The sequence below is a fragment of the Vigna unguiculata genome, chromosome 3 (assembly GCF_004118075.2).
Source record: "Vigna unguiculata cultivar IT97K-499-35 chromosome 3, ASM411807v1, whole genome shotgun sequence".
NCBI lineage: Eukaryota > Viridiplantae > Streptophyta > Magnoliopsida > Fabales > Fabaceae > Vigna > Vigna unguiculata.
The window spans coordinates 49,238,023-49,310,111 of NC_040281.1; the positions used below are offsets into that span (position 1 = coordinate 49,238,023).

General features: G+C 30.3%; 6 protein-coding genes across 8 annotated transcripts; 3 read left to right on the forward strand and 3 right to left on the reverse strand.

Moving 5' to 3' along the window:
* Nucleotides 1-11,210: 11,210 nt before the first annotated feature.
* LOC114175677 (protein transport protein SEC16B homolog) lies at nt 11,211-21,136 on the forward strand. 2 transcript variants are annotated; one of them, XM_028060457.1, is made up of 13 exons: nt 11,211-13,316; nt 13,406-13,726; nt 17,206-17,337; nt 17,415-17,537; nt 17,683-17,850; nt 18,000-18,125; nt 18,209-18,343; nt 18,906-19,033; nt 19,108-19,216; nt 19,295-19,615; nt 19,719-19,850; nt 19,937-20,232; nt 20,318-21,136. In XM_028060457.1, exons 1-13 carry the CDS (start codon nt 11,679-11,681, stop codon nt 20,760-20,762), a joined length of 4,074 nt encoding a protein of 1,357 aa, XP_027916258.1. In that variant the 5' UTR covers nt 11,211-11,678; the 3' UTR covers nt 20,763-21,136. The 2 variants fall into 2 exon arrangements, with proteins under 2 accessions (XP_027916258.1, XP_027916259.1); XM_028060458.1 differs by having other exon boundaries at nt 18,972-19,033.
* Nucleotides 21,137-21,845: 709 nt separating this feature from the next.
* On the forward strand, nt 21,846-22,648 carry LOC114177094 (40S ribosomal protein S30). The gene is made up of 3 exons (XM_028062330.1): nt 21,846-21,999; nt 22,113-22,250; nt 22,450-22,648. The coding sequence occupies exons 1-3, from the start codon at nt 21,996-21,998 to the stop codon at nt 22,494-22,496; spliced, it is 189 nt and encodes a 62-aa protein (XP_027918131.1). The 5' UTR covers nt 21,846-21,995; the 3' UTR covers nt 22,497-22,648.
* A 2,573-nt stretch (nt 22,649-25,221) lies between these two features.
* Nucleotides 25,222-32,552, reverse strand: LOC114179936 (asparagine--tRNA ligase, chloroplastic/mitochondrial). Of its 2 annotated transcripts, none has more exons than XM_028066448.1 (15): nt 32,140-32,552; nt 31,987-32,055; nt 31,551-31,661; nt 30,778-30,882; nt 29,888-30,025; nt 28,965-29,045; nt 28,801-28,878; nt 28,610-28,678; nt 28,379-28,453; nt 28,180-28,263; nt 27,978-28,064; nt 27,444-27,539; nt 26,985-27,059; nt 26,142-26,268; nt 25,222-25,550 (listed from the first exon to the last, which is right to left on the reverse strand). In XM_028066448.1, exons 1-15 carry the CDS (start codon nt 32,470-32,472, stop codon nt 25,435-25,437), a joined length of 1,644 nt encoding a protein of 547 aa, XP_027922249.1. In that variant the 5' UTR covers nt 32,473-32,552; the 3' UTR covers nt 25,222-25,434. The 2 variants fall into 2 exon arrangements, with proteins under 2 accessions (XP_027922249.1, XP_027922250.1); XM_028066449.1 differs by lacking the exon at nt 25,222-25,550 and adding an exon at nt 26,356-26,425 and having other exon boundaries at nt 26,141-26,268.
* Nucleotides 32,553-35,845: 3,293 nt separating this feature from the next.
* Nucleotides 35,846-41,079, forward strand: LOC114179397 (peroxisome biogenesis protein 19-2-like). The gene is made up of 5 exons (XM_028065725.1): nt 35,846-36,032; nt 36,120-36,168; nt 36,268-36,544; nt 39,681-39,997; nt 40,634-41,079. Exons 1-5 carry the CDS (start codon nt 35,993-35,995, stop codon nt 40,677-40,679), a joined length of 729 nt encoding a protein of 242 aa, XP_027921526.1. The 5' UTR covers nt 35,846-35,992; the 3' UTR covers nt 40,680-41,079.
* A 63-nt stretch (nt 41,080-41,142) lies between these two features.
* LOC114179396 (probable pectinesterase 68) lies at nt 41,143-44,787 on the reverse strand. The gene is made up of 5 exons (XM_028065724.1): nt 44,475-44,787; nt 44,124-44,313; nt 43,436-43,642; nt 41,685-41,920; nt 41,143-41,538 (listed from the first exon to the last, which is right to left on the reverse strand). Exons 1-5 carry the CDS (start codon nt 44,684-44,686, stop codon nt 41,382-41,384), a joined length of 1,002 nt encoding a protein of 333 aa, XP_027921525.1. The 5' UTR covers nt 44,687-44,787; the 3' UTR covers nt 41,143-41,381.
* A 5,761-nt stretch (nt 44,788-50,548) lies between these two features.
* On the reverse strand, nt 50,549-57,515 carry LOC114178191 (putative glucuronosyltransferase PGSIP8). Its single transcript, XM_028063951.1, has 5 exons — nt 56,967-57,515; nt 52,257-52,515; nt 51,773-51,974; nt 51,528-51,675; nt 50,549-51,451 (listed from the first exon to the last, which is right to left on the reverse strand). Exons 1-5 carry the CDS (start codon nt 57,263-57,265, stop codon nt 50,911-50,913), a joined length of 1,449 nt encoding a protein of 482 aa, XP_027919752.1. The 5' UTR covers nt 57,266-57,515; the 3' UTR covers nt 50,549-50,910.
* Between the last annotated feature and the right edge of the window lie 14,574 nt (nt 57,516-72,089).

The window sequence follows — 72,089 nt, forward strand, 5'->3', positions numbered from 1 at the left end:
TCGTGTTCCCTCACCTGTCATACAGAATAAAACTCCTTTTGAATTACTTCTCAATAACAAACCTGATTTTTCTAGTTTCAAGGTTTTTGGATCCCTTTGTTATGCTTCCACCCATATTCCCCGACAAAAATTGGACCCACGTTCTAGACGTGGTGTTTTTCTTGGTTTTCAAAATGGAACAAAAGGGTACATCATTTTAGATTTAGATTCCAGAGAAATTTTTTTGTCCCGAAATGTCAAATTTCATGAAACCCATCTTCCTTTCAAAAGGCCCAAGCCCAATGATATTGCTTTTAACCCTAACACACAGCTTCCGCCACTGCCACCCATACCTTTTCCCAACAATACTTACACTCATGTGGACCCCATTTTACCCTTTCCCTCTCCCAATACTTCAACACCAAACACCTCACCTTCTTCCATTGCTTCAACACCCAACACGTCCCCTTCCTTGCCTTCACCTAACCCATCACTATCAACCACCCATCTCAACTCACCATCGTCCTCACCACCCACATCTAATTCGCCTACGACCACCACACAACCCACTTTCAATCCACGTCGTTCAACTCGCATCTCTCAGCCATCAACTCGGCTTCGTGACTTTATTTGTAGTACCTTTACAGCTTCGTCAGACCAACCATCCTTAAAGTGTGAATATCCTCTTCAAAAGGTATTTTCTTACTCTCAGCTTTCCCCTTCTGATCACAAATTTGTCATGTCTCTTTTCTCTGAAATTGAACCTTCTACATACAAAGAGGCGATTCACAACCCTTGTTGGATTGAGGCAATGAATGCTGAGATTGATGCTCTGAATCTAAATCAGACCTGGGATATTGTTGTGTCTCCTCCTAATGTTAAACCCATAGGATGTAAATGGGTCTACAAGATCAAGCGCAAAGCTGACGGTGGTATCGAGCGCTACAAAGCACGTCTTGTTGCCAAAGGGTTCTCCCAAATTGAGGGGATTAATTACATGGAGACCTTCTCCCCCGTGGTAAAAATGACTACAATTTGTGTTGTTTTGGCCTTAGCATCAGTCAATCGTTGGCACTTGCAGCAATTAGATGTCAGTAACGCATTCTTGCACGGAGATTTGACTGAAGATGTTTATATGACTATTCCTCCTGGTATTCAGGGCTACCCTCGTTCTCATTGTTGCAAACTTCGCAAATCTTTGTATGGGCTAAAGCAAGCTAGTCGTCGTTGGTATGAGAAACTTCATCTTCTTCTTCTATCTTATGGATATCAGCAAGCCCAGGCAGATCATAGCCTCTTTATTAAAAATCACGGAACTAATTTCACGGCCTTGATAATTTATGTTGATGATGTAGTTTTGGCAGGCAATTGTCTACATGAAATAGATACAGTCAAGCAGATTCTAAATTCCAATTTTCACATAAAGGATTTGGGAAATCTTAAATATTTCTTGGGTTTAGAAGTAAATGTTTCAGATACTGGCATTTCAATTTGTCAACAGAAATATTGCTTGGAATTGTTATCAGATTCTGGTATGTTGGCATGCAAACCATCCACCACACCAATGGATTGTTTATTACGCCTTCATAAAGATTCAAGTGCGCCATTGTCCGATCCCCTCTCTTATCGACGTTTAATTGGTAGATTGCTTTATCTTACAAGCACGCGTCCTGACATTACTTTTCCTGTCCAGCAACTGAGCCAATTTATGTCTAATCCTACTCAAACTCACTTCCAGGCTGCCATGCGAGTTCTTAAATATCTTAAAGGCAGCCCCAGCAAAGGCCTTCTGTTTAGGCGTGATTCACCAGTTCATATTGCAGGTTTCAGCGACGCAGATTGGGCAACCTGCATTGATTCTCGTCGGTCTGTTACATGATATTGCATCTTCATTGGCAGTTCTTTGGTTTCTTGGAAAACCAAGAAACAAAACACAGTATCCAGATCTTCTTCTGAAGCTAAATACAGGGCACTTGCTTCCACCACATGTGAATTGCAATGGCTCATTTATTTATTATCTGATTTGGGAATTTCATGTTCAAAGCAACCTGTCCTGTGTTGTGATAATCAAAGCGCCCTCCACATTGCTGCCAATCCTGTTTTTCATGAACGCACAAAGCATCTGGATATTGATTGTCATCTCGTTCGTGAGAAATCTAAGTCAGGTCTCATGCGATTGCTACCCGTTTCATCCTCCAACCAACTTGCTGACATATTTATGAAAGCCCTTCCTCCTCGCTTATTCACTATTAATTTATCCAAGCTGGAGTTGTTTGAAATTCATTCACCTCCAGTTTGTAGGAGGTAAAAGAGAAGAAGCTCAATGCTTTCTTAGCCCAATCCATTTCTTGAATCACCTCAGTATATCCTTAGCATCTTTTTCTGTTATATTTACTGTAAATATCAGTAGCTTCTAGATGGTCTACGGATTGTAACAATATTCTGTTATTTGCTTTATCTTTGCTTCCACGTTGTATATATTTTGCCCACATTGACATAATGAATACAGACTTTTTCATCATTCTATATTTTCTTTACATCTTTGTCTTTTTCCCTTTTAAATAACATGCTAATTTTATGTATGAAAAAATTAATGAACTTTCACGGAAGAAAAATATAAACTTGAAATTGTTTTAGATAAAAATTGGTAATCCAAAACAGTATTTATTTACATGATAAATAAATTAATTAAGCTTTGTGGAGTTTTGTTTATACACTCACAGTACTTAAAGGTTTCCATTTAAACACAGTAAAGTGACTTGAACCTTAAAGAAAAATAAATTTATAATACCACCGGATTTTGATACGAATATTTTTATAAAATGTATTTGATATTTAAAATGATTAATAGAGAATTTTGTTGTGCTTTTCATTTCGGTATTTTTGTGTATAATGAATTTTTTAATGAAACTTCTTTTTTCATTAATATATTAATTCTTTATTGCTGATTAAAAAAGTATTGGAACATTTTACTTGTGCACATTTTTTCAATTATAATTTAATTAAGTTTTAAGTATATATTTATGTATTTTAATTACTGTTTTTAATTTTTATTTCATTTAAAATGTTTATACTTTTTAATTATTTCTTATTTAACATTTTCTAAATAAATTGAATTATTCTCTTAATCATAATTTTGATAGAATATATAGATTATTATTTGAGATGAATAAAATAGTTTTGAGCAAATAATCCATATCCAACTCATGTAACAATGTTATATAAATAAAATTAATATGTAGTAATGTTATATAAATAAAATCGAGTAAAATTGATAATTATGATTAGATTTAAATAATAGATTAAAATGTTATGAATACTTGACTTAATCTGAATTTATATTTTAATATTTATAAATTCATAAATATATTGGAAAGTTAAAATTTTATTTTTGATATGATTTTTTTTAATTTAATAGTAACCTATATAAAACTGTAGTCCATAACGGTAATCATTATTAAAATCACATATGTTATTCTTTAGGTTAAAAAAATATTATATTTATTTCATTTATTTTAAACAAAAAAATAATTTTCATATCTTAAAAAGGGTTTATTTAATATGAGTTTGTAATTCAAATAGTTTAACCAAATTAGTCCACAACCCGTATCTAACTAGTTCGATAAATCAAATGATCAAGTATAAATTTTAAAATATTAAATTCAAATTATAATGAATTAATTTAGATCTGAATTCGATTTAATCCGAACAATGCCGAAACTTAAAATAAAGTATCACCGCAATATACACAATGATAAAATTTGCATATCATCATATGGTTAAATAGTTAGACATTATTTAAACAATTTTGTCATCAAATGTTTCAAGTTACTAAAGTGTTCAAATATGAAAATAACTAAATAACCTTTTATATACAAAACAATAAAAATTTTAATCTCATAATACATATAGCAAAACACATCCTTTATCCATATCTTACCAGAAATATGATAAGAGTACTTCAAACAAACATATTTTTCTAGATTTCTTAACTACAAAAGTTAAAACTTTGTGTATCCAACTTGGTTTGATAGTTTTATATATAAAATGTTGATTAAATTAACATAATATCGATTTGGTTTCTCTATTTTTATTTATCTCAATTTAGTCTCTATTTTGACGAATTTGATGCAATCAAGTCATTTTCGTTATTGATGTAGTAACAACGTCAAAGAGGTATCACGTAGAGATGACAAATAAACCTGCTCTCGTGGATGTTACCTGAACCCGTCTTCGTTTTGACATATTTTTCACATTGATTAGGTATGGGTATGAGTAGTAGACATGTCAAAGTGAGCCAACCCGGTTCACACGGGTTGATTCACCACGAGCCGGGTTGAAAATGAATGAACCCAACCCGACTCACTTTCTAGTGAGCCAGAAATTTTGTAACCTGGCTCAACCCATCACGGGTTGGTGGGTTAAGTGGGTTGGCTCACCAATCCACCTAAAAAAATTTTTTTTTTTAGTATTCAAATATTTAAATAAATTTTTAAGTAACCCATGAGATTACAATCATAGTAAACTCAAGAACCAATGTTTTGATCATGCTCACCACCAATATATAAAGAATTATTTCCAAGAAAGTATCCATTAGTCTAAGAAAGCATGGCTAATATTAATGTATCCACATGATGTATAGTCTTTAGTTTGGAGTTTTTGAACAACACAGATGGTGTCATTAATTTAAGAACTATATATGCTTAGTTTTTGTTACAATAACATGCTAATTTTATGTATGAAAAAATTTAATGAACTTTCACTGAAGAAAAATATAAACTTGAAATTGTTTTAGATAAAAATTGGTAATCCAAAACAGTATTTATTTACATGATAAATAAATAAATTAAGCTTCGTGGAGTTTTGTTTATACACTAACAATACTTAAAGGTTTCCATTTAAACATAGTAAAGTGACTTGAACCTTAAAGAAAAATAAATTTATAATACCACCGGATTTTGATACGAATATTTTTATAAAATGTATTTGATATTTAAAATGATTAGTAGAGATTTTTGTTTTGCTTTTTATTTTGGTATTTTTGTGTATACTGACTTTTTTAATGAAATATTTTTTTTCACTGATATATTAATTCTTTATTGTTGATAAAAAAAAGTATTGGAACATTTTACTTGTGCACATTTCTTCAATTATAATTTAATTAAGTTTTAAGTATATATTTATGTATTTTAATTAATGTTTTTAATTTTTATTTCTCAAATATTTAAAATGTTTATACTTTTTTATTAAGTATTTCTTATTTAAATTTTTCTTAATAAATTAAATTATTGTCTTAATCATAATTTTGATAGAATATATAGATTATTATTTGAGATGAATAAAATAGGTTTGAGCAAATAATCCATATCCAACTCATGTAACAATGTTATATAAATAAAACTAATATGTAGCAATGTTATATAAATAAAATCGAGTAAAATTGATAATTATGTTAGACTTAAATAATAGATTAAAATGTTATGAACATTTGACTTAATCTGAATTTATATTTTAATATTTATAAATTCGTAAATATATTCGAAATTTAAAATTTTATTTGTGGTATGATTTTTTTTTTAATTTAATAGTAACCTATATAAAACGGTAGTCCATAACGGTAATCATTATTAAAATCACATATGTTATTCTTTAGGTTAAAAAAATATTATATTTATTTCATTTATTTTAAACAAAAATAATTTTCATATCTTAAAAAGGTTTATTTAATATGAGTTTGTAATTCAAATAGTTTAACCAAATTAGTCCACAACCCGTATCTAACTAGTTTGATAAATCAAATGATCGAGTATAAATTTTAAAATATTAAATTCAAATTATAATGAATTAATTTAGATCTGAATTCGATTTAATCCGAGCAATGGCCAAACTTAAAATAAAGCATCACCGCAACATATACAGGATGATAAAATTTGCATAGCATCAAATGGTTAAATAGTTAGAGATTATTTAAACAATTTTGTCATCAAATGTTTCAAGTTACTAAAGTTTTCAAATATGAAAATAACTATAACCTTTTATATACACAAAACAATGAAAATTTTAATCTCATAATACATATAGGAAAACACATCATTTATCCATATCTTACCAGAAATATGACAAGAGTACTTCAAACAAACATATTTTTCTAGTTTTCTTAAGGTATAAATACACATTTGGTACCCAAACTTTTTCAGAAAGTTCAATGTGGTACCCGAATTTTATGAATGTTCAATTTGGTACCCCAATTTTCTAAAGAGGTTCAATTTGGTCCTCTCCGTTAAGTTGGAGTTAACACCGTGTCCGTACAGGACACGTGTCAAGCCATGAAATTTTTATTTTTATTTTATTTTTTTTTTAAAATTAATTTTTTTTTTCAAAAAATTAATTTTTTTTTTCGAAAAATTTAAAAAAACTGCCACGTGTCAGTTTATTATCGTGCCACGTGGCAGCTTACAAGCATGACACGTGGCAGTGTAATAGTTATTTTCAATTTAGTACCCCAGTTTAAATTTTTGGTTCAATTTAGTACCCAAATTTTTTAAAATGATTCAATTTCGTCCTTTCCTATTTGAGACCAAATTAGTAAATAAGCTTAATTATAATTTATATAAACATGTTAAAATAATTGTTTTGAATTTATACATCAAATCACTACACCTAAATATTCAAATTATTTTATTTTTTACAAGTGTAAAAAATTTCATGTATAAAAAATTACAAAGGTTAAAATGAAGAAAATAAAATAATTTAAGTATTTAGGTGTAGTGATTTGATGTATAAATTCAAAACAATTATTTTAACATGTTTATATAAATTATAATTAAGCTTATTTACTAATTTGGTCTCAAATAGGAAAGGACGAAATTGGATCATTTTAAAAAATTTGGGTACTAAATTGAACCAAAAATTTAAACTGGGGTACTAAATTGAAAATAACTATTACACTGCCACGTGTCATGCTTGTAAGCTGCCACGTGGCACGATAATAAACTGACACGTGGCAGTTTTTTTAAATTTTTCGAAAAAAAAAAATTAATTTTTTGGAAAAAAAATTAATTTAAAAAAAAAATAAAAAAAAATAAAAATTTCATGGCTTGACACGTGTCCTGTACGGACACGGTGTTAACTCCAACTTAACGGAGAGGACCAAATTGAACCTTTTTAGAAAATTGGGGTACCAAATTGAACATTCCTAAAGTTCGGGTACCATATTGAACTTTCCGAAAAAGTTTGGGTACCAAATGTGTATTTATACCTTTTCTTAACTACAAAAGTTGAAACTTTGTGTAACCAACTTGGTTGGATAGTTTTACATATTAAATTTTATGTAAGAAAAATAATAAACTACACCTTCATGAGAATACATCTATTCACTTTCATATGTTGGTTAAACTAACATAATATTTTGGTTAAGTTAATATAATTGTATAACTTCATATCTAACTCAATATTGATTTGGTCTCTCTATTTTTATTTATTTTAATTTGGTCTCTATTTTTGGAGAATTTGATTATATTATTGGTGTAGTAACAACGTCAAAGGTGTCACGTAGAGATGACAAATAAACTTGTCCTCATGGGTATTACCTGGACCCATTTCCGTTTTGACGGAAATCCCACATTGACTGGGTATGGATATGAATATGAAAAATCTCCGACTTTTTCAATTGGGTATGTAAATGTATATATCCCTGCCATAATACTCATCCCCGTTTAAATTATTAAAATATTCACAATATATATATATATATATATATATATATATATATATATATATATATATATATATATATATATACTTTCTATTTTTTATTTCTTTTAATTATTTGGTTTGTCATGAAAATCATTCGCATCTCCAATATATTTTTCATCTTATTATAACCTTTATGTAATTATGTTAAAATGATGTATGTCAATTAAAAAAATTATATCTCACATTTGAATATTTCTATTATTTTTAATACTTTTATTTATTGTATATATCTTATTATAACCATTGAGTATATATCTTGATATTTGAAAAGTTTTCGTAGATCTCTAAGCTATTTTCCATCTTATCATACCTTTGATTATACATTTGTTTTTCATTGTGTGATTTCTTTCAACAGTCTCTCAAATTGTTTCTAAGACACACATTTTAAATATTTTGGTTTGTTGTTTATTTTCATCCTGTAAAATACTATCTTGATATATTTTATCTAATTATTTTTTATTTTCTAACTCATTATCAATCATATTGTAATTTTTCACTATAATTGTAAAAATAATTTTTATTTACTACAATATAAAAATTTACTGTAATTGTTATAAATGTTTTTTTATCACCATTCAACATATATTGGAGTTCAAAAAATACAAGATCTATGTCAAAATTTTATTATTATGTTTATTATTTGTTTTTGCGTCATTTTGATCAAGTGATGTATTGTAGCTTTTATTAATGTATGAAATAGAGATTCATTAGAATTTAAAATAGTTAAGTAAACAAACATTTAAAATATATTATAATTTGAATATTTTTAAAAAAATATTTTTAAATGTTATCAACTAGGTTTCATTAATGTTTGCAAATTTAATAAATGTTTTGGTTCTCATGAAATTTTATTTGGTATTTTAATCTAAAATGTAAACAATTATAATTTATTTCAAAGTATTTGATATTGAATAAATAATCATCCTCCTAATATTGAATATTTGATAATATTATGTTTCCTTTATCGTAAATTTTTCTTATTTTATAAAATTAAATAAAATTAATATTGAAGTAGTAAGAAAATGGGTATGAGTTCGAGATTATACCCAATACTCGATGAGGATGAAATAAAAGTTTGATACCCGTTGAATTTGAATATATGGGAATGTGGACGAATTTTTTCTACGGGAATGAGTATGGGATAACGAAACTCATCCCCGTCCCATCCTGTTGCCATCTCCAGTGCCACATGTGAGTTCCTAGATTTTTTTGATTTTTTAAAATTTCTTTTAAAATTTTATTTTATTTTTTATTTTTATTTTAAATTAAAAATTTGTCATGTGTCAAGTAAACGTCATGTCACGTGACAGTGACAGTGTGATAGGATAGTGGTAGTGTGACATGTCACTATTATACCTGGTGTCATTTCCTTATTCTCAATTTAGTCCCTGTATTTTTTATTTTGTCTCAATTTAGTCCAAATTTTTGTAAAAAATTTACAATTTAGTCCCCCTCCAAATTGAAATAAAAATTAATTTTCTATAAATGTTATACAAATATTTTTATTAAATTTGATATTTTTATTATATAATTTTAGCAAAACTAAGTTTATTTAAATTTTTGTTTCACATTCAACTTTATTTAAAATTGTTTTTTATTTTTTATTTGTTTTTAATCGTTATATAAACTAATTAAAATTATTTAAAAATTTACATTTGAATTTATATAATTGTTATTTTTCACCAACTCAAACATTTGTATAGAAATTATTGAACTTTACACATTTTAAAAATATAAATTATTTGAAATATAAATTTAAATAAAAAATATTAAAGTATGATGCAATAAAATATCAATATAATTTATTGACTTTTTCCTATTAGTATTATTTTCTATTGAAACCTTTAAAACAATTTTAAATAAAGTTTATTATAAAATTTAAATTTAAATAAACTGAATATTGTTAAAAATGTTTATTAGAAGTATTAATTTTAATAGAAATATTTGTGTACTGTTTATATAAAAATTAAATTTGGTTTCAATCTGGAGATGACAAAATTGCTCAATTTATACAAAAATTGTGACTAAACTGAGATAAAAATAAAAAATACAGGGACCAAATCAAGAATGAAAAAATGACACATGGTATAACAGTGACATGTGGCACTGCCACTACCACATCACGTTGTCGGTCACTGTCACGTGACACAACCTCAGCTACACACATGACAAATTTTTAATTTTTTAAAATTTTTTTAAAAGAAATTTAAAAAATCTAAGAATTGACATGTGCTACCCATTTAACGTTGTTACTACACTACTGACGGAAAGAACTTGATTACATCCGATCTTTCAAAATAGCACCAAATTAAATTAAATTAAAATAAAAAGATCAAATGAAAATTTTACTATGAAAATGAAGACCAGATGCATAATTTAACCTATAATTAATTCAACATAGGAATATTAGTACTGAAAAAAAGGTTTTTTAATGTTCTTTTAGAGATCCAAAGCTCATGCGAGTGTTTTACCTACTTGAGTCGCCCTTGTTGAAAGTACTCTATTTTTTAGTTTTCCTTGCAAGCAACTCTCGAAGATCTTCTCATTAACAACTTCACAACCATCACCCTCACGTGCATCTCTCCCCGTTAGGAGTATCATAATTCCCTCTCTTTTGGTTTGCATGTTATTTTCCTTGAAGATGATATCCTTGTCCAAGTACTTTTACGTATTTCATGTAATTTCAGAACTTTGCAAAATATGCTACCAAGTACACAAACATCATCAGCCTTGTAACATGCAATGACATAAATACCACAAAGATTGAATCATGTCCATGCTTTGATTTAGCAAAATCCATTGAGAAATTTAACCAAGGATTGCTAAGAATTGGAAAAAAAATGTACATAATTCATGATGTATGACTTTAGATTTAGCCTTCTTGTAACTCAAAAATTTTCATTAAACTTTTGCACATCTTTTTCCATGTTAGATCAATAAAACTGTTTTTCTTTTAAATGTCTAATATTGACAATGTCGAAATGTCTCGTAAGTTCATCGACATGATCTTCTTTAGTTAATAATTTTTTTTAAAGATCCCTTAATACAAACATATTGTCCCTAAAAGAAAGTTATCATGCTTATATATAATCCTTTTTAAGGTTCTTGAGAAATGAGAATACTCCAAAAATTAACGAAAAGTCACCATTTTGTAGATATAATTTCTTTATGCGCTTAAATCCTAGAGTCTCAGTTTTAAGCATAGTTAATAATGCATGTCTCTTTATCAATGCATCCACCACTAGTAGGGGACGCAAACAACGGTCGCAACCAGATGCAATTGCATGCAAATAATACACGTACATTTTGTTTTTCTTATTCTTTTTAATCCATTTTTTAATACAGGATTGTGTACGAGTAGTATAATGTAGATAATAAAAAAAAAAATCAGAATTAAAAAATTGAGAAGTGAATGGAGCAATAATAAATGTAAAAAATAATCTAAAATTGACAAAAAGAAAACATTGTAATTTTGTGTTCTTGATAGTAGGTGAGGTGGTGCGAAATCCAGGGCTTTCCACTCTTTACTACTCTCTCTCTCTTTCTCTTTTTTTCTCTTTCGTCTCTTTCGTCTCTTCTCTTTTGATTGTTTTCTCTGTCTGATTAAAAATGGATCTCTGACGCTACCTCGTTCTTTTATTTGTTTATGTTTTTGCTGCTTTTGCTCTGCGGCCCAAAACGTTGCGTTTTGTTGAGACGGAAACTTTGCAATTCCCGGGTAATGCCTTTATATTTTAATTTTTTAAAATTCCTCTTCGTTCTTGGATTGCGTGCATCTTAGGATTCGCATATCTCGTTTCTGTTTTGGTTGGTGGCTATTTCGGATTCGAATCTCGTGGTTGCCAATTGTAGGAGGTGAAATCAAGGATTGTTTGGGTGTGGTTGTGACGATTTCATGCGAATTGGTGACCGGTGCAATTGAGAAGGTTTATGGTTTGGGCGTGATGGCTTCGAATCCTCCACTGGAGGATCAGACGGACGAGGATTTTTTCGATAAACTGGTGGAGGATGACAATGAACATGTTAATTCTGGCCATGCTGATGAAGATTATGATAATTATGATGACGTCAAAGCGTTCGCGAATTTAGGGATCCATGGTGACGCTGGAGAATGTCGGAATGAGAGGAAACAGGAAGAAAGGGACGAAAGTGGTGTGCAATTAGATGGTGGGAATGCTCGAGAGGGAGGTTTTTCGGCGTCCTCTGGTTCATTTGGAGGTGATAGTGCGATGGATCATGGTGATCATGGGACGGGTTTGGAGAGGACGTCAGTTTCCGATGTGAGCAAGAGCAATGGGATTAACAATTCCGAGGTTAAGGAGGTGGGTTGGAATTCTTTTAATGTTGATGCAAATCGAGATAATGGGTTTGGATCGTATTCTGACTTCTTCGGTGAATTGGTAGAAGAATCTGGCAGAACGTGTAATCATTCTAATAATGAGGAAAAATCTGGTAATGAAATTCGAAATGATGGGTCAAATTCTTTAAGTAATTACGAGCAATGCCAAGAGGGTAAAGGTTACGATACATCTCAGGTAAATAAAACAAATGGGCAAGATCTGAGCAGCAGTCAGTACTGGGAGGATCTTTATCCTGGCTGGAAGTATGATCAGAACACTGGGCAATGGTATATGGTAGATGAACATAATGCTAATCAGGGAAGCTCTATGGCCAATACAACTGCAAATTGGACAACTGCTTCTGATGCTGTATCGGAGGTTTCTTATATGCAACAAACTGCGCAATCTATGGTTGGAACTTTAGCTGCGACTAACACAACCGAAAGTGTATCATGCTGGAATCAGGCTTCGCAGGGGAATAATGGGTATCCTGAACATATGGTTTTCGATCCTCAGTATCCTGGCTGGTATTATGACATGATTGCTCAAGAATGGCGCTCGTTAGAAACTTACCATTCATTTATTCAATCTGCTGGTCATGGACAGGAAAGTAGGCGTTCTTCTACTGAACAAAATTTGCCCAATGATGTCAATTTATATAGAGAGTATGGTCAAGATGGCAATTATGGGTCACTTGGCGCTGGTAATCAGACTACAGATGACAAGTGGAGTGGCTCATACGGTATTCACCATCACCAGGGTCAAGACACACACACAACTGAGATGGCTACTAGAAATGAGGATACTGCAACTTCTGGTGGAAACAGACAATATGGGCATTCTTTTGGTTCAAATATTTCTATTAATAAAGATCAACAAAATAACTCTGCCTCATTTGAAACAGTTTCGTACAGTAAAGTGAACCATGATCATGGTTTGGCTGATCAAACTCTTGAGCGACAAAACTCTGCTCCTAGTGGGAACGTTCCTCAACATTTTAATTATTCTAATACACAGTTTGATGAACCAAATAATTTCTCAAATGAATATGCTAAGAGTCAGAAGCCCTTCAGTTACTCCCAGGCACAGCCATCGTTCCAGGATACGCATCAGTCTCGTGCACCTCATGTTGGAAGATCATCAGCTGGACGTCCCCCTCATGCCTTAGTAACCTTTGGATTTGGTGGAAAACTCGTTGTAATGAAAGATTATAGTTTTTCAAGTTCATCATATGGAAGCCAGGTTAACTCTTGATTCATGTTTTCAGTTTTAATTGATGCTTCGTTTGAATTTTGTTATAATTAACACTTCTCGTTCACTTTTATCTGAAGACATCTGTCCAAGGATCTGTTTCTGTGTTAAACGTGATGGAAGTTGTCAATGGAAGTATTGATTCTTCGAGCATTGGCAGTGGCGCTGGTGATTATTTCCGTGCTCTGAGTCAGCAATCTTTCCCTGGTCCATTGGTTAGTGGGAGTTTTGGAAATAAAGAGTTGTACAAATGGATAGATGAGAGGATTGCACATTCTGGATCAACTGACATGGATTATAAGAAATGTGAAAGGTTGAGACTCCTTCTCTCCTTGCTTAAAATAGCCTGTCAACATTATGGAAAACTACGTTCTCCTTTTGGTACAGACACCATACGAAAAGTAAGTTAAATTTATTACCCTTCAAGTTCTTTTTATATTTTCTATGCCACTGTTCATTTAATTTCACGTTCTTTGCAAGATTGATAAAAAAGTTTTGTGGAGAGTTGTGTTGCGCTTTACTTTACAGCCGTATGTCTTTTATTGGTGGACTTTATATATGTATTATAATGTGGAAAGGAACTAGAATAAAAAGAAAAAAAATCATATAATTTTTTTATTAAAATCAAGAAGATTTATTAATTTTTTTATCTTCAAAAAATCATAAATTATACTTAAAAAGAGATTAAGAAAGTAATATTAATTTTCAATATACCTTAACAATGTTTGGTTCAGCTTGATCTGATAGGAAGATGTAACGTTGTAGTGGCCTTATTTGACCCATTTTTCAAATAGAATACAATTTGCAGTCTCAATAAATAATCCTAATTTAGGCCGAAGTAAGAAATAAATTATGTATATATAAAATCTAAATTACTCTAATAAAAATCATTTTAACTTTTAGATATACAAGTTTTAATATATAAATTATGATACATGTGTATGTTTTAATAAAATAATATTGCTTTATTTGTTTAAATATAATTTATTATTTTAAAAGTTGACTAATCCATAAATTTACGGATTAGATTTCGTAAATCCATTTAGATCTTAGATCATAGATTAAATGGGCTAAGAAAAAAAAATGATTGAATTCAATTTAGATCACATTATTTTAATTATCAGGTGATCAAATTATTTTTTTCATGATTTTAGTCTGATTAAATTTGTTATGGTATTTTAATCCAATAATAATATGACAGAGAAAATCAAGATAAAAGAATTATTTCATATCCTTATGAAAATAAATATAGTAATTAATCAAAATCATTAACTTCTTTATTCTTTAGAGGTCATTCATCAAGCTTACAAGCTTATGCTGAATTTTTTAAATTTTGTGACTCAAGACGAGGTTGAGATAAATAAATAAAATATTTACTTCTTTCTTCAAAAATGGAGAAAGAGTTATCATAATTTAATTACAATATAAGAAACAATTTGTTGCAGTAAGAATTAGTTTACATACTAAATTTCAAATATTATAAATCCTAGTTAACTATAGATAAAGTTATTAGTAAAATAAATTATAAGTAACACAAAACAAAATTGTTGTCTAACATATTTTTTTTTACTGAGAAAAGACAATTAAAAGCAAACAAACAATCCATATTATATATATATATATATATATATATATATATATATATATATATATATATATATATATATATAAATGGGATTCCCTCTTTTGTGTCCACATTTCATAATTCTAACTTTACCCTTTAGAATTTAATTATTTATTAAATTTTTAAAAATTAACTGTTAATTTTACAAGTTTTTATAAAACTATTTACTTATCTCCTTTTTCTTTTTTCTCCTACTATTCATCAACAGTTATTTTTTTCATATTTTCTCCATACATTTCACTTCAATTTTTATAAATATACTTTTATTTTGTTCATTAACTTAATAACATTACAATATCATCAATTATAAATATAATTCAAAAAATGCGTACACACAGGCGCGATAGCACATGTGTTTACGCTAGTATAACAATAAATGTGTTTCCTCTTTTTGTGTCCACATTTCATAATACCCATCTTACCCTTAATTATTTTAAAAATTAATTATTTTATAAATAATTTACTTTTGAATCATTTTTCTACAAATCTTTTTTGAAATCTCTTTTGTCTTAAATCATTATTTAAATTTTCTTTTTACATATCTTATTTTTTTTAATTTATATTTAACAACTATTTTAAAAATTATATATTTATTATTAATTTTAAATTTCTTAAAAATTGAAAAAAGCGAATACAAAGACGCGACAATGTGTGTTCGCTAGTGTGTATATATATATATATATATATATATATATATATATATATATATATATATATATATAAAATCTGTTATTAACGTAGTTATACATTAAATTTATAAAAAGCAATCAAAACAAAAATTAAATATTAATGTAAAAATAAGATAATGCAATATTTAAAAGAAGAAGACCAGCTACAAACACCAACCAGAAAAGAGAAAGCTGCTCAACTTTCTATTCTTCTTACCTTATAATATCTTTAAAGATAGAAAAAAAAAAAACATTTTTTCTCTACTTGGTGCTAAAGTGAAGGGGGAATAGGCTTAGTAGCATCTTGAGTCCCTATATTCCTTATAATGATTTGATTTTTTTTCTTTTATTTATTTTTTACTCACTATGGTCTCTATATTTTCTAAACAAAACTCAATGTGGTAATTCTATTAGATCAATGTTAACCTCGTTTAAAAGACAATGATTTGGCATAGGCTAATTCATTGTCCAATTTTAGCAGCAAAATGGGAGGAATAAAGTTTACATGAATCTAAAAACTAAATAAATTGTGTCTTTTAAAAAATATAAGAACCACATTAAGTAAAAGTTAAATAGAGAAAAAACATTGAATCATTATTATAATTACAGGAAAAAAAAATTATTAAGCCAAAAGAATATAATACTTGATAACACTACTCAGCTTCCCCCTTATACCTCAATAACTTTAATAGATAAAACTTATTATGGTTTTCTAGACTTGATTAAACATCAAATATATCAATGTACTGATAATACTAATTATTTGTAAAAGGAAGGGGATGGATATATTATATTCGGAATTTAGAAGGGGATGGATATATTATATTAGGAATTAATGCATATGCGGATAACATTTTTTGGGTTAGGGGGTGACTGCCCCTGTTTCAATACATGCGTTCTGTCCCTGGATGTTAATAACATCTGCAACATTGCTTCCTGCATTTTTTTAGTCGTCTTTTTATGGAGTGGTTTGTTAAAGTTTAATTGCTTTCCGAAATGTTTGTTGTGCCATATTATCTTGATAGTTGGAAAAGTCATTCTTGTCAGCAATAGAGTTAAGTTAAATTCTCATTCATATTTTTTTTGCTTGACAAGGAAATGGATGTTATGGTGTTGATAATTAGGAAAATAGAAGAGAGACTAGAGAGGAAATTGAGTAAATTTTATTATATTTGACATATAAACTACACCATTTGATTATTATTATTTATTGTTTTTGGTTTATAGTAGAATAGCTTATAATTATTCCATGACTTTTCACTGAACACACTGATTTAAAACTTGTAATGATCATTCAAATATTCAATAGGTATTACGCACAAGCCCTCATCTTTTACACTACCTCACAACTTTTTTATTTTTTAATTATTACTTGTAAATGTATTTGCTGTACCTTCTTTAGCACGAGAAGGAAAACTTTGTCCAAATAGGAACGTGAAAGTATTCAGGAAATATTTGATAATGATCTATGTGGTTGTTCTAACCTTATCATGCCCCATTGATAGTTTTGATTCAATTGTTACATATTCCATTTCCGCACAGTATCACCGACAGATTTGGTGACCTACTGTGTTTGTATTTTGAACAGGAAAATGATACTCCTGAGGCAGCAGTTGCAAAGCTTTTTGCATCTACCAAGACGTGTGGCAAGGAGTTCACTCAATACGGTGTGCTAAGAAGTCACTGTCTGCAAAATTTGCCTTCTGAAGCTCAAATGCGGGTGTGTATAAGTTAACTCCAGACAAACCCTACAGATATTTAAATATGCACATTTTGTTGATATTTATTTTGATCTAGGCAACGGCTTCTGAGGTACAAAACCTTCTTGTCTCTGGAAAAAAAAAGGAGGCTTTGCAGTATGCACAAGAAGGTCAATTGTGGGGACCTGCGCTTGTTCTTGCTTCACAACTTGGTGATCAGGTTAGCTGTCTTTTTTCTGGTGTTCAATACTGTATTGAACTGTTGATACTGAAATATCTGAATTAGATTGTCCCTTACGTGTCTTATAGTCCTTTTTTAACCAGCTTTTATTGTGCAATGAACTTTGTACATTTATCTATTGCAGTTCTATGTTGACACAGTGAAGCAAATGGCACTTCGTCAGCTAGTTTCAGGATCACCTTTGCGCACATTATGCCTTCTAATCGCTGGACAGCCAGCTGAAGTTTTCTCTCCTGGTAGCTCAGCTGGTGGGGATCCTAACTCTTTGAATATTCCTCAGCAGCCTACACAGGTGATCTCAATGGGATGATCTAGGAACCTATGCACAGGATTATACACTTCAGTTTTCGTTTTTCCAAGTTTCATTATTTTCAAAGGTTAATGTTTTTTTTTTAATTCAACTAGGAAACTCATAAGTTTCTTGTTACTTTGGAATTTCAGTTTGGATCTATTGACATGCTTGGTGATTGGGAGGAAAATTTGGCTGTAATAACTGCAAACAGAACCAAAGATGACGAACTTGTAATTATTCATCTTGGTGATTGCTTGTGGAGAGAAACAAGTCAGGTATAGTTCTCAATCCATGTTTCTGGTTGTTTAATGATTGTGCAGATTTCAATTTTGCTTCTAACTTGGGAGACATATTTTAGATCATTGCTGCACACATATGCTATTTAGTTGCTGAAGCGAATTTCGAATCATACTCAGATAGGGCAAGGCTCTGTCTAATTGGAGCAGATCACTGGAAATTTCCTCGAACTTATGCTAGTCCAGAGGCTATCCAGGTTTGTTGAAATATCTTTTAACTCTTTAGGTTGCCTCTTGAACTAAATTTGGTTGCTCTATTGCATATAGCACGAACATGTTCTGAGTTTATTTCCCGGAAAATGTAATGTACATTGTATATTTGCTATCCCTTCCTCTCTCCATTGGACTTCTCTGATTCCTGATTGCTTGATTCTCTAGGATTTTACATTGCTCAATCTAGGATCTTTCATTAAATGTTTAAGATAACATCCACATGTTTAGAGCCTTGCATGTAGTTTATATTACTTTTTCAATCCTAGGTCTATCAACTCAGGAATGTGACATTTTAAAAACCGTGTGTTTTGTAAGGCTTATAAATAACCTGTCTGCGTAAAATACAGGTGCCTTAGCATTTCTTTTTCTCTTGACAATGTAAATATATAAGATTTTATATTGGTGAATTGTAATTGACAATTTAAATAAAAGATTTTATAGTGATAGTGCATGAGCATTTAAACTTAATGTTAAATATGATAGAATTGTTTTGTGAGATGTATTGAAGTACACAAAACTGATCAAACTTGACGGTTATTTGAACAGAGGACTGAATTATATGAATATTCAAAGGTGCTTGGAAACTCTCAGTTTATTTTGCTTCCATTTCAGCCATATAAGCTTATTTATGCATACATGCTAGCTGAAGTGGGAAAGGTTTCAGACTCGCTGAAGTAAGTTCTTAGAATATTATTTGTACAGTATTATACTTTGTGTAATCTGCCTTATTGTTATTATGTTGCTTCAGGTACTGCCAAGCAGTAATGAAATGCTTAAAAACTGGTCGTGCACCAGAAGTAGAAACATGGAAGCAGTTGGTATTATCTCTTGAAGATAGGATTAGAACCCACCAACAGGTACTTCCTTGTATTTGACTGAGTCTTCATTATTTTGATAGTTTTGTTATTTATACTCTTAGTTAACAATGTGTTCAGGGTGGGTATGCCGCAAATTTGGCACCTGCAAAATTAGTGGGCAAATTGCTCAACTTTTTTGATAGTACTGCACATCGAGTTGTTGGTGGTTTACCACCACCTGCTCCATCATCGTCATCATCTCAAGGATATGTTCACGGAAATGGACATCACCAGCCTGTTACAAACAGAGTATCGAATAGCCAATCAACAATGGCAATGTCATCCTTAGTTCCATCCGCTTCAATGGAACCTATAAGTGATTGGACAGCTGACGATAATAAAACACCAAAACCTAATAGAAGCGTTTCAGAGCCAGACTTTGGTAGAAGCCCTCGCCAGGTTTGTGATTACTATTTAGGATACTTCAAAAGATTTCAGTTTCATGTGTTCGTTTTTCTTTAGTGTATTTTTTTTATTGGGGAAAATGGTTGTTTCTTTCCAGGGAACTTCACCTGAAGGTCAAGGAAAAACAACAGAATCAGGGGGTGCATCTCGCTTTTCTCGTTTTGGTTTTGGCTCACAACTATTACAAAAGACAGTGGAACTAGTTTTGAGACCTCGCCCCGGTCGACAGGTATTACTTTAGTCGTTTCATGTTATTTTCTGTTATAGTTTCAACGGTGGTTTTGACTAAGCCAACTCAAATGGTGCTTTATGAAGGCTAAATTGGGTGAAAAGAACAAGTTTTATTATGATGAAGAACTGAAAAGATGGGTAGAGGAAGGCGTCCAACCTCAATCTGAAGAAACTGCACTACCACCTCCTCCAAAGACTTCTACTTTCCAGAATGGTTCAACTGAATACAGCTTAAAACATGCACTGAAGAATGAAGGAACGCCTCCTAAGGAGGGATATGATTTAAAAACTAAAAGTCATGAACATAATCCAGGGATTCCACCAATGCCACCAAGCTCAACTCAATTCTCTGGCCGAGGTCGCGTTGGTGTTCGATCAAGGTAAGATAATCATAGTCTTGTTACGATCGTCTCCTTGTTGGAACAAAGCAAAGTTCAACTTTAGTGAAATTTTTGGTCTATACAGGTACGTTGACACGTTCAACCCTGGTAGTGGAAGCTCTACAAAATTGTTTCAGTCATCACCTGTCAAACCTGCTCTGGCTGCCAATGCAAAGTTTTTTGTTCCTGCTCACACACCATCATCAAATGAGCAGGCAATGGAAGCTATAACAGAAAGTAATCATGAAGATAGTTTAAATAATGAAAAACCTTCAACGTCCTACCAATCCCCTGGAGTTTTACCACGGCAAAGGTTTCCAAGCATGGATACTATTGGTTTCCAGGAAATAATGACGAATGGCAGCAACTCTGAAGTGCCTCATTCACGGCGAACAGCTTCATGGGGTGGTGAGGCTATTAATGATCTATTTAGTCCCACAGAAATGGGAGAAAATAATACTCCTGGTGAATCTTTGGGAATGTCACCATCAAAGTTTGTGCCCAATGATCTTCAAGAGGTTCAATTTTGAGCACATAATTAAGTTGTAAATATCAAATTTTGTTTATGGTCATCAGAGTAGTTGGGACATCCCTGTTGCATTTCTATCAAGTTCCAAATGCTGGTATCCATCGGGTGAAGTTCATAAAGAGCAACCTTTTCTCTTCCCATCCGTTGTTTTACTTTCAATGTCAAGGGATATACCACGTAGGTGAGTATAAGTAGTACAACTCATTTGTTCATTTTATTACACAACAAAACACACTGACCCTCAAGGAAAACAGGCCTCAACACATCGAAAAGAAAGAATAGTTCATGGAATTGTGAAATATTTTGCCCTTTTGTAATTTTTATTTCAGAAATGAAATATAATTTAATGATAAATGTGCTAGGTTTTGAAGTCAATCTTGCTTTCTATTTTTCTCCTTTTAGGAAGATTTTTCCTTATCCTCCCCTTCATTGTAGAGTTAATTTCCCCCTCTTTTTGTTTTGTATGTATAAAATGCAAAATTTTGGAAAGATGAAAATGTAATTCAAATGTAAAGACGTTTCGTAAGCACAGTTCACGAATTTAATTTTAGAAAAATAATACGTTGCACTCTAAAAAATATATATTAATTAAAATACTATTATTTTGAGTTAGAACAATAATATGAATGTTTTTTATCTTTAGTGGTCTAAACGTATCATTATTTTTTTTATTGATCACTGAACTTAACACGTACTACAGATGAGACGTAAATATGCGAAGGAAAAAAGAGTTGATGTGACGAAAAAGAAAAAAGAACGACGCGTAGCTCTCGAGAAAATCGAAGGGAATGTGCTATGGTAATATGGTTTTTTTATGGGAAAAAAAAGATAAAGTCTTCGTGTCAAATCCATGGAATTTTTAAACATATGTTGTAACAATATTGTAAGAATAATTTTTCGCAGTCCAATTAAAGAAAACTTTCAAAAATTATTCCCCAATATAAATTAAGCATAAACTATTTTAAAGTAAATTCATTCAACTAAAAAATATAAGGCTTCTTTAGAATATAAAATTAGGCACGGCCGAAAAAGAGAAGCGTGCATGTGCAACAGTATTACGGTCCATAAGAAACGTGGGCTCAGCAAGTTTGCTAAACGGGCCCTAAGGTCCAGTAAGACATCATAACCATAAACCCTACCTTTACAAATAGAGGATCTCTACCTCTTGATTTCAGATTTTACCGGTCGCCGCTGCAGCTGAACGTTTCAGAGAGAGAAGCATCTATTCATCAAAATGGGTGAGTTATTTCCTAATTCTTTTTCAGTTTCAATGAGATTTCAAGGTTTCCATGAACACGGAGACGAGGATGTTATGTCTAAATGGTTTATTTGATTGATGTTTCGATTACAGGTAAGGTTCACGGATCTCTCGCTCGTGCGGGCAAAGTGAGAGGACAAACTCCTAAGGTCGCCAAGCAAGACAAGAAGAAGAAGCCACGTGGACGCGCTCACAAGCGAATGCAATACAATCGCCGATTCGTCACCGCCGGTAATTTTCTCTTCTTCTCTGTTTTCCTTTCCTTACCTTATGTCTAAAGCAAAATTCACACAACTTTAAGTTTTACCTTATTATCCCTTTTCTACCGAAAAAGAAAATGTTGTTATGTTAGATTTTTTAGGGTTTATGAATTTGGGGATTTCATAATGTAGTGTTTTAAACTTTTATTTTTGGTTTTGTTTGATTGTAGTGGTGGGATTCGGAAAGAAGCGTGGACCAAACTCGTCGGAGAAGTGAGGGGCCCGTGGATGATTATGGTTTTCGTAGTTTGCAAAATGTATGACTTGTTTTTGTTTTTATTTGATTGATGACTGAAACCTTGATAGTTACGATTATGCTTCAATGAAGAGTGTTTTTGCTAGTTAATTTCAATACTTATATTTGCCTCTCACGGTTTGTTTTAGATATTTTGTCACACAGTTTTTGTTTATCTTCTATTGGATATAGAGGTGAATTAAGCAAACATTGAACGCCAAGCATATCACTTAAATATATTTGTGCTGGATTTAGCCTTTTCAGTTTTTGTGTCCTTCGTTTAAATGTTACAAACAATACCGTTTGGAGGCCTATTAGAGGAAAGCATATCATTTTGGTTGTAAATTGAATGGTTACACACTTATGATAGAATACATACAGTAACAAGCTATGAATGAGTTTAAGATATAGTTGGTTAGGTTGTTAACCAATTTTGAACTTTCAGCTTGAGTTATGTTCTTGAACTCATAAATGTGCAACTGGTTAGAACACTATTAAGATTGTATTCTTAAATTTTCATAGTTTATGTATGGTTTACACATCTAAAAGGAAACTCGTTATAACAAGTTGACACATAATCTTTATTTAGGTTGTGTAAATTTTTCAATTGAGTTTAAGAATGTTCAAATTATTCATTAACAAAATTAGCTGTCATCAAAACTGTTATTATTGTAATGTAAAAAATAGCCCTACAATTAAGATATAAGTCATTATTAGGGCTTGCAAAACGGGCTGGGCTCAACGGGCCAGCCCGTCAGCCCGTGCTAAAAGGAACGGGCTGGGTTGAAGATTTCAACCCGTCAGCCCGTTCTGGCCCGTCCTGTTCAGCCCGTCAACTTGACGGGCCAAAGTACGGGCTGGCCCGTTCTGGCCCGTTTTAAAAAAATAAAATACAATAAAAAAATTAAAAAAATTAATTTTTTAGATTATATATTATAAATGTAGAAATATATAATAGTATTATAATTTAAATCATTAACACCTACAAATTAAGTTTGAATTATTAGTTATAATTAAATAATTTAATATGTAAATTTAATAATTATTTTAACTTATCTAATTAAAACATTAACTAATCAATTAAAAGTTAAAATAATATTTTATTTGATTAAATATGACTTTAATAATAATTTATATGTATATATAAACAAATTTAAAAAATAAAACAAATTAAAAAATTTGAAAACTAATTAAAAAGATTAAAAAAAAAACTAGACGGGTCAGTCCGGCCCGGCCCGTTAGCCCGTCATATATGAGACAGGTTGTGAATATTGGCCCGTTTTTGTTTGACGGGCCAACCCGTCCCGGCCCGTTTTTTGACGGGCCACATATGGGCCGGGCCAAATGGGCCGGGTTGGCCCGTTTGCCACCCCTAGTCATTATTCTATCCCTCCCTATTCTTCGACTTTGGTTTTTAGTAATGGCAAATAAATACTAAATATTTATGATTTCAGAATAGTATTTTCTTGTTTCACAATGTAATTTATGTCATTCTGAAAATAATCGTTTAACCAAAAGGTTTTAAACAAAATGTCCATCACCATAATATTAATTCCCATTTCTTATAATTCTTTGAGCCTGCTCCTGTTCGTTTCACATTATAGTTCATCTTACTATTTGTTAATTTGTATACATGTCAAAATAGCGTTAAGGATGTAAATTTTATGTTAGTGTAGTTAAAATAAAGTGAAAAAAGAATATTAGTTTATGATAAAATGGGTATGCGTAATTTTGTCACTATATGATCTTTATAAGCTGGTTTAATTTGAAATCCCAAGAAGAAATTATAGTCGATTTTAGATAGACGAAATAATTATTATATTGGTTTATGTCCCGTTTTGCCAATGATCATACACGATTTGTTTATGGATGTGAAATGTGGCGATCATATTCAAAGGTTTTCTGTAAGTGATTTACTGCATGAACCCAAACTTTGTTATATTTATTGAAATTATCTTAGGATGAGATTCATCCGAAGTTAGAATGATTTTGTTATGCAGGCAAATATTATACAATAAAGGTTCTGCTATGAAAGTTACCAAAACTAATTATCAAAGGAGACATTTATAAATCGTGACTTTAAAAAACAAATAGCAGATAAACAAATTGTTAGTTGCAAGAAGAAAAGTATTGCATTCTTAAATCAAAGCAGCCTCAAGCTTAAAAGGTTTGTCTTTTCAATGGAGATTGCTGCCTACACTTAATGAATTTAAATAAGTAAGAATGTTTTTCTATTTCCAATCTCTCATGGGCAGGCGCTATTTTGAGACTAAAAGTTGATTGAACACAATTTATATTTAAATTAAGAAAAGTAATTAAGTTCAAATAATTTAGCTCTAATAATATTAATAAAATATTTTCGGTCAATACAGATATAATTTTTATCGTTCTATGACTTTCCACAATAACTTCAAAGCCAGAATTCATAGGAGAATTATCTGTACTTATATACAAACAATAAAAAAAAAGTGTTTTGTTTAGAACATGTGTTTTTTTTAATTTTCAAACAAGTAAAAATAATAATTCCAGGATTTAGCAAGGTTCTACTGCAGAACCGGATAATTACTCACATCCCCTTCTGGGCTCCAATTTTAAATTTATTATTCCGATCTAATTATTTTCTGTATTTGAACAGTGCCGATATTGTATATACAGGTTGCCTTATCATAATTTGAATGCCCGATACAATTTGGCGCAGACAATTTGATAATTTATAAGCTCAATGTGCAAGCACCATTATATTGCCTCAAAATCGTATTGTACTCAGTTCAGAATGTATAAATACTTCATTTAGACCAAGCAGATTGCTTTTCTAAATAAAAAGAAAAACGAAAAGACGCAAAAAGCTTTATTGCCTAAAATACAGGGTTTGAATCGTACAAATGAATGTTAAGTCGAGATTTGAGTATATCTGGAAGTTCTAAAACTCTGCCGAGCCGGGTGTCCGAGGAAAAGGAATAACGTCCCTTATATTGTCCATTCCTGTTGCAAATTGGACAAGCCTTTCAAATCCCAAACCAAAGCCTGCGTGAGGTACTGCATCAACAACATATTGCATCTTGTCAATATCATCGAGTTAAAAAGTTCAAACAACAATAGACCCCCTTCGTTGACACAACAATAGCGTCGGACAGCACTCTTTTAAATGTTTTCATCCCAACATTTAACAAATATTTTAATTTGTTCCTGATAATTAATGTAACTTCGAATAGTATTGACATCTTAAGTTTGATAATGTAACGTATCATACTTTTTAAATGTTGGGATAAAAAACACTAAAAAAAATTTAGAGGTACCAATTTCAATATGGGCCAAGAATCAAAAACCTTATTTAACTCTCTACATGTTTGAGAACTAATAGGTGACGTTGGAAGACCATTCTCAACAAAAAAAAATGAAACAATTGCACAGAGCTTGCAATTTACCACCTGCAACAATAGTTTTATAAAGCAAGTTGGATAAAAGCAGCAAAATCCTTTCCCCAAAAGATGAAATGGGAGTTTCCAAATGAAAGACAAAGAAAGTTTATCAGCAAAAGAACGGGTAATCTTTTATTCTTAATGTGATTTACATCTTGTACGGCATGGTACAAATAGGTAAAGAGGCTCAAAGAGAAAGACATCTGACCTGAACCATATCGACGCAAATCAAGATACCACCAATATGCATCCTTATTTAACTTTAATTCATCTAAACGAGCTTCTAGATACTCAAGCCTTTCTTCCCTTTGGCTTCCACCAATAAGTTCACCAATCTAACAGAAAGACGTGTAGATAAGTTTGCATTGTGCATAAATAAGAACATAATACTAAGAGCTGTGTACAGTAGAATCCCATGTTACCTCATCAGGCAAACATTCCCGGCAGCGATAGGCTAACAACGTATTTTTTTAATACAAGGTTTACTATTAACTGAAATTTATTGAAAATCACAAAAATTGTGAGTCTGTTTAAGGAATTTCACTCATGATTTTGTAGCCTTCAATACATATTAATACACTAGAGAATGTGTTAGAATGAAGATGCTGCTAGTACTCCTCTACATTATTTGACAAAGAAGTTTCTACATTTTTATGCCCTATCAAACCTAAAGCACTACTCTTTTGAATAGTGCTGAGATAGAACTAGATCACAATCGGGAGTAAAGTACAAATCTTTATTGATGAAGCGTGGTTCCCAATCTTGCCCTAACATGGGTACAGTACCAAGAACTGAAACTGTACAAAGAAAAGGAAATTCTCTGGATATTCGAGAGATCCAGAACCCTCAGCCACCAAACTGATTCTCCAATGACTAACTACACCTTCAACTCCTCTTCCTAGTTATAGTCAACATGCCTTATTTCTCTAATTCTTTTGCGACTAATGATTATACTATGTGACTAACTAAAGGGATTGTTTATTGTACTGAAAATTTTATTCACAAACACTATTTGATGGTAATAATAAGAAAGAGAAATTTTATGAATTACCCCTGGAACCAACATGTCCATGGCCGCAACTGTCTTTCCATCATCATTCTGTCGCATATAGAATGCTTTAATATCCTGAAAAAAATTAAATTCAACAACTTCAATACGTTTGATTCACCTTTTTTTTTTTTTTGTGTATACACAGAATCCTGATCGCTGGTCAATTTCATGCAAGTAAAACAATGACAAAGCATTTTTGTGGTAGAATTTGCATTTTTTTTTCTTTATAATTTTGTGCAGGGAGGAGTGGAAGTTCAGCAGAAGAAAAACAGTTCGGAAGAATGTTACTTCTCTATTTTCTCAGCCACTTCTTTCAGATTTTGTGGATTCTATATCTTGCCTTTAAGGTTAAAAGTTCTAGGTCCTTTCTTAGTACTGACACCCATTTTAAAATTATTTATAACACCATGATGTCTTCCATATGCCATGTACAAAAGATGAGAGGAGAAGGTAGCATGCCTTTGGATAATCTCTAATTATCACTGGGCATCCATTGTATGCCTCTTCAGTTATATAGCGCTCATGTTCACTCTGAAGATCACAACCCCATTTCACCTATGAATGCAAGTAGAAAAATATGTCAAATACAAACAAATTGGAAGAAGTTTACGAATCAAGTCATTTCAAATTTAGAAAAATAGTTTATACAACAACGACAATCAAATCCTGAGCCACTAGTTGGACCAGCTACTTCGATGAACGAGAGTAAATTTAGCATATGACCAATTTTGAACAAAATGCAAGCAAAAATAAGATAGGTAATGTCCAAGGGACGGGAGGAGCAAACAAAAAAGAAGTTACAAGATATCCTCTCTGTCTTTGATTTGCCAAACAATAAGCACAATACATTACAGCAAAATAATACTTGTAACATGTTTGATTTTAGAAAATGGTTATGGGATAGAATAAAACATAAGATAGAGCACAGGATAACTGACATTCAACAGGATTACTGAAACTGAGAAAAAAAAAAAAAAGCATTTAGCGAGTTACCGGGAATTCAAATTTCTTATTTGCTCCTGACAGCAGATCTATTGCTTCAGTGTAGGTTATTTGCACAACATCTTTATCTGCTACGTCCTTTTATAATGACATCAAACTAATATGTAATGATCAAATTGGTAATTATAACCGATAATACAGATATAAATTAGATAAAGGAAAGCAATATGATGGTTACACTGAGAACTCATACACTCAAGCGAGCAATGATTCCTTTACTAATCCATGTATCAAAAAACTCCATGTCTTCCTTGCAGTTATCGAGGACATATTTTATCTTCAAGAACATGAAGCACACAAGCTTTAATATCAAGAAATAATATAAAAAAATCTTTGCAAAATTAATCAAAAAGTAGATGACAACTTTGTAGTATTAGTGGAATGTAACATACTACAAACTGGAGATAAGCAGATGCACAAGCCATGTCATCATTAAGATCAGCAAATGCAAGCTCCGGTTCAATCATCTGAATAAACAATATGATAATGTCCTTTAGTTATTGTTCCATTACACATACATTACAACTAATCAGAAAAACTAAGCGGCTTATAAGCAAAAGGGAATGCATAATCCAGCTTCTTTTTTAATTCAAATTGAACACACAAGAAAACAAATCACTAACCCAAAATTCAGCCAAGTGCCTAGAAGTGTTGGAATTTTCTGCTCGGAATGTGGGACCAAAGGTATACACCTGCATAAGTATAATATTCAAACAAAGGATATTTCATTCATTAATTTTAAAACACTAAATTTTAAAGAAAACAAGACAACTGCTAAAATATTAGAGACAGAGAGAGAAGGTGACATATGTACATCAGAGAGAGCGGTTGCATAAGTTTCAGCATTGAGTTGACCTGAGACAGTCAAGAATGCAGGTTTTCCAAAGAAGTCCTGATTCATAGAATGCTTCAGATTAGTGCATAAAATACAACAACTGCCTAACACATTAAGAGAGTAGGAATATGAATTTGTCTCACTTGTGACCAATCAATTAATCCGTCATTCTTTTTTGGAATTGCATCAACAGGAGAATCCGTAGTATCTTGAGAACTTGGTATCTGTAAATTGAAGGGAGAAAAATCTATAACTAAATGCTTAATAAGATGAGAAATAAGTACTTCCGACAGACTTGGAAATTATAGCCCAATCCTTGAACCATTTTAAATTATGGAAATGAACTTCCTTCGGTTAGGGAAAACATTAGCAAAGGACTGCTGTAAGTAGTGATTACTGAGTAAACAAGGTAATAGACTCTGCATGCCCTGTGTAGACTTCAAAGATATAGTTCCAAATCTAAATGTAATACATAATTTAAACAAATTCTCACTGCATTAAATTTTTTAATTTAAAATTTTTTATAGCAGAAAAGAGAAAATTTTCCAGACAAGAGTGACTGCATTAAAGAAAACATTAGGAAAAACCATTGAGAAGGCTTTGCTCCAAATAGTTTTACTAAAATTGTTTTTAACAGTGTTCAATGGCATTGATTGACCAATGAGGGTGATTGAACATAAGGTGATTTGGCTATTGTTGTTGCTAAATTATTATCAACCCAGTGTTTCTTAACAAGCTAAAGAGTGTCATCCCCAGAGATCCACCTGCTACATAGTCTAAGCTAAAACCAAACGTTCTCCTGCTCACAGCATAAAAGTAAAGGATCACATAACATTTACTTTTAATGGCTTTAATTTGCTCTACTGTGACTTTCAGGAACTATTTTCTTGTGGGATTCATAGTAGTTTTGAATGAAAGACTGCTCCCACACAACCATGGTTTTCTAACAAATTTCCAGTCAGGGAAGATGAGAGAAGAATTTAATCCTTGAGTAGTCAAAGTGCAACATGTAATTTGGTCAAAAATATTCATATAAATTGGAAGTAGATCGTGGAATTGGAAATACCAAAGTAGTAACACAGAACTGTTCACCCGCTCCCTCACAATCTGAAGCTGTTATGATAGGACTTGAGATCCAAACAAACCCATTTTCTTGGAAGAACTTATGTGTAGCATAGGCCAAAGCATTCCTAACCCTTGCAACCTGAATTCGTTTTGTATGACAAAAAATATCGATAATTGTAAAAATAAAAAATAAGGTAATTTCATAAGCAAAAATAGTAACAGAAGTTACATGAATTAATACCCTAGTCAGAATTTTGTACATAAAGTACATAAAAATAAAAACATTATATGTAAACGAAAAATAGAGGGAAGGAAATTGAAAACCATAAGCTAAAAATTCATTGCCACTATATGAACTTTGAGCATAAACCTCTGGAGGTATGAACTGATTGAGCACCCTCTTCCTAGATAAATTGAAAAAAGCTACAAAGTAGCTTCACTGGATTCAATTGATAAGATGTTGATTAAAATTTATTGATGATTAGAGTTTTAAGCAAATAAACCATTACTTAAAACTCCTACTAAAGAAGAGACATAAAGCTAGTTAGGCCAGAGTACTTTTTGCACTCCGCACTCCGCATGATTAACACCAATGAAATACCTCCAGTTATAGAATGCAACAAATTTTGGAGACACCTACCTCCACCCTTACCCTCACCCCAATCATTATTTGCATATAAAGAAATTCTTCATGATAAAGAAAACCAGCTACATAATCAATCGTTCAAAAAGTGGCTTCACATAACACGACAGATGAAAAACAACAATATTTGAAGAAATTTAAGATAACTATTTAAACTAAAGCAAAGTAATGAATTGTTCTTTTGCATGATTAAGTAAAGGCATAAGAAGGTAAGGTAAAAAGGAATATGACAAAATAGGAAACCTTACTGCACCAAAAGTATTTGTCCTTGAACGAAGATGTGCTTTTGTTCTTAGAAATTCTCTGCTGGCTCTTTTCTTTTGGATGGGAAAAGAGGGATCACTTTTGCCAATCTGAAATTGTAGATCAAAGTCTTGCATGAGTCACCTTGGAGTTAAAGATCTAAATGAACCAAGTAGGAAACATGTAACGAGCCTAATGCAAGACCATGAAAAGAGAAAATAAAATCCCATATACTATAATCACTTGCAGCACCAATGGCAATTTTAGTCACAAGATTATCGTCAAGAGAATAGTTGTCATTTTCATTGTCATTTACACTAACAGGAAAAAAAAAAACAAGCGAAAGCATGATGAAAGCAAAAATGAAGTTAGTGGTCTAAAATCTAAATCATGTTAGGAAATTAGAGTCAATAAACAACCAAATAGTGGTTAATGAGCAAAGAGTAAAAGTTTAAAAGTTTAAAGACAATGTTTTCATAAGCAGTACCAAAAGACCAAAGCAAACACCTATAATGCAGCCAGTTGAGACTGACTGTCCACACTGGTCCTGCGTACGCAAAAAAGATGTTCCAAGTATGAAAAAGAAAAAAAAAACAAAATAGCAGCTATAATTTCAATATATGGTAGAAGCCTGCGCAACATTATGCTGGATATACGCAAATGAAAAAAACATGTTAAAATGGATAAAATCTTTGAACTAATGAACGAAAAAAAAAAATATGATAAAAGAGAGCAAAATGGTGAGAGGTTGTTTTATTACGATTGAGGGAGAACTAACCAGCACGATTTTGTTGACCTTCAACTCCACTTTCTGTTTGGATCCTTGGCTCTTCACCACAACTCCTTGCACCCACACGGAAGCACCAGTGGTAACCAAGCCAGATTCTACCTAATAACAAACTCAAAACCTTCAAGAGTGATAGTAACAAAGGTTTGTCCTGATAAACTTCTCCAAAAGTTTTTATATAGGAGAACAAAATAAGGAGAAATGAAATATACTTTGTAAACTAAATTTAACTTATATATAAAATAATTTGCAGGAATTCTTCCAAGTTATGTTTTCTAAAAGCTACTTTTCCGCTTATGCAGGAGCCTATTTTAAACTACCCAAAATCTTATTTCATTTGGTTCTTGGTAACTGATTCCCGATAAGTTTATTCACACAAACCTAAATATAAAACCATAAACAAAAACGATAGAAAAAGCAAGCACACCTGATCGTAACCTTCAGCCTCGGAGTTCAACACGCATTGCATGTTAGAAAGGCAAGAACCATCGTTAATCTACACACAATCAACAATCTACTCGATCAGCAATTGCATTGCAAATACCGGCTAATTACAATAGAAATCGGTCTAATGTCTTGCCTCGATGAAGGTGACGCTACTCTGAAGGCGAAGCGTGCGAACCCAGCCCTGCACGACGAGGTCGCGGCCGAGAACGTCGGCACCATCGCCTTCTTTGATTTCGGAAACCCTAAGCTTTTTGCGGAACTGTTCTACTCTGCTGCCGGAGGTTCGAAGAGCGGCCGCGCAGAAGGAGCGGCGGGAGGGGAAGGGAGAAGGAGGGAGGAAAAGAGATTTGTGGAGTGAGAGAAAAGCAAGTGCCGTTGTTGCGGCGTAAGGTTTCAGGCGAAGAGGCCTCGCCGCTATTGCCATTGTTATCGCTTTTGCGGCGCCAACGCCAATGATAGCAGCCATTTGCGTGTTGGTGCGTCGACCACACCCTACTCACTCTCCGACAAGTCTTATCCCCCGTTCAGTTCCTTTTACCGCCTATAACTACCTTAATTTCTTTTTTATGGGTTTCAGCTAAATTGATCCAAACTTTTAATTAGTTAATTAATATTAATACTCATTGTTTGTATCATAAATTAATATAAATAAATAATGTTTTTCAATTAGCGACGTTAAATATAGTTTGACAGTATTTTGGATACAGTTCACAATAGGATGGCAATTAGGGTCTAGTCCGCGGGTCCGGCTCGCAGGTCCGCAGAAAAAACGTGAGGCGGGCCAGGATAGTAAGCTCGCAAGTCCGTATGGGCTAGCCCGTGGGCCGACCCGCAAGTCTGCATAAAATTAAAAAAAAAGAAAACTTGCACTTATATATATTAATTACTTTTTTTATGGACTCTTACATTAATATTTCAAATTTTTTGTATAACTGGAAAAGACAAGTATTATGTAATTTTTAATGTGCTAAAATTTAAAGAATACATTGTGTATGTCATAGTATGAATATGATGAAAATGTTAAATTATTAATTTATCATCTAATTCCCCAAAGTCTTTACTTAATTTGTGAACTTCTTAAAGTTTTCCAATTTTTAAACATCAAAAGTTTTATCATTAAAAAAAAATAAATAAATAAAAAGTGGGTCACCCCGCGAGCCAACGTATATGCAGAGCGGGCCAGAGTATGCGATCCGCATAAAATATGCGGGGCAGGGCGAGCCGGTCCGCGGTGTGCGGGCCTTATGCGGGACGGGCCGGCCCACATTGCCACCCCTATTCACAACGGATAATTTTAGTATTAAATATTTTAATATTTATTTATGAATAGTTCGGAGTACAGGTAGATATTTATTATATAAGAAAATTAAATATTTTATTAGGTTAAATTTAATTAAAAGTAAATTTAATCTACATTTTATTATAAAATAAGTTAAATTTAATTAAAATTAAAATTTAATTTAATTTATATTATATTTTATGTTTTTTTATAAACTTTTTTAACTTTTATTACAAAATGTTATAAAATATATTTATTTTTTAAATATTAATCGGTATATATTTATATTTCCATAGTTATTATCTTAAAAGGTATCTGACCAACAATCATATTAGTAATGAATGAAATTTTTTGTTACAAGTTGAACAGTGAACAGACACTACACAGTGAACAAATACTATCGGTGTCCAATCTAACTCGTTAATATCTCCACATTTAATATATCACTTATATTACAACTAAAATTATGATACCTGAATGATATTATATATTTGTCAAATACATTCTTTAAATATACCTTTGTTCAATTTTTTTATAATAAAAATAATAATAAGCTATTATTATTATAATTACAAAAGTAAATTTAAATAATTTATAGTTTTTTTAGACAATTTTTTATTATAACTAGTTATTTTAGTTTAAAAGAATAGTTAAAGTTTAGAAAAAAAATTGTCAAATAAAAAATTGTTAAATTTAAAACAAAAAATAGTATGTAAAGAATAAAATTGATAATATAATTATTTTAATTTAAAAAATACTTAAAGGATAAATTTGAAAATAAAATGTGTACACCAAAAAATCTCTTTGTTAATATAATAAAAGTATAGATCAAATATGATTTTGATTTTGATTAAATTGAGACTAAATTAAAAAAACAATATTACATAATTAGCATGAAATTTCAATTATACATAGAATGAAACAAAATATAATCAAATGAAGATTCAAAAATATTGAATAATTAAAATAATGACGGGTTTGTCACTTTAAACAATATCGTTATATGATTGTATATTTTTCTTAAATTAAATTGCAAATATTTAAATATATATGTAATCTTATAATGTTACCCATAATTTGTTATGCATGCCTCTCTATATATAGAGAGGATGTTTGTGTGTGTATAAGTGAATATATAATCTCCACTTATTTAGAAAATTAGTGAATTTATCACATAATTGTTATAATATATTAGGTTTTAATTATTTAAAATTTATAAAATACTTAATATTTTAATGAATACTCATTAAATCATTTTATATTAATTAAAAAAATAAAATTTCAAACATGATTTAAAATTTTTTCACAAAAAGTAAAATAAATTATTTTCATCTAAATATAAATTTATATAATATAATAATCAATTAATTAGTTCAAATCATTGTTTATGCTAAGTATACTTTTAGTTAATATATTTAGATGTGAAATTGAAATTCGTTATTCTTTCTAATAGTTTATACAATATTTGTTCTCATGTTTTAGTAATATATAAAATACATCTTCCAAATTGAACACATGATAGTCATTGGTCATGGTTGTTAATGAATTAAATAGTATTAGAAAAAAATGAACAATTTAAACAAAATTGATGAAAATTGAAATCTATTTTAGTACAAAAACAAAATTTTGATTGATTTAACAAAAGTTGACAAAAATTGGAACAAAAAATTATTTTAACCTTAATATAATATAGCTATATTAGTAATAAAATAATCTTTTAGGTTTTTTTTTTATCTCAAACATATTAATTTAATAGAGTATTAGTACAAAATATTATTTTTGAGACTATTTTGCTTAAAAATAATTTTATAATTAATTAATTAGTGAAGAAATATTAATAGTAAATTATTTTAGACATTCTTTTGTTAGAGGCAAGTAATTTTACTTATTTTATCCTTGAGCTAGCTTTGTCCCTAATCATATTTAACAACAAACTATCCATTTATTTATGATTAGTTCAGACGCTTTTGAAGAAGTCTAGAAAAAACATTATTCACACAACTTATTGTTTTATTCAACAATGTAAATGTAAAAGAAAAAAGAAGAAAACTTTTTTCTGTTTTATTTTTAAATTTTAATCCTTTACAACGATACAAAACTTAAATAATGAATCGACATTTTTTAATGTATAATAAAAATTGTTTTTCGGTACAACTTATATTTTTAATTTATAATAAAAATCTTTTTAATGTACAAGGTCGTCTTCTTCATATTTAATCTCTATCCCTACTGTTTAAAGTTCCAATAGTTAAAAATAATAACATATCATTTAATTTTTCCTTTGTAATTTAAAAGAATAAAATTTGTATATTAAAAAATATTTATATTATGAATTCGAATTATATTATAATTTATTTATTAATACATTTATTTTAATCATTTAAATACATAAAAATAAACAACACACCTCTTTGTAATAAGAAAAAAGAAATAAAACGGTTATAATATATTTAAATGGTACGAGTGGGACATACATCGTAAGCGAGAAAAAAAGAGAAAAAAATCTAGTGAAATTAGATAAAAGAAAAAACTTGATATGATTATGAATGAATGATAATAATATAATTGAAAAATCTAGAAAAAAAAAAAATATTGATATCGTAAATGACAAGAACAATGTAATTGGAATAGGATGAGAAACAACACTGCATAGTTAGTTTATTGATTCCATTAGCCATAGCCGCAGTGTTGTGTGGCGGTGACAACCATGGCTGACTCTTCTCAAGACCTCGACCAACTCCTCGATAGTACTTTCTTCCTCACTCACTCTAACTTTCTCTGATGTTAAATTATTTTTTCTCTCTTTCTGAGACTGTTTCATTCGATTATTTCAGGTGCTTTGGATGATTTTCAGTCCTTCAACCTTAATCCTTCTCTTCCAAGGTTATCGTTTCCGCCCTTTTTCGACTCTGCAATATCTTAATTTATTTTGGTTTTACTGAATCTTTGTGTGTTTGTGTTAATTGAATTGTGTGTTGGAAGTGGGGGAGCAATTGCGAGCAAAAACGAGAGTCCTTCGTTGCCGTCGGGGGTTCAGGGATTGGGCATGGGTTTACCTGATTTGAGAACGAAGAAAAAGGGGAAGCAGAAGGTTTCGAAGGACAGCCACGTGGCGGAGGCGCTGAACAAGCTGAGGGAGCAGACCAGAGAGGCTGTGAAGGGCCTGGAGTCTATGACCCCTCCTGCTGCTGATGATTTGGGGAAGGATGCCTTGATGGAAGATTGGGTCAAACAGTTTGAGCAGCTTGCTGGCTCTCAGGTATTTTTTTATTATTTTGTTTCCTTTTCTTCCTTTGCATCAATTTGTACTTGATTTACTTATTCAGTAATTTCTCTTGTCATCGAGCTTTAAGTTTGTTGTGTTCTCTAGTTTTGAGGTGAAAATCGGTAATGGATTTTAGGGGCAGTTTTTGTGCTTTGTTTTTTGCATCTTCATGTAGTCTAACAGTTTGTATATGTGAGAGGGCGCGGTGTGGTGATATAGGGTTTTAAATTGCTGTGTTGTGGTTGTGGAAACTCTAAAACCTTGATGTTGCTGCCAAAATTGTGGCTGCATACAGGTTATTCAAACCTATCCGTACCCCATTGAGATGGAATTTGAGTAATCATCAAAGTTTGTTTACTCTTGCTTTGAGTGGAAGGAACCTAGGTCTTTGGTTTGATCCATGTGTATGGAAAAACACCAGCCTTCTGTTCCAGGAGACTGATAATTCCCTTGAAATCTGAAGAAAGATTAAGTTTGGCAACTGTCATTTTTCCTCTTAGCAATTAATTTGTCTGCTGCTGCTTTGGACGATGATGAACTATGGACCAGGTTGTTATGGTGTTTCCTGTGTATATTCCTATCATTTCTCACAATAAGATACTCTCCTTACCTGATACGTACAAACACACACACAAGTTAATATAATATAATATATCAAAGAGACATATTGGAGCTAAAGGACTAATATTTGTTTGCACTAACCTGGGTTTTGTGTACTGGAATACCTATCATTTCTCACAATAAGATACTCTACTTCCCTGATACGTACACACACACACACACAAGTTAATATAATATAATATATCAAAGAGACATATTGGAGCTAAAGGACTAATATTTGTTTGCACTAACCTGGGTTTTGTGTACTGGAATTGTCAATAGTTGTGTATCAGAGGCAAATCAGTAATGTACGGAGGTTTTTATTTTTATTTTTTGAAAATGTGCTTTTATACTGCACATATACATATTGGGGCATCATATAGACATCTCAATGTTATGGTAGTCAACTGATACATAAGAGGAGGAAAAGAGATAAACGGAATTAAAAAAATATGGTAATCCAAATGGTATGGTGATATCACTCAATGTGACCAAGAAGCTGACTGCTAGTTACGTGAATGAGTGTAGCTTGAGGGTCACCTCCTCTCTCATAACTGAGTCAATGTCTAACTTTATAGCTAAATTCGCTTTCACTCTTATTTATAGTCAATTTTATTTATATCTGATCCTCTCCTTGCCCTCTGCATGCATGTTCTTTACTACTGATTGCCTATCAGATTAGCACTACATTCCCAATTACCTTCAATCAATTTTTCCCTGAAAGTCAAATGTTCATCACTCTTGAGGTGCTACGACTTTATTCTTGTGTTTGTATTTTGTGGATTATAGACTCTTTCCAATAATCCCTTTGGAGATCTTTTATTGAAACTCCTATAAAAAAGAAATCAATTTGGAGGTTCCACTTTTATTAGTTATGAGTTGTACCTCCTGCTTCTTTAATAAGTTTCCATGCATTTCCTAAATATTCACTTGCAATATTGATATACTTTGGGAAGGAGTGGGGAGGGGAGGGGACTCAACTTTAACAGCCTGTATTTTTAAGTGGTCTAACTGTGAGGAACTTTTGAACTGGTACTTGCTAGAACCTACCTTATCAAGGTGAATTGCTCATATATATACTTTGTTCCTTTGTGCTCTTTCTTTATGATTTAAATTGAACATGGGATTTACTTATTTTTATGTAATGACAAAGTCCAATTGCTCAGACTTTAGAAATCTAGGTTGGTACCGTTGTGATGACTTACCTGTTTGGTATTTTCTGAGTCCGAATGTCATGAAATTACGAGTTCAGTTGAGCCTGGCCTAGATGTTGGCCCTTATTTTATGCGTGGCGAGTTTTTCCTTTATGGAAATTTGAATGCAATGATCTTACTTTTAATAAAACAACTCAGGTTCGTATATGACTCTTGGAGATTCCACATCAATCAAATATGTGACAAAATATATATGTAAATGAGTGCAAATCTCTTGATGCTAATTTTATGAAGTTAAATTAGATTTAAAGTTCACTTTCTAAAAATTAGTGTCAAAGGATGTTGTTTGTCATGATGACAGCTTATTTGATTTGGTTTTTGTATTCAATTGATAACTTCTCTTTTTCTTAAAGAAGTTCAAAACTAAATGAAGAATTAAAGTTGGAATCTATTAATCAAGAGAACAAAAAGTAAGAGAGATTTGAACTGTACGAACTTTTATGTTGTTAGGTTTATAGAGGGGATTTCACTGGGGAGACACCACTAATGAGACCTGAGTTCAACCACATAAGGCATTGACACCACTCTCAATTCAAAACCTTAAGGCAATGGGTTTATAGGTCTTTATTCTTATGTAGTGCTCCATTTTCTCATTCTACCCAAAGTGGGACTTAGACTCACACTTAGATTTCCAACAATCTCCCCCTCAAGGGTGAGTCCCTTCAACCACATTGGTACACTCCCCTCTAGCGGAAGCATTTCCAACCACGAGTACATGCCTATAATATACTCGTCTGGACTATACTGTACTCGTTTGAGTCAATTTCAAGGCTCTGATACTACTTGTTAGGTTTACAAAGGAGGTTTCACTGGGAAGACACAACACCAATGAGACCTGAGTCCAATCACATAAGGCAATGACACCACTCTCAACCCAAAACCTTAAGGCAATGAGTTTATGGGTCTTTATTCTTATATAGTGCTTCACTTTATCATTTCTACCCAATGTGAGACTTAGACTCACACTTGGATCTCCAACATACTTATCCTTTTGCTGAGCTCTGCACGGAAAAGAGACTGGTGATAGATGATAGGCCAAGCAAAGCAGAAATTGAGGCTTGGAATACTTCTTTTCATATACAAACATAGCCGCTATTATATCTTGTGTTAAATATGTGAAGCTAACCAAACTAGACCAAACAATTTGCCATTTTTTGGCTATAATTTTTTACTTAGGAAGCAAGTAATTAAGGGCATCAAAGATATTGTTACTATTTATGGTGCTATTTCTTAAGTTTTCATCATGGGAATACCGTATCTTGATTTCCTTTCCTGGATTTAATGCTAATAATGTTATAATTATTATTATTTTATAGGACATGGAATCTATTGTGGAGACCATGATGCAGCAACTTCTGTCAAAAGAGATTCTTCACGAACCAATGAAAGAAATAGCAGAAAAATATCCTAAGTGGCTGGAAGATCACAAATCTAGCTTAAGCAAAGAAGAATATGAACGTTACGCACACCAATATGAATTGATACGAAACCTGAATGAAGTTTACGATAATGATGCCGGAAACTTTAACAGGATTGTCGAGCTCATGCAGAAAATGCAAGAATGTGGACAACCACCAAATGAAATCGTCCAGGAGCTTGCTCCCGATTTCGATTTAGCGAGTCTTGGCCAGATGTAAGTTCCCTTGGTTATTAATTGGTGTTTTTTATCGCACTATGAACTTGTATTTATCATTGTTTACTTTTTTTTTTCAATAAGACCCTCGTGAAAATTTGCATGGATTATTTTTATCTTTCTAAACTCTGGACTAGATTAATGGTTTGTCTTGCAATTTTACGTAAGAGGTGTATGTTGATTTTATAGCTGTTATTTATGGGTGAAGCTCAATGTATCAGTTCTCACTTATGTTGATAATCAATACTGGCTAATAAAATAAATGGCTTTGTACAATCTCTAAAATCTGTCGCATTTATTTTAGTGCTAACTCAGTGATCTAACTTGCGGTGAATTACTACTGCTGAAATGGGTATTGAATCATCATATAAAAGCTACGATTTTATGTAGAATTGACTTGCTCCCAGTTTAGGAATGAAACTCCCATATCTAAGCTTTGATCCTCCCTAGGATACCTATTCCCCTCTCCCTTGAGGATGCTTTCCAATAAATATTTTTTAAAAATAAAACAGGTTATCTGGCAGCATCCATTGTCATTCTGAAACTTATCACTACCATTTTTTTTTTGTATCTTGTAGTTTTCAAACACATTCTTCTTGTATGTGCATCAACTGATGTGAACATTTTCTCCTGCAGATCTCCAGAGATGCTTGAAGGTCAGCAAAACTGTTGCATAATGTGAAGCAATTCTTGTCATTTACCAGTCTCTTTGATGGTTTACAGGTTCTTAGGAATATTTGATTTTCACTTGTCAGAATAAGATAGTTTTATGTGCTACAATGTTTTCCCCTACTCACGACAAGGTTACGAGGAAATCACAATTAGTCTCCTTCTAAGGTTTTATATGACAAAGGCATGTCTATCAATATTTTCTGCTGGAAATTATATCACGAGTTGTTAGTTGCAAACAAAATTTGCTTTCTGATTTGTTGAGATTCATTTCCTACATAATGAGTAATGACAAGGTATTGGCAAGGCTGAAAAGCACCAGTAGATTACTAGATTTATAGGTAAGATACACGAATTGTTCTTTCTGTAAAGGACTTACTAGTAAATGATGCCATAACTAGCCATTCTGTCTATATATTATCAAATATTCAAACACCAAAATCCTTTGAATGAGTTTTGTGTAAAGTCCCCTCCCCCTAACATTGCAGTAAAACAAACTGATAAACACTGAAATGAAATTTATTCATAATAAAAGAATCAAGATATGGCATTTGAAAAGTGATAGAAGAGTATACAGTGTACAAATCTTATTAAAGATTGAATGAATGAATTTCCTATGGTTAAACACTAGACAAAAAATTTGAGAAAATGACAACAATGCTATTGGGTAGACTAAAGCTGTGCAATATCTTGTTTTGGGGGCTCTCTGCATTAGCTAAGCATCAGAGGGTGCGATCCAGTGTCTCCCATTGACAAAACTCTTGACCAGGAATGGATGGGCAGATTCAAAATCTAGCTCTTGGGCTAATGGGACTCCACGTATAGCCGCAGCACCTGGTCCCCAGCATTTGTACACTCCAAAGAACACAGTCCTAAACACCCCAAATCAAGACAAAGTGTTACAAACATACCATAATAAGATGATTATATAGTATGAAGTATGGTTTTGAGAAATGATGGTGGATGACAGAAAGAAAAGTGTATGATTTAATATGACTAGAATATTGTTAGGTCTTACTTGTTATTGTAGGAAGTGTTCCAATCATCCCAACCACCATGTGCAACTATGTCGTCGAAGTAGGTGTAAGCGTAGACAATCCTAGAGTACTGGCCCATTGCACGGCCCACATAAATTGGGCCTGTTCCTGTCACCTTGCACCGTACGAATGCGAAGCCTGTTTTCTCGTGTGGGGATCTCCTATCTTGGGCTGCGATTGACCCAAACCTCGTGGCAATTGAGTGTAGCCTGCAATCCTGAACCAAACGATGCTGTTAGATCGTCCAACTATATAAGAAAAATGATTAATGCCATCAACACTTAATATACATTTAGAAAGAATAAAAAAAGATAATTTTATATAATATATGGTGTGATAAAAAAGACAAAAAATAAACAAGTATATAAAAATTATAGATAAAATTATATTTATCAATATTTAGTGTAATTTTTTCAAGTAGTTATTTTTTGGCATAATTAACTTGTTGATCTTATAATAGAATAATGTTTTTGCTTTGGTTCCTTTTTATTTTTTATTTGATTCTTTTTTTTTTTGCTTTTAGCCTTTAATGATAACTTTTTATTAACTCTGATATCAGGATGATTTTATTACATATTGTGAAATTGTTAACTCAATATTGTTGATGTCTTGAAAAATGTTACTAAATTCGAAACACTCTATGTTAGAATAACTAAAACTTTAATTATTAAGAACAACGTCTGTGAAAAAACATTTAAAAAGATAAACTAAGAAAGCATTCGTAATGTGCAACAGATAATTGATTTATTTATGCTCATTTAAACTTCGACAAATTAATTTTTGGTACGAAATGAATGAAGAAGATAAACTACTGGCAATTATATTGTTAGAAAAATATATTCATCATATGCTATACCTTTGAAACATTTGATGCTATCATTATTTTATTATCGGTAACCAAAGTTATAAATTTCACTTGGGTTTCGTTTTTGTATTTTTTCTAGATAGAAATAATAATTTTGTATATAATTTTACTCTATTAAATAAAGTTTAAGAAAATAGAAAATGATCAAAATAAGAAAGTACGTACTATTAAATTAAAAAAATGGAAAAAGCTTTGAGAATAAAGAGCACATAATGAAGTCACGTGTGAGTATTAGGTACGAAATTTCAAACAAAAAGCCAAAACAATGAAGCTGTAAAAGTTATTAGAAATCTGCGCTCGGCTAGAAGAAAAACTAGAGTGGAATAATTGTTGGGTTTATTATTATTATTTTTTTTTTAATTTTGAAAGAGCATTTTGCACACATGCACACACAGGGCAAAGATAAAACATAATGTAAGCTAAATAAAATTGATTATATAACACATAATCAATGATCTGATATTTTCTTTTAATGGTAAAAAAATATTAGAGGTTAACGTGTTAGGTTTTTGTCAATCGAAAAATATTTTTTACCATAAAAAGCGTAATGATAATGAGTGTATACAGAAGTTTAATTTATTTATAAATGGCAAAGTGGCAAAAAGCTCAAATCCTTTTTCATGCAAACCATGTCGTGCACCACTAAACTCCCTAGCAAACTTAAAAAACCGCTAGAGAGTGCTTTCTGAAAGTGGATGAAAAAGATGAAATAATAATTTAATGAAATTCATGTTTCATCAAATATAATATAAGAACAGTATGAGAAAAACAATTTTGTTCTGACAACAAAAGATAAAAATTAAAGGGTGCATGGTAGCATGTAGAATAAAATACTGAAACATAGGTAAATGAAATTAATAATATTACCTTGTACATAGACCTGCCATTCCCAAAAATGAAATCGATGGAACCCTCAATGTAACATTCTTTGAAGTAATGACGGCCAGCATCGTCGCAGAGAGTGTCTTGTGCACCGTAGAACCCGCAGCCGGAGAAGTAAGCTTTGTCCCCGGAAATGCGAAACGCCGCCGCTTGCCACCCCTCCATTCCCGGCATCGGCGCCGGAGAAGTGTTCTGCACCGTTTCATATTAATTTATTGACTGCTTCTAAACTTTTGGCCGAAAGGAATAATCGCACTCCACAAATTCAACGCTCGTAATAGTATAAAGTGGTTAATTCATGCAATGCAGTATATGCTCATGGACCCATTATTGACTTTATAATCATATATCATCAAGTTTTTCTCATCAAACTCCACATTTTCCCAGAACAAAAGAAAGTTATTAGAACCCTACTTTGTGAAACGCGTACAAATGGGTAGGGAATGTTTTTCTCTCCCCTTCTTTACAAACAGAAAAGAATGGATTTTGTTCAGTTCCTTTGAAATATTTTTTGATTGAAAAAGCAAAAGTTAAGAGATGCTGTAAAATTTGTTGAAACTCTTATGATGTTAAGTTAAAAGGAATCTTTAGAGATGCAAACAAAAAGTGGGTAACTGGTAATAAATGCATTGATAATGACAATGCATAGCATATGGAAGAGATGAAAAGTTACCTTGAAGCTGATATTCTTAGCAGAGAAAAAGTTGGCAAAAACTGTAACAGAAGCTGTTCTGTAAGTACGCAATTGTTGGCCGTTGGGACCAGGGTCACTGGCCCTGTCATGCCATTCTATCACCGTCACATCTCTTCCCGCTCCTTCGAATGTAACGTACGGCTTCGTCACGGGCACTACCACTTTCTCTCTGCGCAAACAAAACCAAACACTTCACTGTCATAAATAAACAAAAAATGTGTTTCAAAAGTGCAGAACAAAATACTAAGCACAATTAACCACGTACATTTAAGTTTTAAGTAAATGCAATGCTTATGAAATAATAATCAGTAGAAGAAGAATGATATGTACATGTAATATCCGGGGCTTATCTGAATAACGACGTTCATTGTGTTGTTGTCCGGGACGGCATTGACGGCGGCTTGGACTGATCGGAAATGGCCTCCGCCGTTAATGTCGACGGTGATTACCCGGTAGGTTGTGCATGTCACAGTTGTTGCATGCAATAATAATATGCAAGAACTGAAAAGCAGAAACATTTGGAAGATGGAGAGAGAAGCCATAAGATGACACTACAGTAGCATTGGAAAGCACTACAGAGAGATTGTAGCTTGCAAGAGAATGAAATGCGTGTGAAGAAAAAAACCAGATGGAATGTGCAACGAGGGAGAGTGAGAACAGATGAATTGGGGGTGCATTCAGAATTTATAGGCTGTGATAATCGATTCCTCGTCTAACGGTCACTTTTACAACTTTTTTTGTTCTGTTTAAAAAAATGCAGAGAAAACATATTTTTTGAGGTGTGCGTCCTATTAAACGAGAGTTATCTACGAATAATTGAATAAAGGTGAATATTGTTTTGGCTGTTCTAAGAACATTGTATGAATTTGTAGAAACATGAAAAAAAAGTAAGAGTAAGAGTGTGTGGGGTTTGCATGTGACAGTAAGATACGCATGGAGGAAGGTACAGTGTTTGACATCATTAACTATTTGCCCGTGACTTTTCATAAACTGTGAATGCCCTAATTCCCTATCCATGCTTGGAATCTATAGCCACGTGTTCATTCATTACATGGCATCAACAACATCGTCATCTAAATTCAAACGGTTACATATTAGTTTTATTTTTTTTCTCTTAACTTTGATTAGTTAATGTGAATTCAAGACACTATAGTTTTATATTTTATAATAAATAAATAAAAGGGATGGTATTTTTAGTTTAAAGAAGATTTTTTTTTCATTTTTCTCTAAATTAATTACTTCTTATGTGTCAATAAAAATAATACATTTATTAAGAATTGGATTATCTTAGGGAATTCCTCTAAAAAGTGAGATGATTATTATTAATATTTGTAAGCAAATCTAAACTGAGAATTGGTTCAAAAATATTAATGTTGTATCAATTTGTTGAATTTAAAACAAATCATAAATATAATTTATTCTTTTTAACTAAATAAAGAAATGTGTCGTTTCTATTTTCAATGACATAATTATGTGTTTTCATCACAAAATTTTGTTTTTTTATAAATCTTTCTATTATTTAGGAAAAAAATGTAAAATAAAAAATATAAATGTGAAATGTTTTTAATATTCATCATAACATATGAGGCACTGATATAATATGTGTATCAGATATGATCGCTAGCAAATTAGGTCATATATGCATCCATAGATATACATACGTGTGTATATATATATATATATATATATATATATATATATATATATATATATATATATATATATATATATATATATATATATAATTTAATATATAATAACTAAATGTGTTAGGGTGATTATTTTATTAATCAAAGTATTAGAATGATTTAATTAATTAAATCTATGACTAAGAGCATGTATGTCTTTAATGTATAGATATCATAAGCAATGTTTTAATTTGATGAAGGGGCTAAAGAAATTAAGGAAGTAAGGGAGAAAAGTTACATAAAATATTATGGTGCTTATCTTAAAGCATATATTATTATTTTCTGTTCCGTTCCTTTCTCTTTCTCTCCTTCATAAGAGATAATTAAGAGGGAACCTTCAAGTACTTTACAGTTGGAGGATTAGAGACAAAATTTAATCTACTATTAAGTTTTACATTATGCTCTATAGGGTTTTGGGGAATGCTATTAAGGGTTTTAATTGCTTATTTATGATTGGTATGTTTGAGTGTATAATCTAACAATCACATGGATTAATTTTGAGAATATTATAATATGATACGTTATATATACATATTGAAGAGTGTATGATAATTCTTAAAAACATAGTAAATATGCGATTATTATTGTAATAATTCAAATTAAAATCATGTATATTAAATGTCATCAGCATAAACAATTATAAATTATTGTCATCACAAAAAAAGTATTGGTAAATTATCCTAAAGTATTCGACACAAATACATGTCACACATATATACATAATCCAAACTGAAGTATTGATGCATCATAAATCATAACACATTAGAAAATTAAGAAAAAAAATATTATAAAAGAATTTAGAAATATTCTACATTAATTATTTTTAAAATTTTATTATATAATTTACAAAATTATTATATTTTTTATTTGTTATTTTAAAACTTAAAATTAATATCTTTAATTCTTATTAATCATGTACTTGTTTTTCTCGTTAAAGAAATGACAAACGGGCAGGAAAAAAATGAATAAAATAAGCAAAAATTGCTTATATTTTGTTAATATTGTGTCACTTATAGAAACCCTCTAAAATATTATGCATAGTACATTTCTTGATTTTAGTGTATGCATGTTGTTCTTTAACTATGTTCAAATTCATATACGTTTCGCCGATAAAAATAAAATTCATACGTTTCATCTTACACACTATATTTATTTATCACGTTATTTCTCTTACACTTACATTGGATTTACAAGTTTTGTTACAGTAAGCATACCAGAATGTCCAAGATTCTTAATGTTGAACTCTTTTTAGAATCCTGTGAATCAATGAAACCTTTAATCTGTGTTTGAATCTATATATTTATTATTAAAGTGGTATGGTAACAATGGATTTGCAAGTTACATCCGCTTTTGTTTTTTAAGATTTGCATAGATTTGAAAGAGTTGATTTGCATATAAAAGAAGATTAATTTATGGCAACTTAAATGAAGTGGAAACCATTACTTGTATTAATTATATTTATTGAATGTGAGTATCTTGAACATATAATTGATGTTGGCATTAGCATGCAAGTGTGGTAAAGCATATGTGTTTTTGTGTCCAAACGGTCATTTGGAGTGGTGTATGTGTGCATGACACATGCATGATGGTCCCAGCATGATGAATAGTATTTTGTATCACACCATAAAACCTAAACCACTGATGAACTGTACCAAACAGACACACACGTTGGCCCCCACCCAACATGTTTTTTTTCGAACGTTATTGCAAGTTGGAAAATGAACACTGTCTAACATCCTCGGTTTGAGGCAATTCAGATTAAAATTTACGCCACTATACTTCGTAGTGATATACCAATATTTTAAATGATTAAATTAAAACCCAAATGGGTATCAGAAGTCAATGACATTCGGCTATGATCGTGGAAATAGAGGCACAAAAGAAATCATTGCAGTTTCATCTTTTTCCAAAAATACTACTAGTGCCTTTTCGCTGTTAACAACATGCACTGTTCTTAAACAAACTCTAATTAACATTTTAGTCACATTCTAAAACAAACTCATGAAGTCATCCGCACTGCAATCTTCATAATTAATTTTTCAAAATACGAACGATATATCTCTTCATAATTAATTTTTTAATTTTATAGGATAATTGAGATGGTGCCATTTTTTGGGGTGAAAATCATTTCGATCCATGATTAAGACCTACGTTATGAGAAGATTAATATCAAATATTAGTACACTCTAAATATTCCTAAATTATGTTTAGCCTGTATAATTTAGGTCTTCACGAAAATATGTAAAAAAGACACCTTTTATAAGGGATTGTTTATTTATTTTTTAATTTATTTACTGTATATGATTAATGTATCGGTTACTTAAGCGTCAGAGTCTATAAAAGACACAACATCTCAATTGAAGAGAAATAATTAACTCATATAAGAAACAAACATAAAAAACAAATCTTGGTAAAAACATCTTGAATATAGCAAGCTTATGGTTTGTGATCAGGGATGTCAAAAAAATTTGTATTGGCGGGTATTCGCGGATAAAACTCGCAACAGATAGAAAACGGATATTAAAAATGGATACCCGCTACCCGCGGGTACGGGTATTTTTGATACCTGCATGTTAATGGGGTGGGTACGGATATCATAATATTCGTAGCTGTGGATACCCGTACCTGCTAAACTTACACTTGACATTCTTCTCTACCCTTTCTTTGAAATTGGGCATATACATCAAACTTTATATAAACAATGACGTTTATGGTATGCTTGTTGTCAAATGATGGAATCAAAATAAGAATACTTGGCATGTGGCAATTGGGATTTATTATTTGCTTATTTTGTTTATTTTTCAGGAACCAATCAGAGAAAGAGTTTTTTTTTTTATCAAAACACTAATTAAAGAATTTCTATTTGGTTGAACGTCATTTTATAATTACTTCAACAATTATTTGGACTTGTATAAACTTTAGTTTATTCTAACTTCATTTAAAATTTATGACTCAGTGATATATTTTATTTTATTTTATTTGAATTTATGATTAAATATTTGTTTATTAAATAATTTTGCAAACATCTGCGGATACTCGTGGATACCCGTGGATATGAAAAAAATAGACAGATACCTGCATAATAGATACCTGACAAATATAGGTACGAGTACGGAGCAGATATTTATCCAGTGGATAGGGTACGGGGGAGCTGCTACCCGTACCCTACCCGTCCTGTTGACATTCCTATATGTGATCTAATATGTAAGTATGTATCAAGTATATATATATATACACGTCTTTCTTTTTATGTGTTCTATTTTTTTTCTATTTAAGTGATAGAAACAGACTCACTTGTTTTAAAATGTCTTTTTCTTCTAAAATATTCAAGTTTCTTTGTTTAAATATACACAAAATTTGTATTCCTGTTTATTCTATATTAAACAAAATTGATATGAATTTAGTACGCGAAAGTATGCACAATTTTACATTTTCAGTGATTGAAAATATTATTTTATAAAAAGAAATATAAAAATGTCATATTTTTTAGAAATTGAAAACATATCTAGGGTTCTGAAGTCAAATTCGACCCAAATGCCAAACTGTAATATTAAAGTTTAGGCCCATTTATTTCTTTATGCTATTCCTAACTGGACCCATCTTTGGGCTCCCTCGGCCTGTATAACTTTTTTTTCCATTTCAGTTATGCGCTAGCATACAATAATAGATACAATTAACCAGCTTTTTTTTAGGGTCAGTATATATATATATATATATATATATATATATATATATATATATATATATATATATATATATATATATATATATATATATATTTTCAAATATTAATAAATCAGAAATTTTTGATACATTAAAAAAATATTTTTAAAAAATAAATAAACAATACTTTTTTAAAGGCTTAATATGACAATGGTGCTCATCAATTTCACATGCTATAAAACATCTATCTTGATTATAATATACACGGTATGGATATTATTACCTGTAAATTAAAAAAAGAGAGGTAATTTTCAATTAAGTTGTATAAATAATTAATTTTATCATTCATTAAATAGTGTATTTTCAAATCGTGTCATACCAATACTCAAATACTGTAAACAAGTTGTAATATAAGTTTGTAATGTAGTTTGGTATTCAATGTACTTCCTTAATATTTATTAGTTTGGTAAGATTTAGCGACATAAGGTCAAAAGCAGGCTACAGCATTGCGAACAATATGCCTACGAAGCAAAGGCTAAGAAAATAAATAAGAAAGTAAGAACGAGAAATTATTAGTATATCTCAAACAAAACGTTAATATTATGTATTGCTCATAATTTGGTATACATTCATAAAGATTAATAAATATTTTAAATTGTCAAATAATATATAATTATTACACTAGTATAAAATACAGGTAATAAAACTTTATAAAACAAATTTTAAAATATAAATAATAGTTGATAAAATAAAAATACTAAGAAGTGTAAATATGTTTTGTCCAAAATATAATTATTTTATAATAAAAAAATATAACACAGAAATAAAATATTAATTTAAAATTGTTATTATCCATCTCCTAAGTTACTTCTCTAACCAACATGAGGAGAACTTGTGACATGAGCTGTCTGTGCACATGAAATTAGAATTCTGATTGAAATACACTAAAATAACTCCTAAGATGTATATTCTCTCCCACTATATACTTCTTATGTTCCTCTTCAAGTGTGACATGAGCTGTCTGTGCACATGAAATTAGAATTCTGATTGAAATACACTAAAATAACTCCTAAGATGTATATTCTCTCCCACTATATACTTCTTATGTTCCTCTTCAAGTGTATGTGTAATATGAACAAGAGATTCAGTGGTGTGACTAAATGTTAAAAATTTGATTACAAGAACCAATAGTGCAATTGTTACAGATATATGAGAAAAACAGCAAAACAATCTTTATATACACACACTAGCTGCCGCTGGTAGTAAGTGCAACACGACCTTCTGCCTCCAAAAGAATGTATATAACCATAACAAACATCTTGATGGAGCTGAATCCATGGCACTTTCTCCCCTTTAATTTTTCAATGAACCTGTCATCAATGTCCCAAGCATTGTATGATGCCCAATTTGACAGTTCAATATAACTTGTTAAACCAAGAAGGGGGCGAAGATTCTCCTATTCTTGGCATAAAAGCTTCCCTTTCTAGAGACTGGTGAAGCCCTGTCATTATCCTAGTCATGGATGCCCACACAAATGGTGCAGCACAGAATGCATAACCAAAAACGCACAATGCTCTCACTACACCATCTGAATACCAAGGAAAAGCCATCACCATCAAGACACCAACAATCCCAAGCCAAGGCATCAAAACTGGCAACATTGGAAGCAGAAAGGCATTGATTGCAACTGAGCACAATGCAAAGACACCGAGCAAGTAGAGTGGCCATCCTAACAAAGGATGAACTGTGTGAGGAATAATGAAGAAGGGTGTTGTGTAAGCAGCAAGGATGCTCCACAATGCCACCAATTTCAGAGTGTTCTGCACCAAGCTGATGCTCTTGTCAGAGCGCCTATAGCACAGCTTTGAGAGACTTGGCCTTGCAAAACGTGTCATTGCTATTACGCCCAAATATATTGCTGATTGAATAAGTATCACCGCCATCTCAGCACCGTAACTGCACTAAATAATACGCTAATTGTTACAATGGTTCACATTAAAGTATGAAAATTTGAAATGAAATCCAATCTTACCCCAAAGTTTGACGACGTTTATCATGCCACTGGATGCCTAATGGGAGGACAGGCCAGGACCACCAATACCATGGCTTCAACCATGGTGCCCCTGGGAATGTGATCACACTGTTTGGTCCACAGGGTATGCTCCAGCGAAGTTTAAGATCTGAAGAAGTAAGAAATGGTATTAGCATGCATCAAGTTTTCAGCAGTGAAGTTTCAAAAACTAAAAGATAAACGTTCCTTTTTGTTTACATACTTACAATAATAAGAAGCATCCATCTGATAACCTAAAGGAAGCCTATATGTTCCATCAAGCCTGGTGCCATTTGATGGTGGATAAAACATTGGCTTATCAAGCAACTCTGGGAAATAGCTTGCTATGAAGCCCTGGTCTGCACCATCAGGATTTTCTCTCCCATTTTGTAATTCATCAACCATATCCTTGAACACGGCCATTGATGGCTGCAAATATCAAGCAGTACAACACAGATAATCTTAGATGATAACTTTTTTCACATAAAAAACGTTTTGAATAAGAGTACCATACAATACACTCAACCTACAAAGGTGAATTTTTTATTGCATTAACACAATATCATACACATTAGTATTAATGTAAAAAATCCTTATGGCATCTTTATACAGTTAAAAAAATGATTTAAATGTGGGAATAATTATGAAAAGTTTGGAGTTATATTGCAGTTTCGTAGATGGTGAAATTGTAAGGGTGTTGGAGGAATGTACCTGCAAGACGAAAAGGCCCGTGTGGAACACACAAGGATTGATAAAGACCGCACAGAACTGTCCACATTGAAACAACTCGTCTGTGTTGTGAAGGAAGAGGTTGTCTGCGTCCAACATCACAACCCTGTCATACTCCACTAAGCTCCACGCGTACAGTTTGTTCAACGATAACTTGAATCTCTTGTCAAAATTGTCTTGATGCTTGTATGGGTTCTCCAGATTTTCCACTCTCACTACTTTCGCACCATCTTCCTTTTCACTGGACAACACACAAATAACAAACAACCCTCAGTTACCAGTTAAACTGAATGATAAGTGCAGGCTCAAATTGTTAGTTCATAAAAGAAGGGGCCATCTCGTACTCCAAATTAACATTAATCTCTCCTTCGAGTGTGCTGACATGTTCTCACGAAATTGTTTTCTAACTAGTCTAGTCAACTATGGCATGATCGTAGGGACCACTACACACCACCGTCTAAAACCCTAGCCATCAGTTTCATGTAGCACAACTCTAATTTTTAATGCGAGTTATCTTCTAGCAACTGTACTCATCAATTATGGAATATAATAAGAATATGTATATTGTATATGTTATAATCTTAAAATTATGGGTGCTTGTAACTTAGATAAAAAAGAAAAATTATACTATGACTCTCATTTTTTGATCTCATTTTTACTTTCTAACGTGACTTAGTGTGGATTATTAATTCTTTCAACTGTCCTGTGACAGAGACCAAGTAGATCGGATCACAATCGAATCGTGACGTTGAGATTGTTATATTCTTAAGTAAAATAAGTTGTGCCACTATAACTTTTGGCTCAGTGGTAAACTCTCGATACTAACACTATTAAGATTATTAAGATTACTAGATGAGTTTTTAACTGAGCTGCACTAAATTTTGTGATAAATAAATAGTATTTTATGTTGCTGTGAATCAATTAAGAAATATTAAGCAAACCACTAATAGGTTTTGTGCTCTAATATAAAAACTGTTAAGCAACATTATATAATTTTAAACAACTCACATAAACAGGCGAAAACTACTTATAGTCTATAAGTAGTATATCAAGCTTAATGTTTTATTCGTTCAAGGCTTACCAATTAATATTTTTTTTTTCATTATGGCATAGTTATCTGTTTCCTGGGAACCTATGAGTGAGCCACTGGGTAATTGACCCAACCAATGAGATAATTCAGTTTTAGAATTGAAACTAATTTTTCACTAAAAAACACTATAGAGAAGATATTGGTGTCAACGACAATACCATAATGCATGATTACATTAGTGATAATGTTAAGATATGGCCAAATTTTCTGCAATGAATACCACTACAAACGACGTGCACGACCACGACATAATTAGAGAAAAAAAAAAAATACTATGACAAGGAGGGTGCTTTTGTTTTAACCATTGAAATGAACGATAAGTGATTCCTGCACCTATTTCTTTTAAAAACAAATGTCCTAAATGCTTTCCTCTTAATTGTGCAAGACTAAAATGACACATCGAACTTAAAATCTCATGATAAAATCAACTTAAACAAGATATAAATGATTTTTTTTAAGGATAATTAAATTATTTCAAGCACATTGAAATGCAATATAACTGTAAGTGCATATTTAATTGGACATTTCAAAACACCCAAATCATGGATTGTAAAAACCAAATATATTTAATATGTAAAAAATTGAAAGAAAAAAAACTTAAAATAATTCTCTTAGAAAAAAGAGCTTGTTACAATCAACATAATAAACAGTACTGCTTTTACTATTAGTTTTGGTGCGTTAATTTAAAAAATAAATAAATAAATTTACGTAATTTAAAATAAATATTTTTTTGATAAAGTAAGTGTTTATTATATGTTTAATCAAAATAAGTTTTAATCGTTTTTAAATATTTGTATTTACTTCGAATTAACTTCAACAAACTAATGTTAACAAAGATCAATAACTATTTTCCATTGCATCATCTAACAAAAACTGTTTCTTAATTTGTTTCCATCCCTAATATGGAAGAATATTAAAAGGTTTTCGCCAATAGATATCAAAAGCATGTTGACCATGAGCTATTTAACATATTTATTATTTTTATCATAATAAAATATTAAATCGTAAATATTGAATTCTTTAACTTCAAATACACAATAAATATTTTATATTTTATTAATTACTATCATTTGAGTACTCATATTCGTCTACATATATGCAACAGAACATCACTTTTTAAAATTTTAAATTTTAACTTTACTAAAACAAAGTTGAACTTTGTAGATCAAAGATTATAAAAACCATAAGTTGGAAAGCAATTATTTATTATATTAAATAGTAAATAATTTATTGAAAAAAAAAAACCCACGTTCTCCATTAGGTTCAAACGATACTTATAAATATGCCTATTTTAAATAGATCAAATTAAGTTAAACTTGAAATATTCATTATAGCATTAGATATTAAAGTTTTTAATTATAAAAAAACTTGAATTAGGCGCACATCTAATTATTAAGAAAATAAAAATTAGTAAAACTGATACAATTTTGTCACAGTATTATAATTTATCAATAGTCATTTTACATAATACTGACAGAAAAAAAAAGGTAGTTTGATTAAAATTTTTAAAAATATACTTGTCTTGGTAAATAATGTAAAAGACAATATGGCAATTGGATTTGACTTATAATACCACAAAACATGCTTCCTAAAATAAGGAAAAAATGAAAAACATATTTTTTGCATTAATTTTTTTTTTGTATTTCTTTAAATAGATAAGTATATTGCAGTAAAATACAAAAATGTGTCCCCTCTTTTACACAATGCAATTTAAATTCCCTTGCAGTTTTTCGTACTAAAAAGGCCCTTTTAAAAATAAGTTAACCAGAAAAACTTACTTTTTTTTTTAACAAATATGCTACCTCAGAGTAATTTAAACACAAATTTTTAAAATAATACTCCAAAAAAACGTATTTTGTAAGACTAAAACTGCACGCTGTGATAGAAGGAGGAAGTTTTTCTTTTTTTTTCAGAGAATTAATATTTTCAAATAGAACATAAAAACATTAATTGTCGCTCTATAATTACTGTACTGTAAAGTATTTATATTTTTCAGCAAAACAAATGCGAACTATAACTCGTAAAAAGAAAAGTCCGAAAATATTAATTACAAAAATTATGTTTGACACTTTAATAATGTACATACGTTGTTAAGCAAAATAATATATATATATATATATATATATATATATATATATATATATATATATATATATATATATATTCACACGTTTACTCTTACATAGTTTTCTATTTCATATTTTTAATTTTTTTATTAAATTTCTTTTATTTCTCGATAACCGCTAATTCTTTTAATAAAATCAAATTCTTTACAAAACATTGTAAAGTAAACATCACAAAAGACTATGTTTAATTATAGTTTTTTAAATATGTTTACATTATCTTTCATTTGCTTTAAAAAGTTACAGTAATTTGTAACTGAAAGACAATGTTTAAATATAGTTTTTTAAACACGTTCACATTATTTTTTATTTGCTTTAAAAAGTTGCAGTAATTTATAACTGAAATTTGATTCTAATTAGAGATGACTAGCTGTGTTAGCGTCATGATCATGAATGTGTATTCGTATTTTCTTAATTTTTATAAAAAAATGATTTAAAACAAATAAAAAATATATAATTAATTATTAAAATAGTTTTTAAATGTAAATTTTGAAAAATAAAATATATATATAAAAATAATTTTAAACAGAATGGTTAAAGATAAAAAGAAATTTTAAAATAAACGAAAATATTTTAGATAGAAAAGGATGTATCTATATATATTGTTATAAATACCAAAAGATGGGAGGCACATAGCTTTTATCCTATTGAAGCGGAGAATGTAAAGACAGAAAACTTGTTAAATAGAGAAGCATTTTGCCGACCGCAAGAAACAATGACCAAATAGGAACAAGACGCGAAAGAACCATCCCATTTCTCAAGGACGTTGATACCATCGTCAAACGCCCTTGAACTTCACGCGCAATCCCAAACACATAACACAACAAATCACGTGTCATGGGACAACTTACAACTCCATACTTAACAAAACAAGGAAAAGAAAAAAAATACCCTTATCTTGTTATTCCATTAAAAAAATGTCAGATATAATGAAATTGCTGATAGCTACTTTTTTTTTTTTTCATGAACGTTTAAAAATATACTTAATTCAGTAAAATAAAAAAATACTACGTTATTATATACACCAGGTGAAAACTGAAAACACTCCTTACAAAAGACTGAAACGACTAATACCAAAAAAGCACGGTTAGAAATAAAAATCTGATGAACTTTACTTTCAACAAATACTTAAAGGACATGGATTAAAAATATTAATATTATGTTGAATAAAAAGGTTTATAAGATTTTAATGAAATCTTAAATTTAGGAATTTGTATTATGTTGAATAAAAAGGTTTTGGATTTTGAAGGGGTTTTGGACGTGGACATTCGGACCCAAAAAGCCATTAACATTGTGCGCTGCACTGTACTAGACTACACTGCAAAGCAAACCCAATTAGCGCTCCCAATTTTTCTGAAACCTATCAAACCCCTTTTCATTTTCCACAAACCTATTTCTCGAATCGCAGCAGAAGAAGACGCTGATAATAAAGTAAAACCAAAACTAAATAAATAAATATTATTATTGAGAGGGACTTACAGAGCACGAATCCAGCGAGGAGGGACATCGAGAGAAGCAATGACAACGCGATCGGCTTGAGCGTCGAGCGTAGCCAGCGATTTCAGGAGTACGCGTATAGCTACGTAGAATTCGTAGTCCCTGGGCGTACCTACGTACATCATGGTGGCGTACGCGTTCCTTCTGCTTTTCTCTGTCTCTTTCTCTTTCTCTCTCTCACAGGACACACACCACAATCCCGATAACAACACCGCCATCACCACCACCAATCTCATCAAACCTCCGTTATTCGAACAACGGTGCTTCTTTCCCCACGCCATCGCCAAATTAGGTAAACAAGTAAATTAAGTGTGAATTGAAGGTGGTGGTGTGTGTTTGTGTAAGAACTGAAAAAGCTGTGTTGTAGTGGACCTCTTTGAACGTGTTGAAAAGTGATATGGCTGAATAGTCTTGGTCAGTTTTGGGTGGAAAACGAGGGAAAGAAGCTCTGTGTGTGTAGAGAGAAAGAAGGAGGAAGCAGCTTTTGAGTGGTACCTCTCACACACTCCTATCACACAAACCAAACCGATCCTTTCTCTCTCCCTCATATATAATTATTAACTCCTAATGTCTTTATTAATATTTTAATGTCACTAAATATCTGTACTGTTTTTAATTATATAAATTCTTATTCTCAATAAGTTTTCTTTTTTTTTATCATAATAATATGTTTAACTATTGTGATTGTGGAATTTTAGTCTTCCATATTTTGATCATACCAATAATCTCTTTAAATATTGTAATATATAGCAGCACCATTTTTCAACTTCTAATTTGAATCTCTAAGTATTACTTTAAAAACTTCGATGACACGATTCACGTTTTTAAAAAGTGAAGATTAAAATTACATAATTATAATACCAGAGGACAACAATTATTAGTTGGTCTTTTTAATGTTTAATTTAAAAAATATATAAATATTTTTTATTTATTTGCATTTAATGTTATGACATATTTATTAAACTCAAGCAATATATCAAATGAACAAAGAAAAATATTAGAAGTCATAAAGGAAATAATTAATACTAATTCCTTAAATGTGTAGTTTTGCCTATGCACATGCATTCATTAATTAATATTAATTAAATACTAAATACGACACCAAGACTGACCGGTGATTTGAATTCTAAGAACACGTTACATATTCTAGTTTTGAAAAAAAAAATAGCTTTAATTTTCTTAGAACTATATTATTTTATAAACATAAAAATTTATAACCACTAATCTACAATAATTATTTTAAAATTTATATTTAAGACTATTTGTAGTTACTTTGAAATAGTGTAAAAGAAATCTACGTAAAAAAAAAAACATTAAACAATTTACATTATCATCATTTGTTTCATAATGATATTTATTTTATTTTAAATATGATCGTAAAGCATGACAGTTTCTTAGAAACGTTCCACAGAAACATATTACTTAAATTGTTTAATATCATTATTTCGAAATGTTTGGCTGTCAAAACGTTTTAGTTGTGAGTGGGGTTAATTCAACCATCTTTTGCTCGCATTCATTTCTGACTAAAAAATATATATACTTATCTTTTAGATTAAAAAATAAACACACTAAATTAACCGACCAGTTCTTAAAAAAATAACCTGGCAGTATGAGGTGTAAGTAGCAAAAAATAAATAGTATCTATGCAAAATTAAAAATATCTTAATCTTACTATATTTGTTAAGTAAATAAATTTTATAGTTTTTATTTAAAAAATCTCAAAATATTTGAAGTCCGTACAGCTGTGCCAAGTCAATCAACTCACCAAGTGGCCTCCGGAAATTAATTCCCCGTTTGGTCGGTCGGTCCGGCCGAACATTCAAGAAACAAATTCAACTTAACTTTCACAATTCCCAATCATTAATATTAATAATAACATATTAAAATTAATACAGGTGATTTTTAATTAAAAAAATAAAATATTTAATATACATTTGAGTACATAGGAACATTTTGTAACATGTTAATAATTGGTGTGCAAACTACACGTATAACAAAAAAGAAATATTTGTACGGTTAATATTTTGGTATTGGTAAGGAAGTGACAAATTGATATTTGACATTTTTTGGTAAAGTTCCAAATTACAGCTTCGCATTTGGATTTAGGAACTTTCGCCCAAAACCCAATTTTGTTTCATGCCAGAAGCTAACAACAGCACACTGAATGTTTGCCATTTTTATGAATTATTAATTCTCATAATACCTTGATTTTGTAATACGTTGGTTTATGTTGCATAAGATTTATATTGATTAATTTAAAATGTGTTACTTGCATCACCCATTGTTTTCATTCACTTGCATTATAAAATTGCAATAATAAAACAAAGACTTCTTCCCACTCTTGTTTTCATAACTAGGTGTATCTCATTTCTAAATGAGTACACAAGGTAACACCCTCATGGGATAGGACCAGAACTAGAAGAGTACGAACTATACGATCATTCAAGAGGATATTTGACCTCAGATAATTAATAATTAATGGTTTCTTTAAGAAGAAGATAACATAAAAAATCAAATTACTTTTAGAGTCAACTTAGATGAATCGATAAAAGAAATCACTTTAAAATTATTTTTGTGATGGTGAGTCGGTTGTAAGATAATCGAAGAAATAAGAAATAATAATTTTTAATATTTTTTATATTGATTTTTCTTTTATTTATTGTTAGAAGTTTTATATCGATTAAGATATCAGTGAGAGTAAATTTCATTTTACAAGTCAGTATTATAAGATTGAGTTATTATTTGAACTATGAGTCAAAGTTGATCGTAATGAAAGTTAAGTTTATTATTCCACCTGCTATCCAATCACCACTCATTAATGTCTAGTCTCACACCGCTTGAGATGTATATACTTCAGCTTAAGAGCAGTATTGAAAGTTTTAAATCAACTAAAAATAAGATAAATTCACAATATATAAATAAATACAGATCTAATCTTAGAAGTCAATTTTGTGATGTTAAATTAGACTTAAAAGTTTAATTCTTAATATTTTCTGTTATTTTGTATATATAAATATTAATTATAAGTAATTTTAAGAATAATTGTTATAAACATAATAATTATAAAAATAATATAATTTTAGAGTTGAATTAATGTCCCTAAATGTATAAAGTTACGTTTTACTGATGAAGGAGAAAATACTCATTTATAAACTACAAATCTCACATGAGTGGACAACAATCTATACATACAGGGATGACGCCATGTCAAAGTTTTGGGTCAATTTAAAAGATTATTATTATTATTTTTAATGATTCAAGATTACAGATACCAAACATAATTATATATGTGAATGAAAAATTTGGGTTAAGTATAATTTTAGTCCTTGAAACTTCAATCTATTTTAGTCCTTAAATTTTAAAAATGAATGAATATAGTCTTTTAATTTAATTATGTTAACTTTTTTTTTTGTGGTGTCGAACGCATTTCTCAGTAGATATTGAACCAGGAATATGTCAAACAGTAACTTCAATACTAAACGCTCGACATGTAAAAAAAAAAAAAAAACTTAACATAATTGGGTTAAAAGGACTATATTTATTTATTTTTTAAGTTTAGGAATCAGAATGTATCAAAGTTTCAAACAGAAACAAATTTCAATTTTAGATCAAAACATACTTAACCCAAAAAACATACTTAACCCAAAAAACTTCTTAAATCTTTAATAAAGTAGTATGTATGGTATTTAAATTACTTATCAAAATATCTTTTACAAAAGTTATAATAAATTATTGAAAAAGAAATTGGGTCTTGATATTGATAATTAAAAAAATTTATTATTATATAAAATATTTTAACCATACATTTTAGAAAATATAACCTAATATTTAGTTTATATTTTCAAAATTTAAAATATGGTTGAACTTGTATGCTTAAGATTTAAATACGATTAGGGAATATTCATTTTAGAAATTTATTGAATAACCATTATGAATTTATTTGCAATTATTTACAAAATAGAATTATTTATATTAAAGAAAAAACAACATATGCTAAAAGCACTACTATAAAGAACATTCTGCAGAATATTATTTTCGTGTTGGAAACGGAGTCTCAAAATTTCACATCATTTTGAAAAAAAATTCAAATTATTGTTTATTAAACCGAAGAAAGGCACCTAATATTAAAGTATGGCAAATAAACCGTTATATTATATATAAGTGGTAGTATGTAGGGCAAATCAGGGGTTTGTTGCACTTAAAACAAATTTAATAACGAAGTTTCTTTTATGAATTAAATAATAACAGGATAAAGATAATTAATTTTTTAAATAAAAATAAAATTTATTGAAAAAAGTTGTTACTTTTTAATTATAATTTTTAATAATAACAAAAATTATCAGTTACTCATAATAATTTAAATTTAAATTTATTTTTAAATATATTTTTATAATTAATTTAATAGATATATATTAGTATTAATTTTTTTTTATAACTTTTCTAGGCTTAGAACAAAAATTTGTAGTTAAACCTTAAGTCAGATATGATATTATAATATTATTTTAATTTATTTTAATTTCAACAGAAAATTTTTATATTAATTAGATATGGATTTGAGTATAGATGATATTTGATTTTTTAAATTAAGTATCAGGAGAGAACGAACAATTGTATGTCTAACTTGTTCCTGTTATAGTCTCGTATTTATATTTGTTTTAATTATGTTTAATTTATTAATTATTATGAAAAAATGTATATTAACTTATTTTAGTCCTTAATTTTGTTATGATTTTATATATATATGATATTTGAGAAAAAAATTATATTCTTTTAATATTCGATAATATTATTTTGATTACGATTTTTACTTTTTTTTTTGTAAAATTTTTATTTAATTAATATTTAGAATAGTAAATAAGTGGGAAGATATCAAAGTTTATAAAAAGTTATTTGAAAAAGTTAAACAAAAAAAGTATGCTTAGATGAATATACAAGTTCACTTTTCTCTAATAAAGATAATAAAGATAGAAGTGAGAAAAAAATATATAGTTATATAAAGATCTGAATGGACTTTTAATTTATGAATAGAGTTAAATTCACATTTACACGTTTCGTTCATATATATCTCTTAGGCTTTGTTCACTTCCTAAGATGGATTTGAGGGAGAGAGATATGATGGGTTTGAGTAAATTTGAAAGTGAATGATATGTTTTTTTAAGGGATTTAGAGGTGATTATGAATGAATTTAGTAGTAAAATTTGTGAGAGTTAGTGAGATTTGATTGATATGATAGATTAAAAAAAAATATTTTAATACATTTAAAAGAGAGTTTACCATTTTGCCCTTATGTAATAAGTAGTATAAATTTGTATTTGTATGAGTTTAATCAATTTTTAAAAAATTACTTATCAAAGGTAACCAAGAGAAGCATGAGAATAGGAATGTACCTGGCATAGTATGCAGCTATGGCAGCCAAATAAATAGAGTGAATCCATCTAGGAGAAGTATTGTGAAACGCAACATTCCATAACTACACATGCTTAACCATGAATTTATATTGTCCCTCCATGTCATTCAACGACCACCCAGTGTATTCCTTCCAAACATTCTTAACAAAAATATGAAAATTTAAAAGTTTATTTAAACCACCAACGAAACATAAATGAAACAAAAACTTGTTGCCACGAATCCATTCCAAAGCTTGGGGATCCAATATGCAACTTTTGGGATTGATTTCAAGGTTCAATGGATCGTTCCAAGCATGCATGACAAACCTTGGATCGATTTCAAGCCACCAAGATCGATCTGTTGCGCACGTGAATAATAAAATGTGATAAGGGTAAATGGGTCATTTGATAAAACTCTCCTTCAAATCTGATCTTCATATGCAGGATGAAAAAAATTCTCATATCCTTCAAATCAATGGTAAACCTCACTTGCATATCATGGAAAACGAACAAGCTTTATCCCTCCTAATCCAATTGCACATTTACACGATAACAATAAATACTCTAAAATGAACATGGCCTTAGTGTTGAGTGTTGAGGGGTCAATATGATATGACAAATTATTTTTTTCGGTCTCTATCTAAACAAGTAAAAGAAAAGCAAGAAGTTAGTAATTTCCTATCTATACGTTTAATAAAAGGTAAACCAAAATATGTGATTCGATTTGCTACATACTGGTACCCTTGTAAAATAATTTTGAGAGGCACTATCTAGTAGTTAGAAAAACATTAACGAATTGTTCCTATTGAGTAATTACAATGGTCATTGTTTCGGGTATAGGGCCCAAGCACCTATTTTTAACACTCAAATTACTCTTAAGTTCTTATATTTGATGTTCTCCTCTGCTAGCCGTTTAGTTCTTTCTTCCGTTGGATTTCTTTGTTGTTTCCCGCTCGGTTGGTCGGACGATTAGGGTACCTGTCTAAAAGGCTCTAATGTTTAAGTTAGTTCAAGTTTGATCGGGATATAGCAATAAATGTTGTAATAAATGCGAGTAAAAAGTTCTCACCAACTTACCTTGGGCTCTTATTTATAATTTTTGGCATGGGTCTGTGATTAGGGTTTTCTTAATCATGACTCAATTGCTTTTTAAACTTGATTACTGACGTGTATTACTTTAATTCTCTTTTAACTTACTGATCCAGTTTTGGTGCGCCCGATCGGAGGGTTGTGTGTCCTGGCGGATATCTTCATGAATGAGGATGTCTGCATAAAGGTGGAGACAAAGTTCAATTGAAAATGAATGTGGAGACCATTTGATCGGGAACTCCCTTAAAGTACTTCAGAGAGATTGCCATATCAATAATCTAAGAAAAAATTCGTCTATAGCGGACAATCGATGATCCAAGGATAGACCATCTAGTACAGTCATAATCATTAAGTTTCATGTAAGACTTTCTAAGAGTTTTGGTTCTTAAAGGGTTGTAATAAAGTTTTGTTATTATTGCAACCAAAATATTCTCATTCTCATTTTTTTTCTAATAGGAAACAAAAGAAAAAGTAACGAACTTTACTGTCGGAGAGATTCAAAATTGCTTTAAAAGAATATGTTAAAAAATTGGCTAAGATGCAAAGTCATCCCAATTTAAAAGAAAAACTCAACACCAAAAAAATTAGGTGTTATATAATACTAACTTAAATAAAAAATATATTAAAAAAGTATTTAACTTTCTAATTTTTAATTAAGTGTTTGTTTTTTTATGAATGTATTTGAAGGAGAACGTATACATGAATTTGAATGAATGACATCTGTGTGTTTTTCTTAAGAAATTTTAAAGTAAAAGTAAATAAATTTAAGGATAAAATTTGTGAATGATATGATTGAAATAATAGATAAGAAAAAAGTTTTAATTAATTAAATTATGGTTATAATTTTAACCTTAAGTTAAAATTAATATTATATATATTAATAATTGGTTAGGTAACCGATTCTTCTCTTCTTTTATAAGCATACGAGCCATACCTTCACATTCTCCCTTTGTTAATTGTTATCTTCACGCACATTCTTATATTTCCCAAACTTTTATTACATGTCTCCAAAATTTGAGGATATAATGGTAAAATTATTATTTATTCTTATAAATCTTTACAAAAATGAAGATGAGATTTGGATATTTTTGTGTTTTGAACAATTTTTTACACAGACTAAGATGAGATTAAAAATAACATTTATACTATAAATATCATTTTGAAAAAGGAGCTTTTGACACAGTTAATTTGTTTTTATGTCTTATAACAATATCGATAACAATAATATATCGAATTAAGTTATTTAATTAAATTATTGAGTATAAAAGTAATAAAAGGCGTTGTGTGGAGTGAGGGTAAAAAATTATGGGATGTGACATGACGGTCCTGTTGTTGTGTTCTACACGACAGATAAAATGCATAGATCTTATAAGGCTTTAATTCCACATTTTCTACCATAAATTACTTGGAATGCGGCTACATGGAAGCTTGTGATCGTTCATTTTTCAACAAAAGAAGTTGACATTTATATTAATTGTGTAGTAGTCACCATTTGTATACTTCATTCAATATCATCTTGTCATCAAAATTTGTTTCTTTGTGAGATTTAATAAAACATTTTATTTGTTAGAAATTTATACATCGATCATAAATAAAATAATTTTATATTATATAAATAATATGTAAATTTAATTATAAATTAATTTTGTAAAATTGAATTAAATTTAATTTTAACGAAGTTTCTTAAATATTCTGTTTCATTCTCTATTAAACTGCTAACACACCATCTATTCCTAATTTTACAAAATACAAATTTTACTTTATAAACTCGAGTTCCTAACACTCTTAACTTTCAGTTGCATGATTTATCAACTTTTGAACAAAAATATTCTCGTTAACAGGGTTTTATTTCTGAAATATAAAATATATATATATATATATATATATAAAGGTTGTGGATATATGACAACATCTTGAGATGAGTCCGAGATAAAGTCAGCAGCATGGGTCATCGTGAGACAAAAGAATAATAATTTGTGATCTCATGCCTTGTCAAAGCGATAAATATTTATCTCAAACAACCATTAGTTAATTAATCGCTAAATACCTCAATGTCAAAAGTAATAAATATAGCATTTTTCTTAATTCTGTATTTTTTCATACGATGTCATATTAGTATAAACATTCCACACTCCTTGAGTAAGCATCATTGAGTATTTTTCGTCTGATCATTAATCTGTGAATTCAGACTTGAATATACATGAGTGGGTATTGACTTTGAATTTTACCCGCTTCACGTCACACACAGCTCATAAGTACTTAGGTACCATGTTTTTTACCTTTTTTGATTTCTTTTGCTGATGAAAAACTAAGAAAATTCAATAACGTACAAAACAAAACCCTTTTTATATATACTTCCATGTAATTAATTTAGCAAAGTTTATTTTTATCTGAACATGTGTATAAGACTATGAACAACAAATCAATAGTTAGATAATTTAACATTTTTTAGCGGGCATTAAAAAGTTTAAAAATAGTGTGTACATAAATTAAATTATCCCAACCTATTTTATTTTCTTAATATCTGAGAAAGAGACAAAAACTTGTTGTGTAGAATATCGTTTTCGTGGATCCAGTAGTGGTTGAAAAAGTCTACGGTGATTATGTTTTTCTTTATTTTCCCGATGACCAAAAATTGGGTTGGCTACTGCATGTGGGGATCAAGTTTACCGGGGAAGACTGTTTGTATATAACTGGGGAAGACTGTTTATAAATAACTGGGGAAGAATATATGCATACACATATAAGTATATGTATGTACATGTATGATTTTTGAATAATTTTATTGTTTTCTTATGACTATATCTGCATGTTAAATAAAAAGGATACAATACTATCTAATTACATTTCAAGTATGGAATGGTTATAAATAAGATTAAATGGAAACTTTTAAGCAGAAAAATATCTGTTCTCATCAAGATTTCTTGGAACTTTTTATGGGAATCCCGTCACTCTTGATGAAGGATCTTCGAGATTTGTATTCATTCCCATGAAAACGATTTCTTTTCTCTATCAATTGGATTATGTAAAAAGTTGAAAGAATTACAAATATACATTACAATAAAATATTTTATTAACAATCAATTTTAATAATCAAAAGTTAAAAATTATTGTAGATATCAATTTATGAAATAAAAAATTATTAGTTACTAAATTAGTCACTATTATAAATAAAAATATAATTGATCGCTTCATTAACGTAATTAGAGACTAATTTATAAACAAATTTTTTTGATAGCAAAATTCTTGGTAATTAATGTTTAATGACCAATTTTCTTGATAGATAACTAAATTTTAGAAGTCAATTTAGAGACTAATTATAATACTTTATTTATAATAATGATTATTTTAGTAATCAATAATTATTTATTTTGTAAATTGATATCTAAATTAATTATTATAGTGACTAACAACTTTTTATTATTAAAATTGGTTGTTAATGAAATATTTTTTTTAACCATAAAAAATAAAGTGAATATATATATATATATATATATATATATATATATATATATATATATATATATATATATATATATATATATATATGTGTGTGTGTGTGTACGTGTGGATAAAGTTTTTACCTTTGGAAATAAAATGTTAAATGGAAGAAGAGATGGTGACCAATGAAGGAGAATAGAAGTTGAAAATACTAAAGTAATGGAGGTAAAAGTGTGAAAATTTACAAAGATGCAATTGACAAAAATATCTAGGAAGAGTAAAGATAAAAATGTTTTGATTTTATAAGTATATATAAGTTGATGTGAAGAGGAGGTTTTCTTGTTATCACTTTTATATCAAATATGCCGTCTCCTATATTCTTTTGTGCTTTAGTAAATCGAAGTTTTCCTCTTTGATATTTTGCCATTGTTTGTTTGTTTTTGCACTTCACTTCTCACGTTTGAATTTTCTATTTTGATTATTTATATGAATTTTAACAATAAGGATATTCTTACCACTGTACTTAATTCATTTTATTTGTTGAAGTTTGAAACATTGCATTTTCCAATTAATTAAAGTACGTGTGTTTAAAAATCAACTTTTGAAATATTTTTTATAATGCAATTTATAGGTTTAATCAACGTTCTAAATTTAATAAAAAAACTCTTAAAATTATGTATGTGAACTTATGAAAGTAGGACTCTTTATTATAATCAATATAAAAATGTTTTGTTCTAGAATTTATTGTTTAATTGAATTCTATTATTTTGTATAAGAATATTTTATTATCGATTGCACTTTCATCTATAAAATTAAAAACCTGAAATTTCTAGTTTAAATAAAACTAATTGGTTAAATCTGTTTTAAAGTTAAATAAATTTAAAATATATTTTTTTCGTGTAAAAAAAAGTATTAAAAATTAACAAGAAGATAGAATTATTTGTAATTTATATACATCTTGACTTTTGAGAAACCCAACAAATTGGTCTCTCCAAGTGGAGAAACCTTTATCATTTTTTCATAAAGCTGTTATGTTATCGCAAATCTTATGAAAATAAATTTTAATTATTTTCGTCCTAACTGATAATTGCATCCCAAAAGTATATTTCAATTAACTATAACTTTTAATAACTTTTTCTTATTTTTATATAGTGAAATATGTTTTAATTTTTTTTTAAACGCTACTAGTAAAATCAAATTATGTTAGCTTGCAATTTTAACAGACACAAAATTTGGTCAATTTTTTTATATTCAAGTTTAAATAGAGTATGTTTTATTGAAAAAAAAATTGACAATTTTATGTAGGGGTTAGAATGAGGGTTGGTTCAACACATTTAAGCCTGTTCCGTACTTGGTCCATAGAATATTGACCGAGTTGATCCGTTCTACATTAGTTCTGATCCGCAGTCTGCGGATTAGCTTTTTTCTTTTTTTTTTTCTGATAAAGCTTTTAATGTTTAACAAATTGGAAAACTGTAAGAAGTTAACAAAATTAAGCAAAGATTATGTAGGATTGAATGATAAATTGATAATTTAACATTTTCATCATATTCATATTCATACTTTGACATATACGATATATTCTTCAAATTTAAGCACATTCAAAAATACATCACACTTGTCTTGAAGTTTAGAAAAAAGTAATCAATATACATAAGTATAATTTTTTTTTTTTTTGCGGACCGCTTGTCAGTCCACACGGAATGTGGATTATGCTGTTGGACTTTTAGAGACTAACAAATTCAATATCACAATCCACCCCTTTTTTTTCTCGACAAACCTGCAAACCGATCCGTCAGATCAAACTCACGTTACTACCCTAACTTTCTTTTTATTTAATTTTGTATGTTTTTATCTTAGACTCCATAAAGTTTCATTGTTCCAATGATTAATAGCGTGAAGTTCTCAAAGTGTGTCATTGTTATTGAAAATTTTGTATGTTTTTATCTTAGAGTCCACATTAGACCCTTAGTTGGCTTGGGGTAGTTTTTGTCTTTCGCTATTAGTTTTCACTATTAGTGATGTCAATTGACTTTGAAAATTCAATGGGTACATTATTATGTGATTAACACTTTTTTTGGCACAATCATGTTTGTTTGTAAAATAAAGATACTAGAAAAACGTATAATAGAAATCCATTTGTTTTTATTAAAACAAATATTTTCGAACAAGAAAAATAGGCACAAACAAACAAAGCGACTCATTGTGTGAGATTATTCACGAGGAGAACGTGGAATGTTCGAAAAAGATATCAGATTATTTCAGATATAAAAGATGAATAAACTTCGATTGAAAAATCAATAAAAAATTAAATCAAGATATAGATTTTATGAAAAATAAAATTGAATTTTGTATGAACAAAAAAGTTTTTAAAATATCACATTTATCAAGTTAGAGTCAGATATTCATGTCATAAAATAATTGTCCCTATGCTTTTTACCACATCATTCAAAATATCAACATATAAAATGCTGGCATATGTTCTATGAGACATACACTAATGCAGAAAGGGTCTTTGGCAGCGGTTGTTTTCACTATTCTGCACCGGTTCGGGAACCGAAGCATATTGGGGCGAGGCCAAAAGGTCATAGCTTTTTGCCTCGGTTAAGAACCGAAGCCATAGAGTCCCCTTTGGCCTCGGTTTTGGGTACACCCGAGGCCATATGGGCTTTTTTGATACCCTTTTGGCCTCGGTTTTGGATGCACCCGAGGCCATATGGGACAGCTTCCTCTAGCAGGGTTCCAGCCAGACGAGCCCTCGAGTCCCCCACCAATCCCCTTCTTGGCTCGCCGAATCCCGACACAGAGATCCCCGTTTTCTGCCCTCAAAAACACAATCGAGTCTCCTGCAACAATCAAAGTACCTCGGAACAGAAAACCCCCCGCCATTGTTGGCATCAGATTGGGTCAAGGTTTTCGCAAATGAAGCAGGCTTGTCCTGAGCGCGCTTGCGAGAGAGACCGCGCGAGAGAGAGAGAGCGACGGAGAGACGCGAAATGGAGGGGGCTCGCACACTGGCCAGAGGTGGTCGCAGGTGGCCGGAGATGGTCAACAGTGGTCGGAGGGTGTGGTGGCAGTGGGTGCAACGGAGAGAGAGAAAGCACGCGAGAGAGAGAGCGCGCGAGAGAGAGAGCGCGCGAGAGAAAGAGCGCGCGATGGTGGCCGGAGGAGGAGGTCGCGTGGTGGTTGCACTAGCCGGAAGGTGTGGTGCAGCGGAGAGAGGCAGCAGAGAGAGAGAGAGATAGAGTTGCAGAGGCTGGCGCGGGGAGGAAGAAGAGGGTTCGCGATTTTTGAACCCTAAATAAACCCTATGGCTTCGGTTCTTCGAACAACCGAAGCCATTGACCCCTTTTGGCTTCGGGTCCTGATGGACCGAGGCCTATACCCTGACTTCCAGCCACCTTTTGGCTTCGGGTCTTGATGGACCGAGGCCTAAACACCTCTTTGGCACCGGTTTTGAGCGAACCGCGACCTATACCCCTCTTTGGCTTCGGGTATTTGGAGAACCGAGGCCTAAAACTTGGTTGTAATTGCAAAAATGCCACCGCGCCATTATATGCTTCGGTTCCTGGCCAACCGAAACATATAAGGCGAGGTAAAATAGGAATTCTGCACTAGTGATATTAGCACTTAAACGTTTCCATTTACCCATAGAAATTGAATTGTTTACAACAATTAAATGAATAATAAAAAGAAAATAGAAAATATAAAATGTAAATCTTATAAGAAACAAAGGCATCTGATTTAAAGTTTTTATACGATGAAAAGTGATTAATATCTTTTAAAGTCTGTCTGATTGATATATATATATATAATTATGTTTTGGATGCTGATAATTTTGGGAACTTTCAGCAGAGTTCCTATCAAATTTTATTCAAAATTTTTTAATTGAGTCTTTGTTGTTAGATTTTTGTTAATTATATAATATGATAGTTATTTTGCATTCGCTTAAATATTGTGACATAATATTTTATTGTAAAAGAACATAATGACGACATCTTTCTTAAAGATTTACTTTTCTGTTTACCTAAAACTATTCTTAAAGCAAATAAAATTATAAATTTATAACAAAAAATAAAATAATATAAAATTATGAAATATAAAATAAAAAATTATAATTTTATAATTTTATGATTTTATAAATTTATAATTTATAAATTTATATATTTTTATATTTTATAAATTTAAAATTTTTATTAGCTTTAAGAATAATTCTAAAATGATATAAATTTAGAAAATAATAAAATTATAGGATTACATATTTTTAAAATTATAAAATCATTAAATTATAAAATTATAAAATTTTATATTTTAAAATTTTATATTTCAATGTTATATGAATTTATAATTTAATATTTTTTTATTTTGTAATATTATATATCTTTTATATATATATATATATATATATATATTTAAATTTTATAAATTTATAATTTTTATTAGCTTTAAGAATAATTTTAGATAAATACAATAACAAATCATGAGAAGAGATCCTCGTTATTATGATTTGTTGCAATGAAGTATTATGTGACGATATTTAAGCAGGGTAATAATGCAAGAAAAATGTCACGTCATATAGATAATAACAAAATCTAACTCGAGGAACTTAATTGAAAAATTTTAAAATTTTAAAGACTCAATATACTACAAAAGTTTAGTGAGAACTCAACTCAATTTTCAAATTTATCAGGATTTAAAACATAATTAAACTATATATATATATATATATATATATATATATATTCTCTTTTTTTTATGTTTAGTCTGATATGAATTTATTTGAAATGATGTTTTATTAAACTTAAATGTACATATGGATAAAATTTAGGCATACTATTTATATCATTTTCTTCAAGTGTTTTTGATATCCAGTCAATTTTCCTTTTCACCTCAGACATAGTCACTGGTGGAACTTTAACAACAAATTTAGGATTGTCAAATTAGAGTTTTATATATAAATTATTTTTCCTAATAAAAAAAATTTCATTTCCTCTACTTGAACATTTTCAAGTCGTTATTAACATTTTTCAATTTTTAATATTTTTAATTCATTTAATTCGGAAACACGAGTCGATTATTCTAATCTCCATTACAGTTCAAGATTATTTGACTAATTAATTATGTGTAGTGGAATTTGTAATATAGTTCACAATACTACCATAAAATTTTATAAATTTTACCATATGCA

Coding starts and splice junctions, on each gene's coding strand:
- LOC114175677 (XM_028060457.1), top strand. CDS start 11,679: ATGGCTTCGAATCCTCCACTGGAGGATCAGACGGACGAGGATTTTTTC. Junction 17,851..17,999: donor TTCCTCAGCAGCCTACACAG/GTGATCTCAATG, acceptor TTGGAATTTCAG/TTTGGATCTATTGACATGCT. Junction 19,034..19,107: donor AAGGTTTCAGACTCGCTGAA/GTAAGTTCTTAG, acceptor ATGTTGCTTCAG/GTACTGCCAAGCAGTAATGA.
- LOC114177094 (XM_028062330.1), top strand. Junction 22,251..22,449: donor TCGCCGATTCGTCACCGCCG/GTAATTTTCTCT, acceptor GTTTGATTGTAG/TGGTGGGATTCGGAAAGAAG.
- LOC114179936 (XM_028066448.1), bottom strand. CDS start 32,472: ATGGCTGCTATCATTGGCGTTGGCGCCGCAAAAGCGATAACAATGGCA. Junction 30,026..30,777: donor GGACAAATACTTTTGGTGCA/GTAAGGTTTCCT, acceptor AAACGAATTCAG/GTTGCAAGGGTTAGGAATGC. Junction 25,551..26,141: donor TTTGCGTCGATATGGTTCAG/GTCAGATGTCTT, acceptor TTGTTGATGCAG/TACCTCACGCAGGCTTTGGT.
- LOC114179397 (XM_028065725.1), top strand. CDS start 35,993: ATGGCTGACTCTTCTCAAGACCTCGACCAACTCCTCGATA. Junction 36,033..36,119: donor CCTCGACCAACTCCTCGATA/GTACTTTCTTCC, acceptor CGATTATTTCAG/GTGCTTTGGATGATTTTCAG. Junction 36,169..36,267: donor CTTAATCCTTCTCTTCCAAG/GTTATCGTTTCC, acceptor GTGTGTTGGAAG/TGGGGGAGCAATTGCGAGCA.
- LOC114179396 (XM_028065724.1), bottom strand. CDS start 44,686: ATGGCTTCTCTCTCCATCTTCCAAATGTTTCTGCTTTTCAGTTCTTGC. Junction 44,314..44,474: donor ATAAGCCCCGGATATTACAT/GTACATATCATT, acceptor TTGTTTGCGCAG/AGAGAAAGTGGTAGTGCCCG. Junction 43,643..44,123: donor CTAAGAATATCAGCTTCAAG/GTAACTTTTCAT, acceptor GAAACGGTGCAG/AACACTTCTCCGGCGCCGAT.
- LOC114178191 (XM_028063951.1), bottom strand. CDS start 57,265: ATGGCGTGGGGAAAGAAGCACCGTTGTTCGAATAACGGAGGTTTGATG. Junction 51,975..52,256: donor CGGGCCTTTTCGTCTTGCAG/GTACATTCCTCC, acceptor TGATATTTGCAG/CCATCAATGGCCGTGTTCAA. Junction 51,676..51,772: donor GATGGATGCTTCTTATTATT/GTAAGTATGTAA, acceptor TTACTTCTTCAG/ATCTTAAACTTCGCTGGAGC.